The sequence below is a fragment of the Hevea brasiliensis genome, chromosome 16, assembly GCF_030052815.1.
Source record: "Hevea brasiliensis isolate MT/VB/25A 57/8 chromosome 16, ASM3005281v1, whole genome shotgun sequence".
Classification (NCBI taxonomy): Eukaryota; Viridiplantae; Streptophyta; class Magnoliopsida; order Malpighiales; family Euphorbiaceae; genus Hevea; species Hevea brasiliensis.
In genome coordinates, this window is record NC_079508.1 from 63,787,063 (window position 1) to 63,859,151 (window position 72,089).

Genomic DNA, 72,089 nt, shown 5'->3' on the forward strand with positions numbered 1-72,089 from the left:
GCTGCCCCCCAACCACCTCTCCCATTTTAAAGTAACATAGAAAATTCAAGGTCATAATAAATTATATTTAGATGGGTCATGATAATCAATTATTTTTTAAGCTATGATAACATGTTACTATTACGTATTAATTTTTATATTATATGTTTTGATATGATCAAAAAACATTTTATACTGAAATTATAGAATTCTAAATTATATAAATACTTCAATTTATGACCTAATTAAAATGTGCACACAATTAATCTAAATGCCACTTGACCTCCTTCTTATATGTTTCCATGTGACGTTCACATGGATGATGGAAAATTTTAATGTATATATTACATGTAAAATATGAGTTTCCCACTAGTGAGTACACACCTACCTTCTCGTTGCCATGTGCTCCAATTTTGTTTAAAACAAACTATACATGGTCAAACAAAAAAAATTCCAAGTGCATCTCTAAATTTTACCATTATTAAATTAGATATTTATAATAAAATTAATTAAAAAATATATAATAAAAGTCAAACCTTGAAAAATAAATTTATGAAAGTGTGTCACATAAATTAATAAATACGTTTAAAAAATTATTATGTGACATCTCTTTTATTATATAATGTGTCACATAAGCTAATAAATATGCTTACAAATTACAATGTGACACCTCTTTTATTATTTTTATTTTTAAATTTATATATAAAAAACTAACTTATCATATTAAATATTAATTTATTTAAATATTTTTAAATTTCAACTATAAAAATCTTACATTTACTATTAAAATTTAAAATTATTTTTAGTATAATTTTTAAGAATTTTTAAATTTTCTTAAATTTACAATTTCAAACATTATAAAATTATATTCATTATATTATATATCTCTAAAATAATTATTTTTTAATTAGATTGTTGATTACATTAAAAAAGGATGAATTAATTTTAAAAAATTATATATATAATATTATTTACTAAAAATTATTTAAAAATTTTGAGTATATATTTTTAAAAAATTTCTTATATTTAAAGTATAAAAATTTTAATAATGATATTTCTAAAATCACAGACATATATATATATTTTTTATTTTATTTATCTTTTTATTGGTATATATCAAATAATTTAATACTAATTAAAAAAATTTATTAATCAATTTATTTATTTATTAATTTTTAAATAAAATTTTAATTAATTAAAAATTTAATATTATTATAAAATTATAAAATATAATAAAATATATATTAAATTATATTATTAAAATAAAATAATAAATAGTCCACTAGAATATTTTTATGATGTCATCATGATAAAAGATTTCTTTGTGCGAAGCGAGAACTCTGCGTGTGAAGGAATTTAGGGAGTTTTCAAGTTCAAACGCATTGGAAGCATTGTTTGGGTCTTTGTTCAATGAATGTTGGTCAAAATCGAACAAAGTCAACGATTTCTCAGGACCAACATGGAAAGTTCATTTTGTATTCTACAACGCACAAAAGGAGAAAGTCATACTCAATTTTGCTCCGTCCTAAGGCTCTTATTTGGGTCTTTTCAGGTAAGTAAAGCCTTGAAGAAAACAGATTGTAATCACTTTCACATGTTACATCTCTTACACAATTTTTTTTTCCTGAAAGATATAAGTATTTCATTAGCAATTAAACATTACATGGGCTAACTCAATTAGATAGGCTAATTAAACCTGAATCCGCAGACCTATTGAAAGACTAAACCCACAAAAAGATTCAAGCCCATATCTCAAAAAAAACATCCTAACATCTAGAATATACAAAAGGCCAAACCCATAATCAACCCTATGGCAAATATAACTAAAGGAACAGCCGATGGCCAGGGAAAGCATAGTAGCCAAGCTCAGCGAGTATCCTGGGGAATTTCTGAAGTCCGAAAATTTCAGGAGGCCCGTGCAAGATAACAGAACCGAAAAACAAACCCCAAATATCGATGAGCGGAGCCTTTAACCTAGAAAATCGACAGAATGCGCGTGGAACCATGGGGATGCCGAGGCACAAGAAACAAAGGGGCAAAGCAGAGCTCTTCAACTTCTTTGGCTGTTGAGACTCAGCCACTATCAAGATAGGGGAAAACTCCGGAGTTTCCGTCAACCAACATAAACTGGACCCTCCCCAGACCCAGCACCATGAACTGCAAAGCCAGAGAGAACCCAACACCATTTTATAGCAGCACATAACTCGCCAAACCAACCCACAACTCAAGGATGGCTGGAGTGGCGACGCTGGGAAGACACAGCATAATTAGACCAAACTACAAACCCTTTCAAAGAAGTTCAGATCTGCACTAACTAACCTACAAAAACGATATTTACAATCCACCCGATGGGGAAGGGAAACCCAGTACAAGGCAAAAAAAGGAGGAGGCCGCTAACACTGCAGAAATGAGGAGACGGACGCTCCCAGAGAAGAAATAAAAATACAAAGAAAATTTTCTCCCTAACAAGTTAGAGAGAGGAGGACAGAAACCCCTCTTACACTCAATTCAATCTAATAAAGCTATAACATTCATATATTTTCATTTCCATAAAAAAAAAAATTATATATATATATATAGCATAGCATTGCTGCTGCTTTCATAATTCATAAGAAATTTACAAGCAACGTTCAGAATAGGAAGCTTTAAATGAGGTTACTTTTGAAGCAGATCACTGGAGGCTGAGACATCAATATTTTATGGGATCACATAACTCACTTTTCAAAGAACAGTCACAGTTTCTGGATTTCATTCAAGTTTGCCTCCAGTACCCACTCTCACAATTCACTAACGCTTTATCAGACTAGAATCGACTTCACTCTGGAAAACTTGATAATTATGTTTCAACAGAGTTTGTTATCATATAAACCACCTTTTTTGGAGAAACTTGCCATTGAAATCTGTTTTGCAATGTCCAAATCAATGGATTAGTTACTAAGAAGGCATTTCTCAGTGATCATTCACATTTGGACAAAGAACCCATGATAACAGCAGTGTTAGAGATAATGTTAAAGTGCCAAAATTGGTCAGAATTCTTTCATGACTAACAAAATTTGTCTCATTGCATTTTAGGGTAGAAAAAATTTCAGTCAAAAGAATCATTTCTGTACATAACCATTTTGGTTTAATATAATTTGAAAGTTACAATATGAGTAACCCAGTATGAACACTTACAACTCTTCATTGTGTGCCTTGACAATAAAGCAGCACGAGTGGTATTCAACTGAAGACCAAAATTGCACGTCTGAACAAATTCCATATCATTGTCCACACATTTAGTCCAGAGATTCTTGTATTGATTCATGGCGATGTCAAGCCAAGGTTTCATGTTTCCATTGTAACGAACGACAGCTGCACTGATTGATCTCATCCATGCTAATACTTGGATTGCACCCAAGACCAAGCATATGCCAAGATTTGTCCAATGATTTTATTGTTGAGTAAAAGGTGATCAAGCCAGGTGGAACAGACCCAATTTCCATAGATTGCGATCCTCATTCTTATAAAAAAAATATGCACAAAATTAATTGAACTAATCTCTCCATCACAGCCTAAAAATGTAATTAATTCATTAACATTTTCATAATAAACAATTTCCTGCGTAGATTACTTTTATTTAGCCATTAAAAGCAAGACATTCTATAAATTTCTGATAAATCAGCAGCTACGTTAACAACAAAACACAGAGGAATTAAAAAGGAAGCACAGATACATACCAAGCTCTGCCAGTAATGATGCTGTTCAGTGCACTTTTCACGTCTCCAAGCTCTGAAGATCAAATATATCCATTCCATAAGCCCAAGCACTCGCCTTTGGATTAAACCGCTCCTTAATTAAAGGATGTGAGAAGTTCAAATACCAGCATAGCGATGAAATGACCCAAAACAGGTCTCAACAGCCCCATTCACCTTTCCATCCAAATCAATCCTCCACAAGCCTGTGAATTCCTTTTGAACCACGACATCATTATCAAAAAACAAAGTCTTATGCAACTTTGGATAGATCTCTGGCGGATAAAACCGAAGATGATTCAGCATTGACAAGTATTTGGGATTCCTGAACTTCATATTACTTGCATCCTTTGTAGCATTCTCTGCCTGATTCTGAAAGTAAAACTTCTGCAGTTTAAGATTCTCAAATCTCAAGTTGCCTCAAAACTGGCACTGGGTGGGTGGTGAGGAGGACGGAGAGAGCAGCGAGGAACAGAAGAGTGAACATGGCGGAGACTAAAATCCGATAAGTAATCAGATCCTCCAACTCCTCGGCTGCCACGGACGGCGACCGCCATTGCAATTTGACGGTCAGGGAATCTTGTTGGACGTAGAAATGTGATGTGATGTCAGTCTGGGCGAGTGGATAGATTTCTTATCGAAACTAAAGAAGCGAGAATGTGCAGTTCTAAAATGGAACGACTTCCGCATCGGTGATAAATATTATTTAATTGATTTGGATTTGGCAATAGTGATTTGTGAAAGAAAGAAAGGCTATCTTACAAGCTAGGCTAGAGCTGGACTACCCGTCTTTATGCTAATGTCATAATTAATATTATTGTTTTTATTATTTCAATTACTCTTAAATCCTCATAATAATGTATCATTCAAGGCAAGGTTTTATTTGATTTTCATGGTCTATAATGTATTATTTTATTTGATTCTTGTGCAACGTTATACCATGTCTGCAGTGCAGATCAGAAGGAAACAAAAGAAAAACTATGAACAGTACCTTACACTCAGGGTAAATCTTCCTTTGGCTAAAAGATCGAGATTCAATACAAGACAACAGGAAATTTTCGCTATATTTCTTTCTTCTGAAAGCAAGAGATGGCTTGCGAAATCTTGTTGAGGAATTCAGAACTAATCCCATGATATGTTGAATAACCATTTTGAGTCACAATTGAGGAGCTTTATCATTTTTGGATTCCAAGGCTTAAGTTTTCATTTGATTTTGAAGTCTCAAATACTATGAAGGAAATGAGTGTGAAAGCAATTTTCAAGAATGTAAGGGAACTAACAGAGCTAGTAGAATCTCCCGAATCTCTTGTTCTCTCAAAATTGTTCCACAAGTCATTTGTTGAAGCGAACAAGGAGCAGAAGCTGCAGCTTGCACTGCTCCATTGCTCATAAAATTAACCTTGTTATGATGTGATATAACAAGAGAAGTACTATTTTATGTTTTTCCTTATGATTATGTCCCCTGTGCACATTTGTGTTTATTACACTATGCCGGCAATATCTCAAGACATCCAATGATTCCATGTCATCATTATTCCTCCAATAAAAACACAAATCCAAACTTCTTAACCTTGTTATAATGTGATACATGCTCCAAGATCAAGCAGTTGAGATTGCAGTTAATGTAATACTTTGGATGATATATAAAATGGAGTCTACAGTACATACACTCACCAACGAGCTATTTCTATTAGTTTCTGTTCAAAAATGGTAGTCCATAAGCAAAATGAAATTAGGCCTTGTTATGAGGAAGTGTTTGTGTAAGAGGGGGGCGTGAGGCGAAATATCATCCATTAAAATTATATAAAATATACCACATCCTTAGACAATATTTCCTAAACATGCACTTTATACAATCCTAATAGAATTAAACTACTGGTAAGTACCATCTTCCCATAACACTACCACGGTATTAAGGATTTATGCGACGAATGCATAGATAGACAGGAGTCGCCACCCGGGTAATAACCAGGACATATTCAGTGTTTCTTTCGAGGGTCATGGATGGCAACTTACTCCTTACAGAGTTTCCACAATCGTCATTACCATAGCCAATGTCTAGGTTCAGGATAGTGGGTAGGTAGGGGAAGGTGTTAGGCACCCCTTACGCATGGTCTAATCTCGTTAATTCGAGTGTCAGTTCTCTACTAATGTTTCTAAAAGTCTTGTTTATTATTCTTTTATTAAACTTCATCCTAAAAAATGCAATCCTAATCCTACACACGCAAGTAATTCACAAAAGGATTGTTGTTTACACACAATTTTCATGCACTAGTAATTTCTATCTATGGAGTTACTAATTATTTAAATAATATTTACCAGATGACAAAAATTAATTTATTATTGAGAATTTAATTTACAAACAAATTAAATTCCAAATAACCTTATATTTCTATTTAATCTAATTAATTAATTTTCATCAAGTTACCCTAAGGATAATTGAACTAAGTTAATTATGTACATGTGTAATTTATCTAATATCACATAAGACCCAAACAATCATAATATAATAAAGATTTCTAACATGCAAATTTATTTTACAATTACCAAGTGTTAAATTAAATTTATTTTATACGCCAATGTTAGTTTAATTTACAAACAAGATTAATTTTAATTTACAAAGTATTTATTTAAATTAATTACATGCAAAAGTTAGTTAAATTAAAAACAAAGTTAATTTTAATTTACCAAATAAAAATTCTATTATTACTAAAATTTCATGCCAATGGTTATTCGAGGAGTTTAGAGCTACTTACCTGTTGGTAAATGCAGTTGCTATTGGGGTAAGTTACCCTTAAAAAAGGGTTTTCTCTTCTAGTATGACAATGATATCCCTGGCTTACTCCTGTTTAGCTTTACATAAGCTCCACGCAAATGCCCTCTTTGGTACTTACCATAGGACTACTTACCAATTTTATTTGTAATAAAAAATAAAAAAACTAAAGAAAATAAAAGAAATAAAGAAAATATTAATAACAATTTACATTGAATTCTAACCCTAGTATCCTAAAGGGTTAAAATTTCTAATTAGTTACAACTACCTAATGGTCTAAGTCTTCTAACATGATCCAAACACTTCATAACACTTGTTGAATTAAAAGAACACAGAAAAATAGATCAAATATCAATTAAAACCCAAGAAAATACAAGAACATGCATAAATATATAATTTCCAAACTCTGACAGATTGACAGTAGCAAGAAATCCGATTTTTTAAAAAATAGTTAGACATGCCTAAAAATCATAAAAAAATTACAGAAGACAGCCTACATATCATACAAGATCATAAAATTTATAAATCAAACAAAACCATAATTGAATGGTCTACATAAATCGTAACTTTTCTAAGTGATAGAATCATACTACATTTTTGTAAAATTCATAACTCATTAACTACAATAGATATGAATGCAAAACCAATTGAAAAAGGTTCATAAGATTCTGAAATTAATTTTAGACACTAGATTTACACAAAAATATTAAGAAACAAGGGAGATATGGGCTCCACAATTTGGATATCCTGCAAATCGGATTTTATAAGAATCCTAACTTCAAACAGCCATAACTTATAAAATATTAAAGCTTTTTTAGTGATTATTGAGCCTAAAATTAATAGAATTTCGTGTAGAATATGAATATAATTTTTACAAATTTTTTACAAATTCAGAAAATAACGAAAAATAATAAAAATACGAGAAACAGAAAACTGAACATGTGCAGAGTTGTATATCCCCTCAAATTAAATATGATTACATGATCTATATGAACATATAAAATAAATTAAAAATAAGGAACATAGAATTAAACATTACATGGCATAGATCTTGAAAAGAAAATAAAAGAACTAACATTTAAGAAATATCGCTAGAAAGAAAGAAGAACTAAAAGAATTTTGGCTATTCCTCTCTTTAATTTTTTTTTTTTTTTGTCTTCTCCTCCCCCTCTCTTTTTTTTTCTCCTCCCTTTTTTTTTCAGTGGGGGTATTTATAGGATTTTGGGAGAGAGGTGTGATAGTATTTGGAGTCCTAGAGTGATAAAGTTCAGATAACTTAAACAACTAGAATTGCAGAATTTAGGTGAGACTGAAATATGGATGAGGTGTTTCAATCAATAGGAAGAAAAAGAAAGGAGAAGGCACCAATAGAAAGTGAGGAAGAGGTGTGGTAGGATTTGGAGTCCTAGGGTGATAAGGTTCAGATAACTTAAACAATTGAGATTGAGAAAATTGGGTGAGACTAGGATATGGGTGAGATGTTCCAACCAATAGGAAGAGAGGGAAAGGGGGTGGCACCAATAGGGAGTGAGAAAGAGAGTTGGGCCAATGGGGGAGAGAGAGTTTGTATAGGAGAGGGATAGAGAAAAATATATTTTCTTATTTTAATTTTCAAAAAATAAATTAAATGGGTCCTATTTAAAATTCCTAACTAGGCTTTCTTAGACCCATGGCGCCCAATTAAACTCAATTAGGTCCATTTAATAACTACCCACATTAAATTTAAACAAAACAATTTTTTTTTAAATTAAATTAATTTCCCAAAAAGCATATTATTTTTTTTTTCAAAATCATGTCACAGAATTAATAATCCAGTTCCATGCCTTTAATTATATCTTACAGTCATACAATTTTTCATCATCGGGTTTTCCACGACCTCAATGCACATACTCATCACAAAATAAGGGTCTACAGTTTGCCCCCCACTTTGGCGAAAGTTGAAATCAATGCGAAAGTATTGCTCAAGTTTCGTCAAAGTGAAACTCAAATTTCTAATAACTATGAAATATTAGCTATGAGGATTAAGTATATCTTGCTCGGTCGACATACTCTATGTTATGAGACTAGCTACGGTCTCATAATAGTAATAATTGTGTCATGTGAAAAATGAGTGTATCTTGCTCTGTCGATACACTCTGCATCATGAGACTAGCTACGGTCTCATAACAGTAATAACTGTGTCATGTGAAAATTGAATGCATCTTGCTCTGTCGATACACTCTGTGTCATGAGACTAGCTACGGTTTCATGACAATGGCAACTGTGTAATTTGAAATGTTGTGGATTCGTATTTAGGACCATAGTCCTAAACTATCTACGTATCCCCCTCGCTATCCTGAGGAAGAATCAGACCCACTCGTAGTTCGACACTTGAAACTGTGGTGATGCATGTTCTTCTACACCTTACACACCTACAGCTGACATGTTGATGCGTGTTCTTCTATGCCTTACACAACTATGCATATGCCCTAAACAATGTCTAAGGACTTACTAAAAAACATCTGTCATGAAATGTGTTGGGTTCGTATTTAGGACCGCGGTCCTAAACTACCTACGTATCCCCCTCACTATCCTGAGGAAGAATCAGATCCCTTCGTAGTTTGACACTTGAAACTGTGATGATGCATGTTCTTCTACACCTTACACACCTACAGGTGACATGTTGATGCGTGTTCTTCTACGCCTTACACAACTATGCCATGTGCTATAAACAACGTCTAAGGACTTACCAAAAAATATCTATTTCATGATTTAAAAAAATTGAGATGACTGGGTCTCAAAACTCTTTTTGTGATTTTTGTGCTTCTTGTATGCTACTTCCTATCATGGGCATGCTGATTTTACTAGAGATTCTAAAAAAACTTAGTCCTCTGGGGGACCTCTTTTTGCAAAAACTTTCTTATAATCTCAAATTTTTTGAGAAGAATTGTTCACCAAAAAAGACTTCCTTAAAGTCACAATACAATTTCTCTCTGATTTTTCTTTTTTCTTATTTCCCCCCATGGTTCATTATTCTAAAGCCATTTCAAAATCTTGTTCTGCCTTGACTCCTTTCTCTTCCATAAACTCAATTCTTTGTGCCCTAACTTTTACCTGAAATGCCCTTTTAGGTTTTCATCTCAGCAGGCTTGCTCTAACTTTTGTCTAAGCGGCCCCTTTGAGTTTTCCAACTAACGAGTTTTTTTTTTCTTTTTTTTTTTGAAATTGGACAATTGTCAGGGCATTCATATCAAGCACCTATCTTGTCATACTCAGAAGACATAGATTAAATCAAAACAATACAATTCAATTACTTAATCATTTGATGTATCCCTCAAGACACAAACATTCACAATCATAATTAAATAGAACATATTCCTAGTTAATGCAATAATTCTTTATTTATTCAGGTACACTATTACTCCCTCTTACATTTATTTTACTAAATTTTCAACCTTCCAAAATTAGAAATAAGCTTTATAACCTGCTGAATGACCTTTTCAAGTTTTCCATCCAAATCTTCTCTCATCTCTCCTTTTGCCTAGACCACCTTTTGCAGATTTTCAATCTAGCAATTTTTTTTTTTTGCCCTTACTTTTGCCTAGATCGCCTTTTGTAGGTTTTTAGCCTAGCGAGCCTATCTCACACAAAGTACCATTTGAGCCTGTCTAAATTGACTGGTTTTTAAAATTCATTCCCATCCAAGTCTGATATTGTTAACATAGCAAGATCTTTTTGACTATGTATGGGCCATCCTAGCTTGGGTTAAACTTTCCTCTTAAATCAAAAGGGACGGCCCGAGCTTGTTTCAAAACCATGTCTCCCTCTTTGATTTTTCTTGGCTTCACCTTCCTCTGATAAGCCTGCATATGATACAAGGCTCACATCCTCTTTTCATCAATCAAAGCTAGTTTTTCATATCTCTTCTAGGCCCACTCATTTTCTAGGATCTTAGCTTTTAGTATCACTCTTAAGGATCTGACCTTTAGTCCCATACACTAAAGAGAATAGGGTTACCCTCGTGGATGTCCTCGTAGTACTACGATAACCTTAAAAAACATAAAGGAGTTTTTCAGGCCAATCCTTATATGTTTCGAATATTTTTTTTTCCAACTAGAACCTTTCCATTCATATGGGAACCACACATTCCTACATGTACTTCTTTCATTATTTGCTCAGCTTATTTTTCTATCACACATGAGAGTTTGTAGAATTGCCCCTCAGCTAAAGTAAGCTGAGTGGCTAATCTATGAATTGTTGCTCTATCTCTTTTATTGGTTGATTGCGAGTATTCTCTCCCTTCCAGAAACCTCCTTATGTCTCATATCATTTTCCTTCTCACTCTAGGTCCACATGTGCTATTACTAATCCTTCATAGCATGAAATTTTACTCTTCATTAGGATAACTAGCTAAGTCAACTTTTGATCACTCTTTTCCTATGGGGACACCAGCGTGGCTTGGGAATCGACCATCTGATTTTAAGCTCGAGGCATGTGCTTCTTGGTACTTTGTTAATAAGGCTATAAATTTATCTCTTTCTTCTTGGGTTAAATCTTCAACTAACTTAATGTCTTTAGGATTATTTGGTGTACCCAAATTAATAGATATTGATTTTGATGCATTAACAAAAATATATTCTAAATGATCATGGATGCCATGCATATGCCCATTAGAATAAACATCAAACAAGTAAGTAAAAGGACTGGTCATGTTATTGATCTTCGCTTTAAAATCAGCATTAAGTATATTAGAAATGGAAACATTCGTATCACTACTGTGAGCATTACAAAAAACAGATTCAAACTTAGGGGTGTAGCTTTAAGTGCTTAGCTTTCATGTAGTCTTTAGATCAATGGTGCTAATTTTCTGCTCTAATTCTTTCACATGTGGTAACCCCTAATCATATGTCAATGTAATTGCCCCCTCTTTCAAGAACTTAGGAGGCTTTGGCTCTTTTTCCTCTTCTGTTGGCTCATAGCCCAAACCATGACTCGTGATCTGTGCCTTCATCTCAAGAAAAGTCACCAGACCATCTATACTTTTTCCTAGGCCTATGCTAAGAAAAAACTTCATCCCTTTCTTCATAGTAACCACTTTTAGATCCATTTAGTTTTCATAGATCCCAATAACTTGAAAATTAGACACTAGTGGAACTGAACCATCTAGTTATAATGCAACTATCTCCTCATCAGAATTAGTCCAGACATCTAAAGGACCCTCATCATAGCTAGAATTATCATAAATGTCAACAACCATTATAGGCTGAGGTTCATTGGGCTTTTGGATGGGTTGGATAGGTTCATTGGGCTTTTGGATGGGTTGAATAAAGTCAATAATTCTATTAGGGTTATTTAGGGTGATGGAGATCATGTAAAGACCTAGTGTAGGTGGAAATTTTGGTTAGGCATGGGGCTTTTTGGTTGATTTTCTGGGTCAATTATCCTTTTGGCATCAATTAGGTCTTAGATATCATGCTTAAGTTGAAAGCATCAGTCGGTGTCATAACTGTGGGCTTAGTAGAACCGGTAACATTGGTTGATATCATAGCTAGGTGGGAGTGGATTTGGTAGTGGTCTGGGTGCTAAGAGCTATAGGAGGTCCTAAGCTTTGAGACGCTCCAAAACTTCGGATAAGGGTTGGTTGAATTGGAAAAATCTTCTTGGGGTGTGAGACACAATTTGAACCTCAATAACTTTAATGCCACTTAATTAGCCTACCTCGGGGCCTCTTTCTAAAGTTGACCACAATTTTCTCATCTAGCTCAAACATCTTGGCGTTCAATATTTCATCAAGCAAGCACAACCATAGTTTCTTCCATCTTAAGTAGTGCAAGTGAAATTCTTACTAGTCTCTTCCCTTCCCTAACCCAAGTGACCTTATTGGAAGTCTCTTTGGTGTGTTTTGAGGCTATGTTTGCTAAAAAAAAAAATAGGATTTAAGGGTTAACCTAAGCATGCTATGTACATGAATGCAATGCATGAATGGATCATTTTTTCCATTTTTTTTCTTTTTTTTTTTGCCTTTACTTTTATAAAACCAAAACCGAACCATACCAATAGAACCAAAATTGAACCACAACTAGACTATAAAAACTGAACTAAAATCGAACCAAAGACTGAATCAAAATCGAAAAGAATAAAAAAATCTCTAGAACTGAATCTTCGCCCTCTTATACCTTCAACTCTCATGCGTAGGGTAAGAAAAAATTCTATCTTAGGCTATGGTACACTGGAAAAACCAACAAAGGGTGGTCCAGGGTGATCCTTCCCTCACAAACAAAGGATTTATATCCTTAAAGTGTAACCATAAGTAAGCATCCTCTTGCTTAACACGGGTTTTGAAATGGACTTGGGCCTATACACACATTGGATTTATGCATAGGCCTAGGTTCATCTCAACTACCATTAGAACTTATGGTTTGAAAAGTAAGGTTATAAATCCAGCACAAAAAAAATCTACGGGGTACCTAGGGCTGAAATCTATGGCTCATAGGCTTCATCGGGTAGGAAAATGGTCACCCATGCGAGAGCTTGTCCGTTAAGTACAACGGCCAGAGCTGCGGCTCTTTTATATACTTGAAGGTACGGGCATGGGGTGCTAGCATTTACCAATTTGTCATAGCTCGAGTAGAACTATGGTTTCCTTGGCTAGTACTAACGGGGCTAAAAAGGGTAAGGGTGATCCGTGTGATAGTATAGTGCAATGCAAAAAGTTTAACAGAGGAATAATATTAGATTAATAGAAACATGTTAGAGTAACTATCCATTTAGTCCCCAGTGGAGTCGCCAAACTGTAGGAGGGGGGCGTGAGGCAAAATATCATCCATTAGAATTATATAAAATACACCAGGTAATGCCTAGGAAAGATGGTAGAGTCACAATGGTCTTACTTAAGTACCACCTCCTTAGACAACATTTCCTAGACATGCACTTTATACAATCTTAATAGAATCAAACTACTCGTAATTACCGTCTCCCCATAGTACTACCACGGTATTAAGGATTTATGCCACGAAGGCACAGATAGACAGGAGTCGCCACTTGGGTAATAACCGGGATATATTCAGTGTTTCTTTCGAGGGTCATGGATGGCAACTTACTCCTTGTAGAGTTTTCACAACCATCATTACCATAGCCCAATGTCTAGGTTCGGGATAGTGGGTATATAAAGGGAAGGCGTTAGGCACCCCTTACGCCTGGTCTAACCTCGTTAATTCGAGTGTCAGTCCTCTACTAATGTTTCTAAAAGTCTTGTTTATTATTCCTTTATTAAACTTCATCCTAAAAAATGCAATTCTAATCCTACACACGCAAGTAATTCACAAAAGAATTGTTGTTTACACACAATTTTCATGCACAAGTAATTCCTATCTATGGGGTTGCTAATTATTTAAATAATATTTACCAGATGATTAAAAGTAATTTATTATTGAGAATTTAATTTACAAATAAATTCAATTCCAAATAACCTTACGTTTCTATTTAACCTAATTAATTAATTTTCACTAAGTTAGCCTAAGGATAATTGAACTAAGTTAATTATGTACATGTGTAATTTATTCTAATATCACATAAGGCCCAAATAATCACAACCTAATAAAGATTTCTAACATGCAAATTTATTTTACAATTACCAAGTGTTAAATTAAATTTATTTTACATGCCAATGTTAGTTTAATTTACAAACAGGATTAATTTTAATTTACAAAGTATTTATTTAAATTAATTACATGCAAAAGTCAGTTAAATTAAAAACAAAGTTAATTTTAATTTACCAAATAAAAATTCTATTATTACTACAATTTCATGCCAATGGTTATTCAAGGAGTTTAGAACTACTTACCTGTTGGTAAATGCAGTTGCTATTGGGGTAAGTTACCCTTAAAAAATAGTTTTCTCTTCTAGTATGGCAATGATATCCCTGGCTTACTCCCGTTTAGCTCCACGCAAATACCCTCTTTGGTACTTACCTTAGGGCTACTTACCAATTTTATTTGTAATAAAAAATAAAAAAATTAAAGAAAATAAAATAAAATAAATAAAATATTAATAACAATTTACATTAGATTCTAACTCTAGTCTCCTAAAGGGTTAAAATTTCTAATTAGTTACAACTACCTGATGCATGCATTTTAGATCATCATTTAGGAGTAATTTTTGCACATAATTTACCCTTATTCATAGCTATTATTTTAGATATTAGTATATATTTAGTCAATTTTACAATTTTCACATTTCTTAGTTTAATTTTTGGAATTTATTTGTTTTGTAGGTTAAATCTGGAGAAATTTGATGTATTTTGATCAGAGTAGCCATTTGGAGGAGATTAAAATCGAATTGCAAAAATTTTGAAGTTGAAAAAAAAAAAAAAAAAAAAAAAAAATTGGCCGAGAGCGACACAACCTGCAGCACAACCGAATTAGCTCATGTCGCAGGTTGTGTCGATCGTCAGATATTCACGCCGAGAGCGACACAACCCGCGACACAACTGACTCGGCTTATGTCGTTTTTACTGGAAAATTTTTGACGTGGCATTTCCGTTACTCCGACCTTTTACCTCACTTTCTCTGGATCCTTCCCCCTTTTACCCATTCTAGAACAGTCCCCTTGCCTATATAAAGTGCCCTTTATCACTTTCTTTTCATAGAGAGCAAGGGAGGCATTTTTAGGAAGATAGAAAGAGGGAAAGGGAGGAGCATCTTCTGCATCTTTTTCCAGCAGCTGCAGATCACGTTTTCTGCACTTTTGTGCAGCAGAATCTGCTGCAAATTTGCTGGGTTTTTCTACCCCTTTTAGCTTACATTTCCATTATTTCTTCATTTCTTCATTTGGGTTTGTCTTTAAACAATGATTTGTGAGTAGTTTATTGAGATTCTAGAGATGGGTTTGTAAATATTGATTTGTTTTGTGGTTTTGAACTGATTTAGCCATTTAAATGAAGATTGTTATATTTTGATTTATTGCTTGTGTGCTTATTTCCTTGCTTGATGAATGGGCCCTCATTGAGTTAAGTTTTAATCCTTAATAGATGGACTGAAAAGTGAATATTGGGGATAGATAATCTTGCAATAAACTTTATTTTCTTGGTGTTAGAAATAAGCTAAGAAGATTAAGGGGAACTTTCCAAAAATCAATTAGAGCATTAATTGGGTTTTGTTAGATTTGAAATACCGTGAAAGCAGGGTTTGATTTAATGAAAACCAATTTTGAGATGCTTGAAAAGGTTTCAAAATTTAAGAATTGATTTCCCTCAAAATTGCAATTCTCATGTGTTTGGCTAAATTAGGAAAAATCACATGCAAACAATATTGAAAATCAATCTCTAGAATCAATTTATTTTTCATTGAAATTAGATATAAATTCTCCAAACCTCATAAATAGCAATTTCAATTTAAATCCAATTTAAATTTAATTCCAATTTAAATCCAATATCTAGAATTACTTTATTTTTTTTTTTAGATTTAATTCTTCTTAATTTCATAAATAGAAATTTCAAATTAATTTTTGGTAATCTAGTTTAATTAATTTTAGTTAATTGATTGATCTAGTTTTAATTCCTCAAATACCAATTTTAATTCCAAATTTCATTTTACATCTTTAATTTTTGTCTTAATTTTAATTTTTAGATTTTATTTTTAATATCTTTTAATTTTTGTCATTCTAATTAGCTTATACTTTTATTTCCAATTTAAGCACAATTCCCTGTGGGATCGATATCAATTTTTAAAACTATACTACTGTGACCCGTGCACTTGCGGACACACCGTATCAAGTTTTTGGCGCCGTTGCCGGGGAATTGTTTGTTTTTAAGTTGGATTTTAATTGTTTTAAGCTAATTAGAATTTTTATTTTCTTTTATTTTCACTATTGTTCCTTGTGTTTTCGGTACTTTTCTTGTTTATGAGGCGATCGAAAAGCACAAGTGACATCAATTGTTGTTCAATCACGAAATTGAAAAATTACACGAGCCAACAAAAGGAATACAAAAGAAGAAAAGAAGCGAAAAAGAAGAACAACAAATATTTGAGCAAGAGGAGACAATAGAAAATATGGAGAATCAAAATAGAGCTATTGGAGGAGATAATGGAGGAAGCGAGCAAAGCGGGCAAAATCTTTGTTGTTAATCAAAATGATCCTCAAAGAAGATCCATGTTAGATTATGCTTTTCCTAGATGTCTTGATGTGAGAGATAATGGACCTATTATTGGAGCTAATCAATTTGAATTAAAAGCGGTCTTATTCAAATGGTTGAATTCACAATTTGGAGGTAGCCCACTTGAAAATCCTCATTCTCATTTGAAGAAATTTTTGATGATATGTGGTACACAAAGACAACACAGAGTTTGGATGAAGTTATTCACTCACCTTATTTCCATTTTCTCTGGGATTCGACATTGGAGTGGTATGACTCACTCCCACAAGCTATTATAGCTACTTGGGAGCAGCTATCTCAAGCTTTTCTATCTCAATTTTTCCCACCTGGGAAAACTACTCATTTGAGGAATTTGATGGTAGCTTTTAAACCAAGGGATGATGAAACTTTGTATGAATCTTGGATGAGATTTAAGGAGCTTGAAAGGCAATGTCCTCATCATGAAATACCCAAATGGATGATTGTTCAGAATTTCTACACGAGTTACTCGACCATAAGAAACACAATTGATTCACAAGCAGGAGGAGATTTCATGAGAATGACAAGTGAAGAATGCTATGATCTATTAGAGAAAATTGCTCATAATACCCATTTATGGGGAAATCCTAGAGCACTTGAGCCAAAGAAAGCTGGGATCTATGAACTTGACTCAGTTAACTACATGAATGCAAGATTTGATCAGTTGACTCAGCTTCTTAGTGATTTTTGCCAACCTCAACTCCTACAACTATGCAACAAGTTGCCTTCACAGATGGAACTCAAAGTTGTGGAGTTGATTACTCTTCTTATGGTGATGATTATTTGCAGGAGCAAGCTGCTTATGCAGGAGGTTATCAACAAAAACCTATGGGAAATTCTTACTCTAATGTGAACAACTCAACATGGAGACCACAAGCAACTTTTGCTCAACAAGGCCAAAGCTCAAATTATGCTCATAACCAGCAGTTTATGCAGCAGAACAAGCCTCAATTTCAGCCTCAATTTCAGCCCACAAGGCAGCCACCACCTGGATATCAAGCAAGAGCACAACAATCCCTTCCATCCCATGAACCGAAGCCATCTTTGGAGAACATGATGGAGAAATTTTTTGCTGAACAAAGCAAGATGAATAGCAAATTGGAGGAAGAAATGCAACACATGAGACAAACCATGGATCAATTACAAGTCCACAACCGCATGTTGGAGACTCAATTGGCGCAACAAGCAAGCTCATCAGGAAGCAATTCCTATGGGAAACTACCTAGCCAACCACAAAACCCTCATGAACAATGTAAGGTTGTAACCTTAAGAAGTGGTAAAAAAGTTGGTCAAGAGAGTGAAAACAAGAGAGAAGAAAAAGAGAGCACAAAAGAAGAAAATTCAGTTGAGAGCAAGAAAAATGAAAAAGAAGAAGAAAGCAAAAGTGAGCAAGATGAGGGAGAAACCATACATCCCACAGAACCTTACAAACCCACCCTTCCCTACCCTCAAAGATTCATCAAGCACAAGCTAGACAAACAATTTGGCAAATTCCTTGAAGTGCTAAAGAAGTTGTATATCAATGTGCCATTCACTGAGGCACTATCCCAAATGCCGAGTTATGCCAAGTTTTTGAAGGAAATTCTTTCCAACAAGAGAAGGCTAGAAGATTATGACACCATTAACTTGGGAGAGCAATGCAGTGCTATAATTCAGAAAAAGTTACCTCCCAAACTCAAAGATCCGGGTGTGTTTTCCATTCCTTGTCATATTGGTGATAATTGTGTGGCAAATGCCTTATGTGACCTTGGAGCTAGCGTCAGCCTAATGCCTCTTTCAATATATGAGAAGTTGAATATGGGAGAATTGAAGCCCACAAACATGTATCTTTCATTAGCTGACCGTTCAATTAAGTATCCGGAAGGCATTCTTGAAAATGGGCCTATCAAGGTGGGGAAATTCTACATTCCGGTGGACTTTGTCATTTTGGATATGGAAGAAGACACAAAAGTTCCTATCTTATTGGGAAGACCCTTTTTGGCAACAGCTGGTGCATTAATTGATGTAAAGGGTGAGCAATTGACACTTAGAGTGGGAGATGATCAAATGATATTCAACATCAATCCAGCCATGAAAAGGAAACATGAAGAAGTTGAGTCTTGTTTGCGGGTAGACATTATTGATGAGATTGTTCAAGAGCATTTCAGAAAAAGCTACCCACAAGACCCACTTGAAAATTGCTTAGTCCATGGTGGGAGCATTGATGATGATAATCACAACATGGCTATTTTTGCGCAATACTTGGAAAGCTCTCCACCACATCCTGAAGCCACAATTTTTCAACTTGAAGGAGTACAAAATCTGGAGATCAAACCACCATCATTAAAGGTAGAGGATGCCCCAAAGGTAGATCTTAAACCTCTTCCTTCCAACCTCAGGTATGCTTTTCTTGGACCAAATGAAACATATCCTGTTATAATTAATGCATCATTGACTAATATTGAGATTGACAAATTGTTGAGAGTTTTGAGAGAATATAGAAGAGTTTTGGGTTATGCAATTGATGATATAAAGGAATTAGTCCAACGGTTTGTATGCATAGGATTTTCCTTGAGCCAAATAGTAAACCTTCCATTGAACACCAAAGAAGATTGAATCCTACAATGAAGGATGTTGTGAAAAGGAAATCCTAAAATTACTAGCTGCTGGAATTATTTACCTATTTACGACGGTGAGTGGGTTAGTCTGTGCATGTTGTACCAAAGAAAGGTGGGGTGAGTTGTTAAAAATGAAAATAATGAATTGATACCCACTAGAACTGTTACAGGTTGGAGAATGTGCATAGACTATAGGAAGTTGAACAATGCTACAAGAAAAGACCATTTTCCCCTTCCTTTTATGGATCAAATGTTAGAAAGATTAGCCAAGCATTCATTCTTTTGTTACTTAGATGGATATTCTGGTTTCTTTCAAATTCCAATACATCCTGATGACCAAGAAAAAACTACCTTTACCTGTCCCTATGGCACCTTTGCCTATCGAAGGATGCCATTCGGATTGTGTAATGCGCCTGGCACATTTCAAAGGTGCATGATGGCCATTTTCTCGGATTTTATTGAAGAAATTATGGAGGTCTTCATGGATGACTTTTCAGTATATGGCACTAATTTTGATTCATGCTTGACTAATTTGTCTAAAATTTTGCAGAGATATGCTGATAATGATCTGGTGTTGAATTGGGAGAAATGCCACTTTATGGTCCAAGAGGGAATCGTTTTAGGGCATTTAATCTCAAAAAGGGGAATTGAAGTGGATAGAGCTAAAATAGAAATTATTGAAAAAATGCCCCCTCCAACCACTGTCAAAGGAGTGCGGAGTTTTCTTGGACATGCCGGGTTTTACCGGCGATTTATTCAGGATTTTTCTAAACTTGCTAAACCCTTAACAAATCTTTTGAATCATGATGTTAAATTTGATTTTAATCAAGATTGTATGGTTTCTTTTTGCAGGTTGAAGACGGCCTTAACAACAGCTCCTATCATGCAACCCCCAGATTGGACTTTGCCATTCGAAATCATGTGTGATGCAAGTGAGTTTGCTGTTGGAGCTGTCCTTGGCCAGCGAAAAGATAGAAAACCTTATGCCATTTACTATGCAAGCCGAACCCTTGATGAAGCTCAAGTTAATTATGCCACAACTGAAAAGGAGTTCCTTGCGGTAGTATTTGCACTCAATAAATTCCGTTCTTATTTGGTCAACTCAAAGGTAATAGTTTTCACTGATCATGCAGCAATAAAATATTTAATGAGCAAGAAAGAAGCTAAATCTAGGTTGATTAGATGGATATTGTTACTTCAAGAATTTGATTTGGAAATAAGAGATAAAAAGGGTGTTGAGAATGTGGTGGCTGATCACCTTTCTAGGATAAAAACTGAAAATAAAGATGATGAAATTGTGCCAATTGATGAATTTTTCATGAATGGCGATTGTATGTGTTGAATTACGCACTTCCATGGTTTCTTGATATTGTGAATTTCTTATCTTGTGGTGTCTTGCCACTGATTTATCTTAGCGACAAAAGAAAAGATTCTTACATGATGTTAAATTTTATTCTTGGGAAGAACCTCTTTTGTTTAGGAGATGTAATGATGGAATAATTAGGAGATGTATACCAGAGGAAGAAATGCATGATGTTATTTACCATTGTCATTCCTCTGAATATGCTGGTCATTTTAGTGTCTCAAAAACTGTTGAAAAAGTCTTGACTTCAGGTTTCTATTGGCCTAATATGTTTAAACATGTGAGAGACTTTGTAAGCAAGTGTGATAGGTGCCAAAGGGTAGGCAACATTTCCAAAAGAGATGAGATGCCCCAACAATCCATATTAGAAGTTGAATTATTTGATGTGTGGGGAATTGATTTCATGGGGCCATTTCCATCTTCTTATGGGAATAAATATATCTTGGTAGGGGTAGACTATGTATCTAAATGGGTAGAAGCTATTGCTACACCTACCAATGATGCAAAAGTTGTGGTGAAATTTACAAAAATTTGTTTTGATCAGTTTGGTGCCCCACGTGCCATAATCGATGATGGTGGTAGCCATTTTGCAACCACCAATTTGAAAAATTGATGAGAAAATATGGGGTAAAGCATAGGATTGCCACACCATATCACCCTCAAACAAATGGCCAAGTAGAAATCACAAATAGAGAAATCAAGCAAATCTTGGAGAAAACTGTCAATAAGTCCAGAAAAGATTGGTCCCTTAAATTAGATGACACTCTTTGGGCATATAGAACAGCATTTAAAACCCCCATAGGAACTACACCTTATAGGTTAGTTTTTGGGAAATCATGCCATTTGCCCGTAGAATTAGAACACAAAGCTTATTGGGCCATTAGAGCAATCAATTTTGATTTACAAGCTGCTGGACACAGAAGACTTTTGCAACTTGATGAATTAGAAGAATTGAGACTTGATGCTTATGAAAATGCTAGGATCTATAAAGAAAGAACAAAAAAATGGCATGATAAGCATATCAAGAAAAAGGACTTTAAAGAAGGAGATTTGGTTCTCTTATTCAATTCAAGGTTGAAATTTTTTCCAGGAAAATTAAAATCAAGGTGGTCCGGCCCATTTAAAATTGTGAAAGTTTTCCCCCATGGTGCTGTTGAAATTTTTGGTGAAAAATCTGGTAATTTCAAGGTAAATGGGCAAAGGTTGAGGCACTATTCAGTTGGTGAGCCAATTGAGAAGATAGCAACTTGCTATCTTTCTCATTCTCCATGAAATTTTGAGTAAGTATGGTCAAGCTAAAGACCTAAACTTAGCATTTTTGTGCATAACTCCCAATCTTTCTTTCATTTGATTTAAGATTTTTTTTTTTATATACTCCTTATTCAGAGTTTAACATTGTTCTAATTTCCTTGTGCAGATGGGATACAATGCATTGCAAGCAAATGAGCATAAAAAAAAAAAAAGCCCACTACCCATAAAAAAAAAAAAAAAAAAAATTTAGTTGCTTAATTCATTAGTGTTTTTAACTTGTTTAGTTAATATTTTGCTTGTGTTGTTTTTTTTTAGTTCCTCATAAAATACATTTTTCTTTTATATCTCTAGTACATTGCTCACTTGCTTTTATGTGCTACTTCGGATTTACACTTGATGGTTACATTTTTGAGCTTAACTTCCTATTTCAACTTTTTGAGTTTAATTGATTTAATGGATTCCATTGCACTGTTTCTTTTGCAATGAGTGCAGCAGCTGTCCAAATTTTATCTAATTAAATTGGCTGCACTTCAATGAGGTAACAATTCTCATCTCAGCTTGTGTCACTTTCAACACAAGTTGTGCTATCGCTTATGCAACAGGGTAATAATTCTTTATGCACATATGAGCTACCCATTTCTTTATCCCATTTCTTTATGCACATAATTATCCCATTCCTTGCACTCTTTTAACATTGAGGACAATGTTCATTACAGTATGGGGAGAGGGTAAATTTTTTGCAAAAATTATTTTTCCTTTTCATTTGCATATAGTGACATACTCATTCATCACTTCATACTTGTACATATTCACATACATACACTTGCATATAGCTTCATATATACTTAGTTAAGCATACTTAGTTACATATAGGTTGACTATTCATTTACACTCATGCATTTCATTCATTCATTTAAAATTTTTGAATTTTTAAACCAGTCTTTGGATTCCATAAGCCACTTATTCAAGCAATCCAACTTGTCTTTAGATGGTTAGTGGAATGAAAGTTCCAGCTGGGTACAAAGTCTTAAGCATTATTCTTTCTCTTACTTAATAGCTGAAAATTAATACATTCATCTAGGTATGCAGATTCTGATTAGTTATTTTGAGTTTTGAGTGTCTGGATAAGCCTTTAAGAAAGAAAATGGTCATTGTCGTCTCACCATTCCTAGAACAAGCATCTTAGATCTTTCAAAGCGAAATTTTTAACTTGCATTTGATAAGAATATGATTTAGGCATTCCTTCATATTTTAAACCTCACATTTAGCCTTAACCTACCTTAATTTCATTTTAACCCTTGCAAACCCCCTTGAACCTTAAATCCCTAATTTCTTTGGAACCCAAATCATTTACCTAGCCATTAAACCTAAACACTACCACCTATTATGAGAATAGTATTGTAGCAATTAAGTGCATAAAAAAATATATAAAAAAAATTAAAAAAAAAAAAAACTTGGAGGATTGAAACATCTTGAAAAGTGCTAGAGTAATTGTGAAAAGTTGATAAAAAAAAAATAAATAAATAGTCACAAAAATATCCCAAAGGTAATTTTGGGTGTGACGTGAAATAGGGACACATACAAAATAAAAAAATATATTATAAAAGTAGTCCCTTTATTGTGTTAGCACTTAAGATTCATTGTGAATTTCTTTCCTCTTGATAAAAAAAAATTAGTATTATAAAAAATAAAAAAAATAAAAAAAAATATTTGAAAAAAAAAAAAAAAAAAAAAAAAAAGGATGCACTTTGAGTTTCATGATTAATATTATTCTCATATTTTGTTTACCTCATTCCCTTTCTTTGTTAACCACAATCTTACCCTATTAGACCCCATTACAACCCTTAAAAAGACCTAATGATTCTTTGAAAAATGCTTGTTACATTAGTAGAGTTAGATCTTTTATGCTTGCATATGGGTTTGGCAATATAATCTTCCATACATTACTCACCATCTATTTGAGACACATTGGCTATCTATTTCATTTAGGTTTGTTTTGGCACAATTGACTCTTGTAGTTGGTTGGTATTTGTTGCTTGGGTTGATTGGTTAATTCTTAGCTATTCTGTAATAGTTGAGAGTGCTTGCTTCATTCTTTGTGCTTTTGCTGGTGGGAATTTGGAATGTTGGTGGCTAGAGGTAAGTTGGTAGTTTGGATTAGTGAATTTTTGAGTTTTCAAAGACTGATTCTATTCCCTTCCAAATGAGTTTTAATGAAATTTTGCTTGAGGACAAGCAAGAGTTTGAGTATGGGGGAATTTGATGCATGCATTTTAGATCATCATTTAGGAGTAATTTTTGCACATAATTTACCCTTATTCATAGCTATTATTTTAGATATTAGTATATATTTAGTCAATTTTACAATTTTCACATTTCTTAGTTTAATTTTTGGAATTTATTTGTTTTGTAGGTTAAATCTGGATAAATTTTTTGTATTTTGATAATTTTAGCCATTTTTAGTAGATTAAAATCTAATTGCAAAAATTTTTAATTTGAAAAAAAAAAAAAAAAAAAAATTGGCGAGGCGACACAACTGCGGCTGGCAAGATTAGCTCATGTCGCGAGTTGTGTCGATCGTCGAATATTCACGCCGAGGCGACACAACCAGCGACACAAGCGGCTCGGCTTATGTCGTTTTCTTGGAAAATTTTTGACGTGGCATTTCCGTTACTCCAGCCTTTTTACCTCACTTTCTCTGGATCCTTCCCCCTTTTACCCATTCTAGAACAGTCCCCTTGCCTATATAAAGTGCCATTTATCACTTTCTTTTCATAGAGAGCAAGGGAGGCATTTTTAGGAAGATAGAAAGAGGGAAAGGGAGGAGCATCTTCTGCATCTTTTCCAGTTTGCAGATCACGTTTTTGCACTTTTGTGCGGCAGAATCTGCAAATTTCTTTGGGTTTTTCTACCCCTTTTAGCTTACATTTCCATTATTTTTTCATTTCTTCATTTGGGTTTGTCTTTAAACAATGATTTGTGAGTAGTTTATTGAGATTCTAGAGATGGGTTTGTAAATATTGATTTGTTTTGTGGTTTTGAACTGATTTAGCCATTTAAATGAAGATTGTTATATTTTGATTTATTGCTTGTGTGCTTATTTCCTTGCTTGATGAATGGGCCCTCATTGAGTTAAGTTTTAATCCTTAATAGATGGACTGAAAAGTGAATATTGGGAATAGATAATCTTGCAATAAACTTTATTTTCTTGGTGTTAGAAATAAGCTAAGAAGATTAAGGGGAACTTTCCAAAAATCAATTAGAGCATTAATTGGGTTTTTGTTAGATTTGAAATACCGTGAAAACAGGGTTTGATTTAATGAAAACCAATTTTGAGATGCTTGAAAAAGGTTTCAAAAATTTAAGAATTGATTTCCCTCAAAATTGCAATTCTCATGTGTTTGGCTAAATTAGGGAAAAATCACATGCAAACAATATTGAAAATCCAATCTCTAGAATCAATTTATTTTTCATTGAAATTAGATATAAATTCTCCAAACCTCAAAAATAGCAATTTCAATTTAAATCCAATTTAAATTTAATTCCAATTTAAATCCAATATCTAGAATTACTTTTTTTTTTTTTTTTTTAGATTTAATTCTTCTTAATTTCATAAATAGAAATTTCAAATTAATTTTTGGTAATCTAGTTTAATTAATTTTAGTTAATTGATTGATCTAGTTTTAATTCCTCAAATACTAATTTTAATTCCAAATTTCATTTTACATCTTTAATTTTTGTCTTAATTTTAATTTTTAGATTTTATTTTTAATATCTTTTAATTTTTGTCATTCTAATTAGCTTATACTTTTATTTCCAATTTAAGCACAATTCCCTGTGGGATCGATATCAATTTTTAAAACTATACTACTGTGACCCGTGCACTTGCGGACACACCGTATCACTACCTAATGGTCTAAGTCTTTTAACATGATCCAAACACTTCATAACACTTATTAAATTAAAAGAACACAGAAAAATAGATCAAATATTAATTAAAACCCAAGAAAATATAAGAACATGCATAAATATATAATTTTCAAATTCTGGCAGATTGATGGTAGCAAGAAATACGATTTTTTAAAATACTTAGACATGCCTAAAAATCATAAAAAAAAATTATAAAAGACAGCTTACATATCATATAAGATCATAAAATTTATAAATCAAACAAAACCCTAGCTGAATGGTCTACATAAATCATAATTTTTCTAAGTGACAGAATCGTACTACATTTTTGTAAAATTCATAACTCATTAACCACAATAGATATGAATACAAAATCAATTGGAAAAAGTTCATAAAATTCTGAAATTAATTTTAGACACTAGATTTACGTAAAAATATTAAGAAACAAGAGATATATGGGCTCCACAAGTCGGGTATCCTGCAAATCGGATTTTATAGGAACCCTAACTTCAAACAGCCATAACTTATAAAATGTTAAAGTTTTTTTAGTGATTCTTGAGCATAAAATTAATAGAATTTTGTGTAGAATATGAATATAATTTTTACAAATTTTTTACAGATTCAGAAAATAACGGAAAATAATAAAAATAAGAGAAATAAAAACTGAACATGTGCAGAGTTGTGTATCCTCTCAAATTAAACATGATTACATGTTCTGTATGAACATATAAAATAAATTAAAAATAAGGAACATAGAATTAAACATTACATGGTATAGATCTTGAAAAGAAAATAAAAGAACTAACATTTAAGAAATATCGCTAGAAAGAAAGAAGAACTAAAAGAATTTTAGCTATTCATCTCTTTAATTTTTTTTATTTTTTTATTTTTTGTCTTCTTCTCCCCCTCCCATTTTTTTTTTCTCCTCCTTTTTTTTCAGTGGGGTATTTATAGGGTTTTGGGAGAGAGGTGTGATAGTGTTTGGAGTCCTAACGTGATAAAGTTCAGATAATTTAAACAACTAAGATTGCAGAATTTGGGTGAGAGTGAAATATGAATGAGGTGTTTCAACCAATGGAAAGAGAAGGAAAAGGGAAGGCACCAATAGAAAGTGAGGAAGAGGTGTAGTAGGATAAGGTTTATATAACTTAAACAACTGAGATTGAGAAAATTGGGTGAAACTGGGATATGTGTTCCAACCAATAGGAAGAGAGGGAAAGGGGGTGGCACCAATAGTGAGTGAGGAAAAGAGTGGGGCCAATGGGGGAGAGAGAGTTTGTATAGGAAAGAGATAGAAAAAAAATATTTTCTTATTTTAATTTTCAAAAAATAAATTAAATGGGTCTTATTTAAAATTACTAACTAGGCTTTCTTAGGCCCATGGTGCCCAATTAAACTCAATTAGGTCTATTTAATAACTACCCATATTAAATTTAAACAAAACAAAATTTTATTTAAATTAAATTAATTTCCCAAAAAGCATATTATTTTTTTTTCAAGATCATGCAACGGAATTAATAATTCAATTCCATGCCTTTAATTATATCTTACAGTCATATAATTTTTCATCATCATCGGGGCCTTAATGCACATACTCATCACAAAATAAGGGTCTACAGTTTGTAAATAAGATAATTTTCAATTATTATATGCAATAATTTGTTGCTAATCAAGTAATAATCACCATGTTCTAGATTCAATAAAAACCATTAATTGAAAAAAGAGATTGCATATTTTTTTCCAGTTACAAGACAGCGGAAGCTACCTGAATTTTGGATTCCAAGATTTAAGTTTTCATTCAAGTTTGCAGCCTCAAACACGTTGAAGGAACTGGGACTGGAACTACCTTTCAGTGATTTGGCAGAATTCACAGAGACGGTTGATTCTCCAAAGTCACTTGTGTTATGAAAAATATTCCATGAGTCTGCATTGAAGTAAGATAATTAAGGAACAGAAGCACCAGCTAGTATTCAGGTGGCTGAAGTAAATGAAGAAAATTATTTTTATTTTCGATTTTCTATATGGATAATTTTTCATCCACTTTTCACTTAGATTTTCAAATTTGACGTGTTCATATTTTCTCGCATTTTTTGTATCCTGAGGAGCACAACCTGACTTTTATTTGTATTGAACTTTTTATGGAAGTGGAGATAACTGTGCATTAATTAAAAATTGTTTAATTAGGAGCCTTAATCTAGCGTCTGAGACGGAAGTTGCCTACTAAAGTTTTCCCACTTTTTGCCTGTGAAATATTTTACAGAAAATTTGCCTTGATAACGCATGCGCGCATGAATTGCACATTGTTTTTTTTTTATTTTTTTCTTTCCTTTTCATTTATAAAGTAGAAAGAAAAAAGGGTGAAAGCTAGAGGATTCATGAACATGGCAATGTTTATATTTTAATGTGTAATAACTGTGACAAAAATGGAGATATGAGTATGACTCTTTAAATTTCCAAAGGTCGGCTTTTAGCTCTAGCAACAGTGTGAAAATGGCATCAAACATAGATTTATTCACCTTTGGTCATGAGTTTGATTGAGAATTCAAGTGGTTGGAGCGACGGATTCTGCAACCTCAATCAGGAGGTTGATAACACTTAGATTTAAGATATTTGGAAGAATTTTTTGAGAAAGAATAAAATATAAGAAGGAAAATTTAAGGTTTTGATGAGTACCTATCCTGGAATATACATATTTTTTTCTGGGAAGAGGTATGTAGTTGTAGAAATTAAGACATGGGATCTACTGAACCCCATGCAAGTCAGAAAAAAGGATATACATGTTCTCAACAGAGCTTAGTCAGAGTAGCTCTTGAATATCTATATAGGAACAATAAATTGGATTTAGTACATAGCTTTTTTATATGTTTTTCGTAATATAATAATTTATATCAAGTACCAATGGCAAATTCTTGATTATATTTAGTTTATTGTGATTCAAGATATAAATTGATATGGTGGAACAAATTTATTTTACATCTTAGTTTCACATTTTTGTATTTTGAGTCTGAGTCTATGTAATTAAAATCCAAGAGCCAACATTATCCATCACCTCTTTCTTCTGTGTCATGTCCAAGTCGACCTTCCACACCCACCCAACTGCGTTTATTTCTTTATTTGTCTTTCTATTCAGTGATACCCGATGGAAATAATTTCCTTTAATATGTAAATGGTTAGAAATTTGCTTCAATATGCTGCTTTCATGAAGCTTCCTGTGTCTCTTTTTCAGGTCCAAATTTTAAGCAATTGCTAATTAATATATAGCATCTAAATATCAATATGTGACATAATAATTGAGCAGTGATTTAAATAATATGCTCAAAACAGGTTATTCCGCTCTTGCCCAAATCTCGGACCCTAAAACTCAGGCTAGGAGCCTAGCACAGATCGACTTCCACACAAACAGAAACAAAATAGGAAAAAGGTTAAAAGTGAAGTGTTGCCTCCAACTTAGCCTAGCAAATCTGTAGAACTAGTGATAGACTGGTTTGAGGACTCGGCTCTGAGATAAGCTGTATTACAGGGGATGTCTTCCAGGTCCCTCAAAGTAGCATAAGGGCTATTCAATTGCATGTCACTAAGCATTTGCTGTAGTTCTGAGGCTTCTTCTTTGAGTTTAGCGTTTTCTTGAAGAACCCTGTCATGACACTCTGAGACATGGTTCAGCTTATCTATGAGCTGGTGATTCTCATTTCGGAGCCAAACCACTTGTGACCAGAGTTCATCTAGGTGTTTCTGCTTCCGCATGCGTGACCGGCGAGCGGATTCTCTATTAGATATCATCCTTCTTTGTTTTCTCTCGTTGATAAGGGAGAGCTGTTGCTCATCTGCTTCATCAGAAGTTGAGTTGTTGCTTAGGCTTGATGATTGTAGACTGAATTCTTGAACCTGAGGAAAAATCTGGAAATTTTGCGGATTGGTGAATCTGTTAAATTGAAATGTGGGCGAGTTATTCTGAGTCATGCTAAAATAAGCTGAATATGGGGATGTGTTTGAGGGAACTAGATAATGGAGTCCTGTAACCTCACTAGGCTGCATGGCTTGAATCTGGGTGGAAATCTTCAGGAATCAAGCCTTAGGAGGAGAAGGTGAAGTAGATTATTTTGATGATGTTGGATTGAAGGGGGTTGGAATCCTGAAGAGAGATGGCCATTATATATAGAGTGGGAAAAGGTTGAGATGACCCCACAGTTGGCAATTTGGAGAAAGAGTAGGAGAACTCCTTAAAGAATAGACCACTAGAATATCATGCAGATCATGAAGCGCTCATACATGTATGCATATGAACAAGCAATTGTATCATTTATTAAAGAATATTTTCTTGCCTCTTTGGATAATGTTATGGATATATGGATGTATATGTACATGATCACATGCCCTCATTGTTAAGTGTTGCAATCAATGTTGTGGATAATCGTCTTGAGATCAAATTATGCTTACATCAGGGAGAAAGAGTGAGTTCATATTGTGGGGAGTATAATTATTTTAATAAAGAAATGTGGAAGCTAAAGAAAAGCAAATGAGTCAAATAGGGCACAAGAAGTCAAATCTTTTAAAGTGGAGGTGCATTATTGCAAGCTGGCCAGGTTTATTTAGGATAGTTTTAACCTTAAATGCCCATAAACAAATAGGCTCTTGTGATGTAAGGAATTGGAAGAGATGGATGGAAAGGAAACCCTTTTTCTACAACCATATTTAGGGAGGATTAGTAATAATCACATACTCTCGTCTGAAATTCTCAAGCGTAATGTTAAGTTTTTCCTAGTATTAAATTAATAAAAATTTAACTTAATAAAAAAAAACTCAAATAATAATGATAAATAGACTTGTAGATGCATTGCTATATTCATGTAAACATAAATGCCAGCTCTAATCTATTGGTCATCAGTGGTTTAGATATGAGAACACTACAAGAAAAGGTTAGGCAAATATTAAGCGATAGAAATCAGTGGTCCTATGCTAATTGGAAGGGTCCAATAGTTTTCTATTGCTACATATCTATCAAATATAATTTATTTTAGTACGACAAATGCTGACATAGAAGGAGGATAAAGTTGAGTTGAGAGCTTTCATAGTGGGAAAAAAGAGTGATGAACGAATTGATTCTATTGGAGGAAGAAAATGGCTACATGGCTTAGCTCAATTCATGATTCTTACAACATAGAAAAATTCCTGTGAAATCTGTTTTAAATCACAAGTAATATAAAGAAGTAAAGAACTGTATGACAGTGATTTTCTCTTCCTCCTTGGAATCTAAACGTTTCCCCTAAATATTCACAAGATCTAGCATTTGTTAATTTGTTCAAAAGATGCAAAGGTTACACTAGAAAAGGGCACATACGATTAATCTGTGTAGTGGGTTACTTTCATTCACTTTGTTACAGCAATGCCCACCCAAGACCACCCTGCAGTCACATTTCAAGAATGCCAAAACACAAGGTACCCAAGTCAAATTGTGCAGGCTAAGGCTATATTTCAGATTAGCTTTGATCTTAGCTGCACAGGTTAGCTACTCAGGCGGAGTGGAATAATCTTATTTATTTATGGTGGTAGTGGGGATGGAAAGAGGAGATGTATGGATGTACTTTGAAAGGCTAGTCCTCCACTAAATGGAAAGCTCTCTAGGACATCAAGGACCAAAAATCATACCAAGGCAGGCAATTGCTGCTCTCTTTCTTCACTCAAGGTTGGGGCAGGTTGAGTGGACCAAATAGTGAACAATATCATTGGACAGATTTAGACTAGTCTTTCTTTTCTTGTCTACCTCGTTGAATACTTGTGTATTATTTTCATCTTCCTTGAAGATTTTATTTTTACCTAGTGAAAATATATTCAGGGCGTATAAAGTGGATGAACTTGTTGAAGACTGACACTATATATTCATATATCTTTTTGTCAATTGTACTTGTAGTGTACATTATATGGAGAGTAGATAGAATAATGTAAATAGACATTGTTTCACAATTTGGGCATATGAACCTTAATTTGACAACATCTTTCACTGTTAACTTGGCAACTATCATCCTAGTCCATAGGCAGATTTATCTCATTTTGGTTGGCAGGTGGTGAGTTGCCTTAGGGGTGACAATCGATCCATACCAACGTAAATTTTAACTTTCCTATTACCAATAAAAACTCATTTCTCTCTTCATTTATTCCCAAAATACCCTTCCATATAGGCCCATTAATTAATAATGTCAAAGTTGAAAACAAAAAGAAGGAAAGGATAATTTGGGAATTTAAAAAAATACACTCAATTGCGAACATACTCCTAGAGTAGAGGTTTAGGTCATGCACGGAAGGGTACTTGATTTGACGGCCTTTATCTTTTTATGGTAGCAAAGCGATCAATGAAAACAACAGAACAAAGTGAGCAACCAAACATGGCACGACACGTTCACTCTAATAATCTTTATAGCTATTCTCAGGGGGGCGAAAAACGCGCACCATAGGCGTACGCAAGGAGAGGGCCCGTGCTAACAAAAGCGTGCGTGGGTGCGCTTGGTGCACAACCCCAGCAGTGCACCCTATTCCTAGGCTTTCAAAATTAAAGCCTATGCCCAATTGGCCATGGGTCTCTATCAATCGACATATCAATTTTGGAGGGCTATATTGTTGTCCTGTTTGGAGGAAGGCTTTTATATTTTCATGAGGTTCCCTTCACTACTCATTAAAGGCAGGTTGGATTGGGTGGCTTTGAAAGATTGAGTTGGGTGGCTTTGAAAGATTGAGGTGCCTTTCCTGTCACTTGCACATATATATCTTTTGCAGCCCATTTTGGTAACCTAAGACAATTTTTGTTGGATGGTGATGCTATGAAAGTTTTGGTATCCATTTGTCACAATCTCTCTTTCAGTGTTTTTCCAAACGAACGTTTTTTTTTTTTTTTTTTTTATCTAACTCAGTCAAAACTTTTGTAATTCCATTTAGTATTTTAAAATTAGAGAGTAACTCTAATGTAACAGTGAAATTATTTATGTATAACTTAAAAATTACAGATACAAATCATAGAAATAACCTCCCTCTATACTTGTGAAACAATTGCTCAAAAGCAAAGCAACTTAATAACTGTTTATTGAATTTGTAGAGTCAAAATTTAAAAAAAAAAATTATTTTAAATGTTATTGAAAAAAATAATTTATAAAAATTTATTTTATTATTTTAATATTTTTATTATTAAAATTTATTAAATTTAATTTTAAATTATTTTTTAATATTTAAAAAAAAATTTTAACAGTAATGTCAACCAAATCCCGAGTGGATGTACACCTGTGAGAAATGTAGGGTAAAAGCATGGAAATTGAGTACAGCTTGAACTGCTGCTAGTGAAATTCCTTTGAAAAGTATTTGATAGATAAGGATAAACCCATCATCTGTTGACGCCTCCTCCATCATTTTCTCCATTTTTAAGCACTTATTATAAAAATTCATAAGTTAACAACGATCCATTCAATAAGATTGTGATCATTTCACCTTTTTTATGCACTTTTATTTATGCATTAAAAATTGGGCTTGTGAGTAATAAAAAATATTTATTTAATCCAACAATACGATTTGTCACCTCTTACGTAAATTAATTAATAAAAAATATATTTTTTTTAAATTTTATTGTTTAAATTTATCATTCTATCCTTTTATTAACATATTATTATTTATTTTCTAGATAAATTAATTTTTTTATATTTTAATTACATAAAAAAGAGAGGAAATATTTTTTTATTTTTTTAGTGTCTTTATTGTGTGACTACTTTTTTAAAATAATATTTTTTTAATAAAATAGTAAGAAGCATGCATGAAGGCTTTAAAGAGTGATAATGTCATCCCCTTAATTAAATGTTTTTTTGGTGCATTTTTGAGTAAGAATAACTCGGAAACACAGCCATTAATTGATGCTTACGTACTTGTAATTAATACTAATAAGGTCTTAATCATCCACTGCCAAATGTGGATAATAAAGGAGGTTTTATGCTAATTTAAGCTTAATTAAATAGGTAGTGCTTCTATTATTATTGTTATTTCATCATCAACATTGTCAGCTACCATTTTTGTGCGTTGCTGCTGTAATGTGGAGTGTGTTAGATTATCAAACTAAATATTTTCAAGTTCTTTCTTTTTTTTTTTAATATTATTATAATTAGATATTCTCACTTATTCTTTTAATTTTTTTATTAAAAATAAAATACACGATACATGGAGTTAGTAATAGAAATGTACCACCGTTAAAATCATGATAACTTTAATAAAATTTTTATTATCGTATAACTCACACTCAGATACATTTCATAATCGATATAAAATTTCGAAGAATTACAATTATTCTCTAAATTTATTGACATTGATATAAAGTAAAAATAATATAAACTTTAAAAGAGCAAGCTCACTGCTAGAAAATATTACTTTTAGCAACAATTAATATAATTGTCGCTAATTTATATGATTTTCAATTTAATGTTCATTGTCTTGCCACTAAAATAATCTAGCTACGAGACTTTTTGCAACTAAATAATTATGTTACTGACATCTCATATCAACATTAGCTACGAATTAAGCTGTTGCTAAAAATATCGTCACTAAAAGATTTTAGTATTTAATTAATGATTGATCAACGAAGGATTTGTTATGAATTAACTACATATCTACTCATTCAACTGAAAATGTTTTTTTAAGAAAGTATTTTATATTTTTTGATTGCAACTTTAAATTAATAATATGTCTGATGTCATGCGCATAAAAATATTTTTATATTTTAATAAAATTATTAAAATTTATAAAATAAAAAATAATTTTTTATTTTTATTTATCTTTTAAAAAAAGAAAGTTATTTCTTAAAAATAATTTAGTTTTCTCTTTAATCAAAAAAGTTTTTTTTTGTTAATATATTTTTCTAAATGTCCTAAACGTTAGAAAATGTATAAAATATTTTTCGTAAAATAAATAGAGTCCAAATATTATAATGAAAAAATATATATATTGAAAAAACATAGATAACTATTAAGTTAATTCAATTAATTATAACTTTAAAGTAATGAATTAAATACTAAAAAAAATTTTATTCCTATTGATTAGTCGACTTGGCAGGGTCATACTGAGTCATTAAATTACCTCATTGTCTAGTCAAATTATAAATTAAATTGGTTTAAAATTTGATTCAGTAAATTATTAGTTCGAACTACTAACTAATTGGATCAAATGGATCGCATTGAATTACTGTGTTATTTAATCAAAATATAAATCTAAATCATTCGTCAATTCAATTAAAAATCTGAATAAACTTAAAAAAAATAATAAAATTAATATTTACATCTCAATAATACCTATTTTATCGTAAAAATTTGTACTCATGTGAAATTATAAAATACATGGTTGTAATTCCTTCGCATAAAAAACAAACGTTAAATTGTGAATATATAATTATTTTTCTGTTGTAAAATAGAATATTAAATTGTTAAATTATTAGTTGAATAATTATTGGTCAAAAGCAGGGCTGTGCACTATTCTTGGGGAACCGAACCGAACCGAAGAATCATACCAAATATACAGGAACCGTACTGAACCGAATTCATTTTGATACTTTGGTTTCGTTCTGGTTATTCACTAAGAACCGAACCAGAACAGTACTAAAACTGAACCAAAACCGTACCGAATCAGAACTAAACCGAGAACCAAATTTATATATATGTTTTTTCTATATTTTTTTTAATGTATTTTATACTTTCAATATAATTATATATACTTATGTATATATATATATAATTATGAACTAAATATAACTTAATATTACATTTAATTTTGCTATATTTTCTTAATAATTTTAGTTATAAATATATTAAATTACCTCATAATTATTAATTATAAATATAATATTATCTTATATTAATATATATATATATATATATATATTAATTATTAATTATATTTATATCTTATGGTTAAATATTATATGATTAATAAATAGTTAAATGTATATTATATGATACACTATTATATTATATAATATATTTAATCATAAGTTATATATGCACCTTATAATTAACGATTATATAATTTAGATATAGCTAAAAGATATATTATATGATATATTATGTATTAATAACTCAATTCAAAACTTAAATGCTAATTCAAGTATGACTTTTTAATGAAATAATTACATAAAATTATTTTAAGAACCGAGAACCAAACAGGAATCGTACCGAACCGAACCGGAACAGAACAATTGAAAACTGTATCGAACTGAAACCGAAACTGTATCGAAATTTCGAAACTCCAATTCGGTTTCAGTTTCTAGACAAATCCCAAGCTAAACTGTAACCTAACACCTCTAGTCAAGAGGACTGGTATTGAGTTTTTAATAAAAATAATATTAGTAAATAAAATGAATCTTGCTTTTCTTTTATTTAAGCAGAGAAAATAAAACTTATCGTGGAATTTCTTAGGAATGATAATGGGTTAAGTATATTCGAATATTTGATTTGATTAAATATTATTATGATGATGTTAAATAATATATAATTAAATTTTGTGACGAGTTTGGGTTAAGAAAATAATATAGTGTCTAATTTAGATTTTATATGTTGACTACTCATCATTTGAGTTCGTAAATATAAAATATATATTTTTGTAATAAAATTTATAAATTTTAGTATATTATATTTTAGATGAATAAAATTAAATATTCCATATAATTATAAAACTTTAAATATAAAATAAAAATAAAAAATATTTTTATATAAATTATTAATTAAAATATATAAAACTAAATAAATTCAAGTATTATTTAAGTAATAACAACATAAAATAGATTTTAACTAAATGCAAATATTGAAAATATTAATAAAATTAAATTGATTTTCATGAATACTTGATTTATTATAATTCATACTTTCTGAATTTTTATTTAGTATAATCATTGCGCATATAATGATTTAATTATAATCATTAATCATGGTGAGACTTATTACGATTAATAATTATCATAAAATTATTATATATATATATATATATATATATATATATATATATATATATAATTGCATAATTTTTCATACTATCTTTCTATTTGAGATAGTCTAAGTTATTCAAGTTCCAAATAATGGGGTGCCACCTTAGCTTATTTTGGTCCATAATTTGTGGGATGAAAAATCTGCAAAATATCGAAAGCAATGATGAATATGACCAAAGATGTGGTATGGTTTGCTGTGATATGTACCCTTTTGTATAGACAACATTCTACCACTTGTTTCTTGTCTATGTTTTACTGTCCTATGTATTGTGCTCAAGGTTTTCTTCTTTCTATTCATACGCCCTATCCTCATCCATCCATTTCTAACCTGCCAATCAATTACTAGAACCTCAACCACCGTCTTTGTAATTAGAAAAATTAAAAAAAAAAAAAAAAATCATCCGGGAACAGAGGTGAATGATGATTGATATGATAGGGCATTTGATTTGGAGAAGAAGGAATCAAGATTTGTGCTAATCAAATTCATAGGGGGAGGGAGGGGTAGCCGCAAATTGATTCAATTGGATAACTTTCACAGAAAATTAATGTCCACTTTCCTAATGGTTGGAATCAACTCTAGCCCACATGATTTCATGGCTTTGCCTATAACAAGGATCTCTGTTGTTTCATATCACACAACTCACTTTTCTTTACCCTTTATTATTATTATTATTCTTCAATCCAAAATTTAAAGAATAAAATTTAAGAAATTTTGTAATTTTTTCTAAAAAAAAAAAAACTTTAATTATCATATATAATTATTCTTTTATTTTTTATAAATAAAATACACGCACATACAAATTAATGATAAAAATAAATAGCTATTAAAATCATAATAATTACCTTAATTCTAATGAAAAATTAACTATTAATTACAACATTTAAGATACTAAAATAGAAAATAACTTAAAGGTAAACAAATGAAAATCTTCCTTTTCAACATTTACTATGATTAATTTAAAGAGATAGCAAGGCATGCTTTAGGGGATAAAAATTGGGATGGGTTAGACAAGGGCAGGTGGGTGGGGTGGATTGAGACCTACAAGTTGTGGCCAAAAATAACAAAAGAATCATGTAAAATTTTTATCCAAAACAAAGGAGAGAAGGCATCACCACCACTTTAACATTCTTCATTTTCAATCCTAAAATGATTGAAGTAATAATTCAGTCCCCATCCCATTACATTATATTATAAATTATTTTTTTTTTTTAGATTAGAGGGATTTTTTTTTTTGAGTGCTTTGATTGATTGCTTTTGTGGACACCATGACACCCATAAGCTTCCCATTTGTGAATTTGACAAGTTTGTTTGTTTGCTTGCAATTTTTTTTTTTTTTGACATAACCTCTTATCAAGAAGATAATTATCACCAATATGGGCACAAAATTTTATTTATTTATTTATTTCAATCAATTTGTTGCAATTAATTATATTGATATATTTTGTTTTTTTTTTTTCATATATTTTAACCATAATTTATCTCGTCTTTCTTTTGTTATTTTTCCCCCAAATGCACGTTGCTTCGGTGGTATTATGAATCTACCTATGTTTAGTGATTTATGGGAGAGTAAGAAATTATAAATTTAATAATCTCTAGCTCTATTCACAGTGAAATAATTTCTTACAAATTAATACTATTAAATTTAAACCTCAATTAATAACATATATGATTCATGTATTTTCTTATCGAATTAGCATTTGGGGATTTCATCCCTTTCATAAGATCATATGATTTTCCATAGAGGAAAAAAAAAGATACCCTTTAATTCTTTATTTTTTATTTAATAATTTGAAAAGATTAATTTGAAAGCGATTTCATAATAATTCCATTAACTCACACAACAAATTACTACACTTCCAAAAAAAAAAAAACATTTCGTGTGTTAATCGAAAAGTAATTTAAAGGTTATTCAGCTTAATTTATAAAAAAAAACTAACTTGTAAGTACATATACTTATTGATACTACTCACCCAAAAAATCGAAGTCAAATAATCAAAGTCATGTCGAGCATGAAAAGTCAAAGACAGAAATACTTCCAACGTAATGAAAAAGAAAGTTGAACGAAAATGTTGATAAAAAAAACCGAGCAAAAACAAAGATCGAACAAAAAGCTTTGTTCGCCCAACGTGGCAAACAGAAGCCATGCTGAACAAAAAGTTGCAGTAATTGCTAGAGACTGAATTTCACAAATTGAGCAATAATCACACATGCAATCTAGTAAAGAGTGAATTTTATAGAAATTACCTTTGAGGTTTAGCCAAAATTACTACCATAAACAAAGCAACAATTATTTTCTAAAAAGACCTATAAATACCATACAAAAGAGGAAAAACAAGTACACTTACTATCTCTATAATTCTCTGTTACTAAATAATTTTTTAATTTCTCTATGAAGAATTAAAACCTCTAACTTGAGTGACGGAGTGGCTTACCAAAAGGCTATCCACCTCATCATTCTTTCTTATTGTAGATCTACGTGTTATCAAGGTCAATACCACAAAGATAAACGATAGCGTAACTTATAAGTTAATTTAAACTTATAAACATTTAAAATTTTAAGCATTATGTGTTTGGTTAAAATACTTATAAATGATTGATAAGCAATTAACACATTTATTTAAAAAACACATATAAGTACATTTATTATTAAAATGACTAAAAATGTATTAAATTATTTTCAAATAATTTAATTATATTATAAATAAATTATATTAACTCAATATTTTATTGTAATATTATTAAATTATATTTCAATCATATTATAATATAGTTTAATTCTAAATTAAATAAACAAATATCTATAGAGAGATATTTTTATTAAAATTAATAAAAAATAATTTTGAAATTTATTAAAATTAATGCAAATAATTTATTTAAATTATTATAGGAAAATAACATGAATATGGGAATAAACCAATAAAAACATATAGTGGAATTGTAAAATTAAATGAGAGTATATAGTAAAATACTGATCAAGTTAGCTTACAAACAATAAACTTATAAGCACAAAAATGAAAAACTACAATCCACAACTTTTTTTTTTTCCCTTATAAGCAAAGCTTATATGCTATAAAAAATCTATTAAACAGGCAAGTTAACTTAAATCATAGCCTATAAGTTGTTTTGACTGGCTTGTAAATTAAGACAAATACTATATCAACTTATAAACTAAACAAATTAACTTGTAAGCTCTAAAACAAAATGACTTAATTGTTTACAACAATTTTAAGGCAAAAAAAAATAAGAAAAGGGAACCAGCTTTTTATTTTAGTACTTATAAATCATGTATTTATAAACTAGTTTAACAAAGTATTTTTATAATATTATCTTCATTTAACTTTTAAAATTTAACTACAAATTTTATTCAATATTCTTTTTAGTTATTTTAATGATAAATATATTTATAAATTATTTTTTATTAAATACATTAACTATTTATTAATTATATATAAATATTTTAATTAAATAAATAATTATTTAAAATTTTAAATACTTATAAATTAAAATTACTTTTATAATGAGAAGATATAACTACGCCATATTATATAATTTATCAATTATTATTTGATTTATTATATTTTTATTAAATAAAAAAAGTTACACCTCGTGCTTAAAGATTTATCTAATTAAATGGCTGCAATCAATTATTAATAGTTAGTAATTTATTAATAGCGATTAAAATCTAAAATTAATCATTAATTTAAAAGTTTATTTAAAAAAACATTAATTTAAAATGTGCGTGTACTAAATATAAAAAAAAAATCAGTTATTAAGAATTAAAAAAAAAAACTATCCAATCAAACAAAATTAGAAAAAAATAATAATAAAAAAACCCACACGTATTTCCAACGTGCTTGTATTTGGTTGGGAAAAGGCTCCTAACTTCAAATCAAATACGGACACGATATAATCCAATATATATATTTTCCTTTTTTTTTTCTAAACAAGAATATATATATTATCTGATTCAGCATCGCTTGTTGTCTGATTCTGATGGAATACATATTATGTTTGTGCGTGTTAATGATTATTGATCAAACTAAAAAAATTAATAGGCCCATTTAAAAAAAATGAAGAAAGAAAAGAGATAAGGGCCTTCAATATGTTTTACGGGAAGCCCATGATTCTATAAAGTTTGCTGAGACTGGAAATTCACTTAAATATGGGCCTTAGAGAACATTAGCAACCTTTCAATTTCTCCCACCTAGATCCCACTTAAGATGGGCCTGCATTCACACGTTGGAGTTACAGGTTTACAGGACCAAAGTTACCTGAATAAATGTTAGCAACTAGCAACATTGCAGGATTTGGATCCATTTGCACAAGATAATTATGCAATCTGCCAATCTTTTAAAGTTGATCTGTTTGGTTTAGTGGTCGTGGTTAGTTGCGATCAGCTACTCATGGCTATTTTCAGAATCAATAGAACATTGAGATTTCTAGCATTTAAATGCCAAACCCAACTTTTACTCATATAAAAGGCAAACACTAGTGATTGGAAATGCTATCGCTAACTTTACTTTTATGTACACTAAGCACCTTATCTCAGCAACTGATCCACTGAAAAGGGCGGATCTTACACTGTACTCTCATGTTGGAAATAAATTAATCTGCACTTGTATACCAAACTGTGATCCATTGATATACCATTTTCAGGAAAAAGCCAATCTTTGGGTAATTAATCCTCGTAGAAGTGAGCTTTCCATAATGCTACCAGAGACCATCTCAAGAATAAAAAGGAGAAGGTGCACAAATTTACCATCAACATAAAAACCCTGTAACTTTCTGCAGCCATACTTCTATTGCCATGGAAAGAAAATGCACATAAAGGCATGAACATAAAGATGTTTGGTGATCATATTGCTCTAATTCACCCATAAAAATGATGAAAACGAAAATTTCACTTCATATTATGCTTGATGACAGAACACAAGCAGTAACCATTAATCTATTACAAATCTATGAAATGTATTCAGAAATGAAAGATCAAAGAAAGAGGAACTTCATTAGGGAGACTTAGAGATAAATAGAACAGCAATTAAACTCATGGGCCAACAGTTTTATGCGTACCCATGAATACACCTTTTCCCTACAAGGCAATGGTGACAAACATTCAGAATTGTTTCATCTTACAAACAAAAGAGAGGATAGGTCCAGCCCCATAAAGGATACACTTGCTGTGGTGGAATAAATCTAATCTAATCGCACAATCGATGAAGAAATCAGTAACAGGTAACTTATTGAACTAAAAAAGATCCTAGGTATTTTGATAAGAATACCATAAAACTCCATTCAGCAATAAATGTTTATGGAAGTCGTTCCATAAAACACTAACTCCACATTGATAAATTTTGAGAGAGATCACCAATATGCACTCAACGTATTATTCCGAGAATGAAAATGTAATCAATCCAACGAGACGGCAGACTGCAGAATCAATGATTTTAAACTAGAAAGATAGATCAGAATTTGGTACTGAAGTCCTTTTTCCCCATCATTCCCATGTAAAAAGAGAAAATTTTGATTATTGCAACAAATTAATGTCTCACAACTTTTCGGATATTGCCATAAAAGAAGTGATGCAGAGTAGTGTACACATCATCAGCAATTTAATCACTCAAAAGCAGTTAAAAAAAAGACTCAAAATGGAACAGTCTTTATGGAATGCACTTAATATATGTACAATTTGCATATGCAATTATCAATATAACTCAGCTTAAAGATAATTCAGTCAACGGAATGCATTCTAGCAAACATTGAATGCATTATAAATATATAACCTATACATAGATTAATATGAACTGAAAGGAAACACTATTCACAAAGTTTCAAATCCTAAAATAAGCAAACATTTCAAACTTCTACCCCTCTGTTGAATCGATGGAAATCCCACCTGCACCTCTCAGTCTCCTTCTCCTACTGTTCCTGCTCTCATTGTCCTGATCATCAGTGGGCAACTCATGTCGACAAACAGGACAAGTATTCTTTATCCTCAACCAAGGCACAATACACTCTCCATGATAATAATGGCAACAAGGCAACTTATTTACCATCTCCCCCTCCTTCACCTCATCCTTGCAAATAGCACAAACCACAAAATCCTCCTTTCCCAAGCATACCAGAGGAAGGTTTTCAACAGCTCTTTTTGCAGCTGGTGGACTTCCCCTCTCATGAATGTCACTATCCACCAATTGTTCCAAAAATGTATGATCATCATCAACATCAAACATATAAGAATCCTCAATTGAAAAATTATGATTGTTAATGGCCATTGAAAGTTCCCACTCAATATTCATTTCCTCATCTTCCGTTAGCTCCCCATCTTCTGTTGCGACTGAAATACTGGATGATGATAGCGATAATTCCTCGACTCTATCACACGCCATAATCAGATTTTCACTTTCATTGATTGCTTGGTCCAATTCCTCCCATTCAAATTCCTCATTAGGATTGGCCAATCCCATCTGATTATCAATAAAACTATCCCATAATCTAGGAGAGCCCGGTTCATCACCACCAGCACCCATTTCAACAATCTCGAGGTCAGAACCAGACTCCAACTCCGGGTCAATCCCGGTAACCCGAAGCCCATCGGCGCGAACTTCATCCCTGCCTAATTCAACCCCAAACCCAGATCCTAACTCCATATAGCTCGAGAGAGCATCCAAGTTGTTGTTATCTTCAAGACCCCAAGAATCCAAATCATCCATGTACTGCGTTACCACATCTAGACCGCCCAAATGAAACTCGTGATCACCATGACTGAAGGGATAGTGTGGCTCGAGAGGATAAGCATGGAAATTGGAATCCGAATCCGAACAGAAATCGCAGCCGGAGCTGGACACACACTTGGGGTTGACAGAGACGGAAAACGTGGTGTGCGATGGTTGGAGGGGATTGTAATCTTGGGATTCCGGGACCAGGTCCACGTTAAGGTTGGAGTTAGGGTCTATGTTTAGGTCTGGAAGAGGGGAAGGAGAACTAGAAAGGCGAGACATTATCCCTGGAAATTGAAATGCTTTGCATCGCAGCGCATTGTGGTTCAGATGGTATTTATAGGACTTGGAGATTCTCTACAGTAAGATCTTTCCTGGTGGTTTTACTTCGGCCTTTGGGCCGATAGCAATTTGCCACCTCCCAAATAAAAATTAAAAACATTGTAAAATTCCTATAATATGAAAATAATTTTACTTTCCCTCACTTAATTTTAATCCTTACAGTCATACCATTTATTTTTCTGAACTTTAATTATAATTTAAAATTTCTTAAACATAGATTTAGTGAATAATAAATTCTTTATATTTTAATTTTATCAAATTTCTTAGTATCATATTAACTTTAGTCCTATTTAATATTATTGTTCGTTTAAATATATTAATAAAAAAGTATTAAAATATAATCTAAAATTAAATTTAATAAATTTTATTCATAATAGTATTAAAATTTTAGCTCTCTATTTTTAGCTCTCTTTATCTCTCATTTTATCATTTTACTCCTTTTTTTTTTCCCTTTTCTATTTAATTGTTTAATACTCCGAATGTCTTTTATATTTAATTTGGTTTTTCTAATTTTTAATTTCATTTTATAAATTTATCTACGAGATAGTAAATTGCTTTTAATATAAGAGTTTATTTTATAAAAAGTAAAGTTAGAAAAAAAATGGATGAAATTATAAAGAGAATAAAATACTTAAAATAAGGAAAATTATTATTTTTCTTCATAAGATAAGGAAAGAAAAAGAAAAAAAAATATAATTTATTTATTTTTTATGCTGATGAAAAGAAAAGTAAAAAAAAAAAGGAAAATATTACATTTTAAATCATTAAGTCCTATAACTGTTTTTTTTTGGTTGATTTTCTTTTTTATTGATGATGGCTCTGTGATAAACTTTTTTGCCAAGTACTTTTAATAAAATATGATTTCCTTAATATATTTTTTATGAGATTTTTTTTAATTTTTATTTTTTTATATAAATAATTTAAATTAAAATTCTAACTTGAAATCTTATGGCGTTAACTTCATTGATTTATTAGCTTTATTTTTCATAGTGAGAGTTTTTAATCTCTTCATACAAAAGTTTTATATGATTTATTAACTCTTCAAATGATTGCAGACCATGGAGGTTCCCACAAACTTTTAATGAGATGATAATTTGAAGGTCAATAATATGAATTCGCCTAACTCCATCTAAAAAATTAACTCATAAGAAGAGTTTGTAAACTCATATATATATATATATATATATATATATATATATAAAAGATCGAGCATCATTCCTGATAAATTTTTCTTATATAGATCGGGTCTATCGTAAATTTAAGATACACAATGTATAATGGAATTCATCAATTAAATAGATGGGTCTACATATCTATGTATTGAATTTATAATGAAATCAATTTAAGTAAGAATTTTCCCATTTCCAACTTCTTTAAAGTGAACGTCCTCAAAAAAGCAACCAGAATCATAACTCGTCCACTCCGACTTCTTTCAAAGAACATTAACTTCAAAAATCTTTTGACGAGGCTCTGCTAACAAGTGATATGAACCCATCTAACTCCACATTAAAAATTAACTCGAAACTTTGCAAACTCATGCATATAACACCCAAAGCCTTCTCCTTGTAAAACGATGTGTGCAGTACCATGATTCCTAATATTTCTTTCCAACATGTTATTCGTGAAGGTAATTCTGTTGCGGATTGTCTAGTTAAACAAGGTGTTGATAGAAGTTTTGATTTGATTGCCTGCCTTTGATCTTTATCCTCTGGTCTGCAAATTTTTGTTGCTGCAAATTCCTATTTGTTGTCATCTTGGACCACATCTCTATTCTCAGAACTGAAAATCAATGGAGTCTGTAGTATTAAGATTTTTGTAACCTTAGGCGCGCATTCTTGTTCTGAAAATGGTTTGTGTTTCATTTGGTTAGGAGTGCTTGTACATCTTCCTTATGCTGTTTTAAGTTGCAGACTTTTTGTATTGCAGAGGTATTTTCATAAATGGTTCGGTTTTTTTAACTTAGCATTATGTGTATTTTGATATTTTGGGTTGGTCGATTGATTAAGGTTTAGTAAGACTTATTTTGCTAAGTTTTTCTTAATTTTATTAATTTTAAAAAAATTATGAATTATAAAAAAATAATAATAAAATTATCAGTTAAAACGGTAAAATTAAGAAATTATTTAATATGGACTGAATTCAAGATTCATTTAAGATTTAATCCCATAAGAAATTCAATTAAATAATCTTAATTTGCATTTATTAAAAAAAAGGTAACATTAAGTTGATATGATATATATGTGTGTGTGTGTGTGCGTGTGTGTGTGTGTGTGTGGAGAGAGAACTAAGAAGAGTAGCTTGCCAACATCCTTCAACAAAATTTAGAAGCCAGCCACAAGAGGCTAGCAGGAACAGCAGCCCAGAAGAATATTGCCAGGGCCAACACACTGGAAACAAGTGCAAAAAAGTAGTAAAACTTGGCAATCTTGGGCTTTCTTTCTCGGAGATACATGGAGCAAACGGAGCCATAACAAGAACCCATAAGGCAGACAAGGAAGGCATGAAAAATATGAGGATGGCCATGGAAAACAACGGCTGGTACAGGCTTCCCATCTATGTAATCCATGGGCAGGTGCAAGATTACAATCGCAGTTAAGCAGGAGACTGTGAAAATCACTTCATCCAGATGACTTCTTAGCCCTTTATAATTGTAATTACCTTGTTGCAGTGCTCTTTCTGGTTGACATCTGGTGGGCAGCTCTTCTGCTAGTAATAATCTGATCTTCATTATTCTTGCCATGATTCTGGACACACATTTGAGTGATAAAAAATGAACTGGGTTAGCCAAATGCTACGCATATATATATATATATATATATATAGAGAGAGAGAGAGAGAGAGAGAGAGAGAGAGAGAGAGAGAGAGAGATGCTCTGTTGTTGGTCTAATGAATTGGTGGGAATTTGTTTTGCATATTGGGTCTCAGAAATTTCCTATAACCAATGAATTTCGCTTTTGTGACATTAGATAGAACAGTCTTCAGTGACGTGATGAAGAATTTAAACTTGCCAGGAAGCTCAATCAGTGCCAAGAAAAGAAAAAGAAATTTCGCAGCGGCATCCGAAGAAATTAAGAGAAAGTGACCTTGAAGTATAGTCTACTCCTCCATTTTCTCTACGCGCATATTCTTCTCTTTTAAGTTTTACCAAAACATTTCATCAGTCCAACTTAAACCGCGTACAAGGAAATTTCTTAGAGCTTGTTTGTCATTGTATTTCAACCTGATGTCTCCTTTCCAATCCAGTTTACTCATCACAGTAAGTCTTTGGATTATGAACAATTATTTCAACCCACCCCTTCCCTCCTTTACAACAGCCAACTCCTCCTGTGTGAGTCTATACACACACACACACACACAACCACAACATTTTATTTTTTATTTTATTGCTAAAATCAAAGACTTTTTTCTTAATTTTTATATGATATATTTTGGAATCTTTTGACGTACTATCCCACTTTTTTTTTTTCAAATTAGTTAAATCTTTTTAATTGAAAGGAACTGCTTCAATTAATTTTAAAATTTTATTTTAGAATTTTTTTTTGTTTCATTAATTGAATTTTTAAATTTTTATTTAATTATTTTTTTTGAATCACTTAAGTGGACATATATAAATTTAAATTTTTTTACTATTTTATTTTATCATTATTGCTATTTTAATTATTTAATTTACTTTAATTTTATTATCTTTATTAAACAAATTTTAAAATACTTTATTTTATTATAAAATAAATTACTTTATAAATTAGTAGTATATTAATGAAATATAAATTCTAATAATAATAAAATTATTGATTTATTTTGATAATATTTCTTGTGCTTCTTTAATTTTTTTTAATAAATACCACTTTAAAATAGTATTATTTTGATTGACGTTATTATTCTTTTGTTATAATAATAATAATATATATTATTATTACTAAAAATATTTAAAAATATATCTATAAAATTTTCATAATATCTATTTAGAATTATTTGTCACGACCCAACCTATGGGCCAGACCGGCACTAGGACCTGGGCCAGCCTAAAGCCCCCGAGGCTCGTAGTAAGCCTAACTGTTCATTAACCCAACTCTAAGGCCCATTTGGGCCCAATTTCAAGAAAACAAACGGACAGAGTCCGACCATAAAATGGACTTTCCAACGGGGAGTTTTCGACTCACCCGACCTGTAAACACAATAAATACTCAATTGGGGAGCTCAGCTCACCCTCCATATACTCATCAGCATAAAAATAAATGGGAGCTTAGCTCCCTCATCCAATCCATCAAACATGCATATAATATTAAGTTTACAGGTCCAAAATAATAATTTAGGTTACAGACCCAAATCAAATAAACATTTCTAACACATGCGGAAATTCTAAGATTTAACAAGTTTATACAAACATTAGTAATCGACCTGCGAGGGAGAAAGCAGGTTAACCTCAAAAATATCTTCCTGTGGCCTGGAAAAATTTTTGAACAGGAGTGAGCGTTCAACTCAGAGAGTAAAATATCAATTTTAACCATAATCTCTATAACTATCTAAAACTAATGCACCCTGTAGAGTGAAATGCAACATCAACAACATTTTCACATCATAACATCAAAAAGGTAATTTGGAGCACTCACGCACCCTGTAACATCAATCATAATATATGGGAGCTGATCCCCTATACAGCTCTCTTAAATCCAACCTAGTGCCAGCGAAGAACTCAGCTCGGACTTCCACTTAATAACCAAATCGGGGTCCCAGCGAAGAACTCAAGCCGTGTCTACCCCGAAGGACCGGGTCCCAGCGAAGATCTCAAGCCGTGTCTACCCATCCTATCCATAGTCCACACCACATCATACGCACACCAACGCACGCACACTGCTCCAAATTACTACAACAACATCCATGGCATGCTAACAGTTATGAATGCAACATAAATCGTGCCTAGAGTTTAACTACATAAATATTTGCATATAAGTGATGCATGGACATGCTTGAACATATAATAATATCGAAATTACAATTAAAATTAATATTTTACTCACAGACTTAACAACGGTCACTATGGCGGCTGGGCAGAGGAAGAAGACTGTCCCGGCTCACCTGACAATTACATTACATTTATTTAATACAAATGACTCAATACAAATCAAGAAAAGACCAATTACGTCCTAAGTCGTGCCGAAAATCCGGCAGAGTCTCCCCTATACCTAGGACCTACCCAACCTGCAAAAGGGCTCAAAACACACTTCTATACTCACAATCCATATATCCACAACTCAATCACATCACACAGCCCCTCCTGGGCCCATCAAATCAGTCATCCATCACAATATGTAAAATTTCAATTTAGTCCTTATAATTGATCATTTTTGCAAAAACTCCCCAAACAAGTTCTAAAAATTCTAAAACTTTGCCCCGCGGTCCTTAGCAATATTACTAGGCTATTGCAAAAAGAATCATAATTTTCTAAGCTACCACGAATATTTTATGGATTTTTAATCCTATTTAAGCACTAGAAAATTATGAAAAAGCAAGGTTCGGGTTTACCTTTGCCGATTCCGACTTCGGGGACGCGCTCGGGACGTCTGACAATGGGGGCCTAGCCAAAACCTCGGTCCAATTCGGAGACTTTTCCAGAATCAGTCCATTCGCCGAAAATTCACGCACTTATTAACTGTCGAATTTCCGCGAATTGAGGATACCTACACGAAGCCCATAACATGGGGGTTAGTACATACATTTTTCAGAATTTTCTAAGCTCATTAAATGCTCGGAAAAACACTGCGAAGTTCCGTGGAACCCACCGAAAAACGGTGTCGGAAAAATTCGAAGTTTATGTCGCCGCGAAGCTCTCGACGAGTGGAGCGTGCTGGTACCCTCGGTTGTCTCGTGGGATTCATGGTTTTCGAGAAATCTAGCCCAAAAGTCGAAATGGGCTAAAAACTTCCCGAGCAAAAATCGGACAAACCGCTTGATGGATTTCGGTGTTCTTGGTGTCTATGGAAAGCTCTCGTCGAGTAGATGATTTTAGACACAAGACCCGATCCAATTGGTAGCCGGATCGGCCGGATTTTGGCCAGGGAAGTCGAAACGCCCCGCGCGCGAGGGAGGGAGTTCGCGCGCGTTTTCCAGCCGTTTGGGCGGCGCCCGGGCCGGGAGGTCGGGAGGCGGCCACGGCCTACTGGGTGGCAGGGTGGGAGGTCGGTGGCCAGGGGCAGGAGGAGAGAGAAAAGAGAGAGAGAAGGGAGAGAGGTCGACGCGCGCGGGGAAGGGAAGAAGAAAAAGAAAAAGGCCGGTCCGATTCGACCGGTCCGATCCGGTCCGGTTCGATTCGGTCGGTCCGATTCAAGATACAAAATTTTAAATTTTTTACTCTGCCTCGGGACCGAAAATGAGGTCCAAAAATTTCGAAAAAATTCCAGAAAACTCAGAAAAATACGTAGACTCCAAATATATTTTTAGTTTTGCCACGTGGTCTTTAAATTAATTTTTAAAAATCATCAAAGTTTATATTTTCGGAAAATCGAACCCGATTTTTAAAATCCAAAAAATCTCAAAAAAATTCCTAAAATTTAAATAAAATTAAAATACCAAAAATGCTCATAAAATTTAAAATTTTGGGGTGTTACATTCTTCCCCCCTTACAGAAAATTTGTCCTCGAATTTTTTACACAAGGCAGAATAAAGCACATGATTATATATTGAACAAATAAGGGTACTTGCTACGCATGTCCCGTTCTGACTCCCAGGTGCACTCTTCCACTGACTGACTCCTCCACAAAACCTTAACCATAGGGATCTGTTTGGATCTTAGCTGTCTCACTTGGTAGTCCACTATGGCTACAGGTTGCTCCTCAAATGTCAAGTTCTCTTTTAGCTCTATTACATCCGGCTGTAGTACATGAGAAGGATCTGAAATGTATTTCCTGAGCATGGAGATGTGAAACACAGGATGAACGTGAGAAAGGTTGGGTGGTAGCTCCAACCGGTAGGCAACTGCTCCAACCCTATCAGTAACCTCAAAAGGTCCGATATACCGAGGTGCCAACTTGCCCTTCTTTCCAAATCTCATCTCTCCTTTCATCGGAGAAACCTTCAGGAATACATAGTCGCCTACTGCAAACTCCACATCCCTCCGTCTGGGGTCTGCATAACTCTTCTGCCATCTGAAGTCAAGCTACTGCTCGATTAAAGGAACTACCTCTGAAGTGTACTGCACTAGGTCTACGTCATGCACCCTCGCTTCTCCCATTTCCGTCCAACACAGAGGAGACCTACACTTTCTTCCATATAGCGCTTCATAGGGTGCCACCCCTATGCTGGAATGGTAACTGTTATTGTAGGCAACTCCACCAAAGCTAGCTGCTCATCCCATTGACCTCCAAAATCCAAAACACTCATGCGAAGCATGTCTTCCAGTGTTTGGATTGTCCTTTCGATCGCCCATCCATGCGAGGGTGGAAAGCCGTACTGAAGTTCAACTGTGTGCCAAGTGCCTCCTGCAACTTTCTCCAAAACCGCGAAGTGAACTGGGGCCCTTTATCAGATATTATGGAAGCCGGAACTCCATACAATCTGACTATTTCTCGAATGTAGAGTCGGGCGTACTGTGCCACAGAATATGTAGTCTTCACAGGCAAGAAGTGAGCTGATTTGGTTAGACGGTCTACAATTACCCATATCGAGTCATATCCTCGCGTGGTACGAGGCAACCCAGTCACAAAATCCATGGTAATCATTTCCCACTTCCATTCTGGGATAGGGAGCTCTTGCAGCTTCCCTGACGGTCTTTGGTATTCAAACTTCACCTTCTGACAAGTCAAGCACTTGGACACAAAGTCTGCTATGTCTTTCTTCATGCCATTCCACCAATAGCTATCTTTCACATCATGGTACATCTTGGTGGAACCTAGGTGGACACTGTACAGTGTGTAGTGTGCCTCTCGCATGATTTCATTCCTGAGGTTGTCCACATCGGGCACACATATCCTAGAACCTTGCACTAGGGCGCCATCATTGGCAAATCCAAACTCACCACCTTCACCTTGCTATACTCTTTCTATGATCTTCATTAATTGTTGGTCTCTGTGCTGGGAAACTCTAACTCTGTCCCTCAAGTCTGGCCTCACTGAAAAATGAGCCAACAATACCCCCTCATCCGAAAGATCTAGGATTAAACCTTGATCCATCAACTCATGTACTTCCTGAATCAACGGCCTTTTCTCTGCTAAAATGTGCACCAAACTGCCAGAAGATTTTCTGCTCAAAGCATCTGCTACAACATTGGCCTTCCCAGGGTGATACTGGATGGTACAATCATAGTCTTTCAGAAGCTCCATCCATCTCCTCTGTCTCAAGTTTAAATCCCTCTGTTGGAAGATGTACTTCAAACTCTTATGGTCGGTGTATATCTCGCACACTTCACCATACAGGTAGTGTCTCTAGATTTTTAGTGCAAAGATTACAGCCGCCATTTCCAAGTCATGGGTGGGGTAGTTCTGCTCATGCCTCTTCAGCTGCCTTGAAGCATAAGCCACTATATTTCCATTCTGCATCAAAACACACCCTAAGCCAACTCTGGAGGCGTCACAATACACGGTGTATCCTTCACCACTCACAGGTAGTGTCAACACAGGGGCAGTGGTTAGACACTCCTTAAGCTTCTGGAAACTCTCCTCACAACTATCCATCCAAATGAATGGAACATTCTTCCGAGTTAACTTAGTTAGGGGAGCTGCTATCCTGGAAAAATCCTGTACAAAACGCCTATAGTAGCCAGCTAGACCCAGAAAACTTCGCACCTCAGTGACTGTTGTAGGCCTAAGCCAATCAGTTACAGCTTCAATTTTCTTGGGATCCACTTGAATACCTTCACTAGAAACCACGTGTCCCAAGAATGAGATGCTTTCTAGCCAAAATTCACATTTCGAGAATTTGGCATATAGCTGGTGCTCCCTCAAAGTCTGCAACACCATCCTCAAGTGCCACACATGCTCTTCCTCGGTCCGAGAGTATACCAAAATGTCATCTATGAATACGATGACAAAACGGTCCAAAAATGGCTTGAACACCCTGTTCATCAAGTCCATGAAGGCTGCTGGTGCATTAGTGAGTCCAAAAGACATCACCAAGAACTCATAATGACCATATCTTGTCCTGAATGCCGTTTTGGACACGTCCTCATTCCTGATTCTCAACTGATGGTAGCCTGATCGCAAGTCTATCTTGGAAAAGAATCTAGCTCCTTGGAGCTGATCAAACAAATCATCGATCCGAGGAAGTGGATACTTGTTCTTCACAGTCACCTTGTTCAGCTGTCTGTAGTCGATACACAACCTCAATGACCCATCCTTCTTTCTCACAAATAGAACAGGAGCACCCCAGGGTGAAGTGCTCGGACGTATGAAACCTTTGTCCAACAGCTCCTGTAGTTGCTCCTTTAACTCTTTCAATTCTGCTGGTGCCATCCTGTAAGGTGACATTGATATGGGATTTGTACCCGGCACAACATCAATGCAAAACTCTATTTCCCTTCCTGGTGGCAACCCTGGAAGCTCCTCTGGGAAGACATCCATAAATTCTCTGACAATAGGAACATTTTCCATACTGACACCTTCTACAGATGTATCCCTCACCAATGCCAAATACCCTTGGCATCCACGCCTCAACATTTTTCTAGCACTTATTGCTGACACCAAATTATATGGAGCCACGCTCCTGTCACCATCAAAGCTAAACTCTTCTACACCAAGTATGTGGAAATACACCTTTTTGTTCCTGCAGTCTAAAGTGGCATAGTGAGTTGCCAACCAATCCATCCCCAAAATTACATCAAAATCCATTACGGGTAGAGGAACCAAGTCTGCTGGGAGGATCTTTCCATCCACTACCACTGGACTACCCGGAAAAACCATATCTACCTCTATGTTGTCGCTAAGTGGGGTAGCTACCGACAAAGGACATTCTAAGGTTGTAGGGTTTCTACCCAACCTCATGGCAAACACAGGGGTGACAAATGAGTGCGTAGCACTCGGATCTATTAAAACACGGGCCTCATAGGAACAGACCAGAAGAATACCTGCCACAACTGCATTTGAAGCCTGAGCATCCTGGTGGGTCAGGGTGAAAACTCGAGCTTGACCCCTACACTTAGTGGATGTAACCTGATAATTAATTCTACCTCCTGATCTGCCTCCAAATCCACGTCTCCCTTGTCCTCGGCCCTGTTGGCCACTGAATTGACTGCCTGCCATGCTGGAAGCACCAGGATACAACTGTCGAGGAACATTTGCAATAGAACCTTGTGACCCCATCTGTGGCTCGATGAACACGGGGCATTCCCTAGCAAAGTGACCTGGTTGGCCACACCTGAAGCATACTCCTGAACCCATCATACAAGGTCCTGAATGTCCTCTTCCACACTGTGCACAAGGTGCCAAGGAGGATCCTGAACTGACCAGGCTGCATTCTAAATCATACCACCGCTTTGGATCCGCACTCGGTCCAATCTCTGGATTTGTGTCTGAAACCACTTCTCTTATTCCTGCTTCTTCCTCTGTAATTAGTTTGGCCACCACTGTCTGTAGTAGCCATGTGGGGAACACCTGAAGAACCCTCTGCTCTGTTTTTCTTTGCCCTTCCGCTGTCATCCACAGCATAGCTAATCTCTATCTGTTTGGCTCGATCAACTACCACGTCAAAAGACTGATCAGACATCATGGCCAGGTTTGCATACCTCCTGTCAAGCCCCTTAAGGAATCTCTTCACCTTCATAGTTTCTGTAGCTACTGCTGTAGGGGCATATCTGCTCAATTCCAGAAACTCTGTAGCATATTCATCTACAGATCGGTCATTCTGTCTTAAGGCCTCAAAGGCCCACTGTTTCTGATCTCTGAAACTTTCTGGCACAAACCGATTGATGAACAGTTCCACAAACTGAGCCCATGACAAACCCTCCATCCGAGGTAACACGTAGTCATTCATCCATTATCTAGGCATAGGCCCCATGACATGCTGCATACACTCTATTAGGCTTCTATCAGTCAACTGCAATTCTGTTCCTGCCTGTCTGCAGGAATCCAAAAACCGTTATGTATCGTCTGACACATCATAAGTACCAGGCACCAACTTCTTAAAATTTATGATCTATTTGTAAGGTTCTCCTCTTGACGCGGTGGACTGCTACTGCTGTGGAGGGTGGACCATATACTGCGCCATCATATCGATGGTCCTCTGCAACCCCGCTATAGTAGCTACCATGGGGTCCATAGGACCCTGTGCCATGAAAGACTGATCTCGAATCATACCGCTTCTACTTGAGCAGCTCTAGGCCTCCTACCCCGCCTCCTCGGGGCAGGCGCCTCATCCTGTGCTGACACCTCGTCAGGCACATCTGGTTCTGGTGCAGTGGCAGCTCTCCTGCTTCTACGCATTTTCCTGAAATTCAACAGCATTAGCCCACAAAATTCAAAACTGCACATTACACAGCTCTATAGACTCATATTATACACAATATATGGAGCAGAGACTAGAAGCAAAGATGACAATGCAAGACGAATGTGGACCCTACTTTCCGCATGTGACTCCTATTAGACTCTTCTCAACAGTTTAGACAAACATTCCCTAAGAATCTGGAGCCTAAGCTCTGATACCACATTTGTCACGACCCAACCTATGGGCCGGACCAAGACTAGGACCTGCCACCTAAAGCCCCGAGGCCCGTAGTAAGCCTAACTGTTCATTAACCCAACTCTAAGGCCCATTTGGGCCCAATTTCAAGAAAACAAACGGACAGAGTCCGGCCATAAAATGGACTTTCCAACGGGGAGTTTTCGACTCACCCGACCTGTAAACACAATAAATACTCAATTGGGGAGCTCAGCTCACCCTCCACATACTCATCAGCATAAAAATAAATGGGAGCTCAGCTCCCTCATCCAATCCATCAAACATGCATATAATATTAAGTTTACAGGTCCAAAATAATAATTTAGTTCTGGACCCAAATCAAATAAACATTTCTAACACATGCGGAAATTCTAAGATTTAACAAGTTTATACAAACATTAGTAATCGACCTGCGAGGGAGAAAGCAGGTTAACCTCAAAAATATCCTCCTGTGGCCAGGAAAATTTTTTGAACAGGAGTGAGCGTTCGACTCAGAGAGTAAATTATCAATTTTAACCATAATCTCTATAACTATCTAAAACTAATGCACCCTGTAGAGTGAAATGCAACATCAACAACATTTGCACATCATAACATCAAAAAGGTAATTTGGAGCACTCACGCACCCTGTAACATCAATCATAATATATGGGGTGATCCCTATCTGACTCTCTTAAATCCAACCTAGTGCCAGCGAAGAACTCAGCTCGGACTTCCACTTAATAACCAAATCGGGGTCCCAGTGAAGAACTCAAGCTGTGTCTACCCCGAAGGACCGGGTCCCAGCGAAGATCTCAAGCCATATCTACCCGTCCTATCCATAGCCCACACCACATCATACGCACACCAACGCACGCACACTGCTCCAAATTACCACAACAACATCCATGGCACGCTAACAGTTATGAATGCAACATAAATCGTACCTAGAGTTTAACTACATAAATATTTGCATATAAGTGATGCATGGGCATGCTTGAACATATAATAATATCGAAATTACAATTAAAATTAATATTTTACTCACAGACTTAACAACGGTCACTGTGGCGGCTGGGCGGAGGAAGAAGGCTGTCCCGGCTCACCTGACAATTACATTACATTTATTTAATACAAATGACTCAATACAAATCAAGAAAAGACCAATTACGTCCTAAGTCGTGCCGAAAATCCGGCAGAGTCTCCCCTATACCTAGGACCTACCCAACCTGCAAAAGGGCTCAAAACACACTTCTATACTCACAATCCATATATCCACAACTCAATCACATCACACAGCCCCTCCTGGGCCCATCAAATCAGTCATCCATCACAATATGTAAAATTTCAATTTAGTCCTTATAATTGATCATTTTTGCAAAAACTCCCCAAACAAGTTCTAAAAATTCTAAAACTTTGCCCCGCGGTCCTTAGCAATATTACTAGGCTATTGCAAAAAGAATCATAATTTTCTAAGCTATCACGAATATTTTATGGATTTTTAATCCTATTTAAGCACTAGAAAATTACGAAAAAGCAAGGTTCGGGTTTACCTTTGCCGATTCCGACTTCGGGGACGCGCTCGGGACGTTTGACAATGGGGGGCTAGCCAAAACCTCGGTCCAATTCGGAGACTTTTCCAGCAGTGCATGTTCGCCGAAATTCACAGACCCGGACAACTGTCGAATTTCCGCGAATTGAGGATACCTACACGAAGCCCATAACACGGGGGTTAGTACATAAATTTTTCAGAATTTTCTAAGCTCATTAAATGCTCGGAAAAACACTGCGAAGTTTCGTGGGACCCATCGAAAAACGGTGTCGAAAAAATTCGAAATTTATGTCGCCGCTAAGCTCTCGACGAGTGGAGCGTGCTGGTACCCTCGTTTGTCTCGTGGGATTCACGGTTTTCGAGAAATCTAGCCCAAAAGTCGAAATAGGCTAAAAACTTCCCGAGCAAAAATCGGACAAACCGCTCGATGGATTTCGGTGTTCTTGGTGTCTATGGAAAGCTCTCGTCGAGTAGATGATTTTAGACACAAGACCCGGTCCAATTGGTGGCCGGATCGGCCGGATTTTGGCTGGAGAAGTTGAAACGCCGCGCGCGCGAGGGAGGGAGTTCGCGCGTGTTTTCCGGCCGTTTGGGGCGTGGCCAGGCTGGAGGGAGGCTGGGGCGGCCGTCGGTGGGTGGCGAGGAGGTGGTGGCGGCAAAGGCGAGGAGAGAGAAAAGAGAGAGAGAAGGGAGAGAGGTCGACGCGCGCGGGGAAGGGAAGAAGAAAAAGAAAAAGGCCGGTCCGATTCGACCGGTCCGATCCAGTCCGATTCGATTCGGCCAGTCCGATTCAAGATATAAAATTTTAAATTTTTTACTCTGCCTCGGTGCCGAAAACGAGGTCCAAAAATTGCGAAAAAATTCCAGAAAACTCAGAAAAATACGTAGACTCTAAATATATTTTTAGTTTTGCCACGTGGTCTTTAAATTAATTTTTAAAAATCATCAAAGTTTATATTTTCGGAAAATCGAACCCGATTTTTAAAATCCGAAAAATCTCAAAAGAAATACCTAAAATTTAAATAAAATTAAAATACAAAAAATTCTCATAAAATTTAAAATTTTGGGGTGTTACATTATTAGTCTATTAAATATGTAAATTTAATTTATAAATAAAAAATAATTAAATTTATTTATTTTTAAATTTTGATGAAATTACAATATATTTAATTTACTTTTTAATAATTAAAAAAAATTTAAAATAATGTCCATATGCATTATTTTCATTTATTAAACCTATTACCATTAGAACATAAGAATATATTGTGTTAAGATTTTTTTTTAAACCAGCCAATTAATTTACTTTTTTTAATTAATATTACAATTATCTTCTTTTATAACTAGACCCTAATATTAAATAATTTTTATTATTAAATTATATTCTATTTAAATAATAAATATTATATTATTAATATAAGTTGATCATAAACTAAATTATATCCACATAAACAATATATAATATAATGAATGATTAAGTTTTATTTCAATTGAATTGATTAAATAACTTTAATAATTATTGATAAATAATAGCTTTGTTTGTAAGTTATAAAGCAAATATATTATATTATCATAAAAAAATAACATATTTTCAATATAAATATGTATTTTTTTTTCAATTATGTTAATGTTGTAAATGTAAGAAATTAAAATTAAAATCCCAACATCGCAAAGTTTTAAAAACACTTAAAGTTAACTAGTTAAATTTTCTAGGCAGAGCAAACACTACTACCTCCATCCACTTTTATTTGTCACTTTTTAAAAATATTTTATTTAAAATTATCTATCATTTCAAGAAGACAAATGTACATTAATTAATTTTTTTTAATTTTATCCTTATCACTACAAAAAATTTAAAAAGCAGCGATTAAATTTACCGATTATAAAAATATGATTACACATTACCTATTTATTACGGAATAAATAGCTATGCCAATAAAATAAAAATTTGAAATAATTTTTACTGGCTAAATTACCAACTGTTTACTGACTAAATATTACCGATTATAATTTTTAGTAGATAAAATTGGTTCAAAAAATGCACAATAAAAAAAGCAACGAAATAGTAAATATTACCTATTAAATATATAGTCGGTAATTACTGATTATCCAATTTTTTGTTGGTATTTACTGATTATGTAACACTCGTAATTTTTAAATTTACTATTTTTGGGTAAATATTGATATTTTATTTTATTTGAATTTTAGGAAATTATTTGAAATTTTTTTGGATTTTAGAAATTGGGTTCGATTTTTCGAAAATAAAAACTTTGATAATTTTTAAAATTTAATTTAAAGACCACATGGCAAAACTAAAAATATATTTGGAGTCTACATATTTTTCTGAGTTTTCTAAAATTTTTTCAGAATTTTTGGACCTCGCTTTCGGTCCCAAAGCAGAGTAAAAATTTAAAATTTTGTATTTTGAACCGAACCGGCTGAATCGAACCGGATCGGATCGGACCGACAGAATCGAACCGGACCGGATTGGACCGGCCGAATCGGACCGGCTCCTTTTCTTCTTCTTCTCCTCTTCCTGCGCGCGTTCTCCTTCCTCTCTCTCTCTCTCTCTCTCTCTCTCCCGTTTTCTCTCTCCTCCCACCTCCCCACGTCGGCCAGCCGCCTCCCCAGCCACCCCAGCTCGCCGGTGCGCCTCCCCAGCCATCCCAGCTCGCTGGCCGCCGCCTGGAACGTCTGCAAACGTGGCACGAAGTGACGCGATGCGCAGCATGCGACACTTCATCTTCCCGGTTGAAATCCGACCGATTCGGCCACCGATTGGGCTGGGTCTTGTGTCTAAACCCATCTACTCATCGAGAGCTTTCCATAGACACCAAGAACACAGAAATCCATCAAGCGGTTTGTCCAATTTTTGCTCGGGAAGTTTTAGCCCATTTTGACTTTTGGGCTAGATTTCTCGCAAACCGTGAACCCCACGAGAAAACCGAGAGTACAAGAACGCTCCACTCGTCGAGAGCTTCGCGGCGATATAAATTTCAAATTTTTTCGACACTGTTTTTCGGTGGATCCCACGGAACCTTGTAGTGTTTTTTCGAGCATTAAATGAGCTTAGAAAATTTCGTAAAATTTATTTACTAACCCCCGTGTTGTGCGCTTCATGTAGGTATCTTCAATTCGCAGAAATTCGACAGTTGTCTGGGTTTGTGAATTTTTGGTTAGACAGATCGGCTACCGAAATAGTCTCCGAATTGGATCGAGGTTTTGGCTACCCCACAATTGTCAGACGTTCCGAGCGCGTCCCCGAAGTCGGAATTGGCATAGGTAAACCGGAACCTTACTTTTTCATAATTTTCTAGTACTTAAATGGGATTAAAAATCCATAAAATATTCGTGGTAGCTCAGAAAATTATGATTCTTTTTACAATAGCCTAATAATATTGCTAAGGACCGCGGGGCAAAGTTTTAGAATTTTTAGGGATTATTTGGGCAGTTTTTGCAAAAATGATCAATTATAAGGACTAAACTATAAATTTACATATTGTGATTGATGACTGTTTGGATGGGCCCAAGAGGGGCTGTGTGATATGATTGAGTTGTGAGTGTATGGTTGGTAAATATAGAAGTGCGTTTTGAGCCATTTTGCAGGTTGGGTAGGTTCTAGGTATAGGGGAGACTCTGTCGGATTTTCTGCACGACTTAGGACGTATTGGTCTTTTCTTAGTTTGTATTGAGTCAAATTTATTAAATGATTATAATAAAATTATCAGGTGAACCGGGACAGCCTTCATCCTCTGCCCAGCTGCCACAGTGATTGCTATCAAGTCTGTGAGTAAAATATTAATTTTAATTGTAATTTCGATATTATTATATGTTTAAGCATGCCCATGCATCACTTATATGTATGTATCTATGTAGTTAAACTCTAGGCACGTTTTATGTTGCATTCATAACTGTTAAAGTGCCATGGATGTTGTTGTGATAATTTGGAGCAGTGTGCGTGCGTTGGTGTAACACCCTCCCGGTAACCACTCCGTACATCCTACTGTTCCGGTGACCAGTGTCGGTCCGGACAGCTAGAATGTCCGGAAAAATATTTAAACTAAAGTCAGGAACCATAATTAACTCAAATATTAATAAGAAAAATTTAGTAAAAATTTTAGAAATAAAATACAACCAAGTTAAACGAGCCGGTGCCCTAGCGAGGGGTAACTCAGAGGGAAGTTGCGGTTCTCGCAACGAGGAGCCCTAGACCCGGGGGAAAAATTATAAAATAATTTTTGGGACTCCAGAGAAGGGTTATTGAGGTTCCCATGGCATTAGAATGCCAAGAAAATACCTAGAAAAATTTTTCAATCAGTACAGACAATTTCAATTGCTCACCAAACGGAGGGCATTTTGGTCATTTCGCCTTCAGAGGTGATTTTTGGCCGACTTGTCCAGTTGAGTAAATAATTAATATGACATAAAATATGAATAAACATTACTAGAAATTAAATTGAAATTGAGTAGTGATGAAGAGAAAAGAAAAATCAAAGAAAAGCTCATTTATGACATCTTGATGATGTCATTTATAAATTATGACCAATCACAATTGAGCTATCATTTGACTAACTAATAAAAAGACTAAATGAAGACTAAATTCATCAAAAAACCAGCAGCCATCCCTCTCTCCTCAAGTGCAGCCGAAACTTCTTCCTTCCTCCCTCCATTGATGTTCAATTAAGCAAGCTCCCTTTCTCCTTTGTTTCCACCACTAAACCCCTTCATCAAAACTTAACCACACCTCTTGAAGAAGTGTTTGGCAGCCTAGAAAGTGAAGGAAAGTGAAGATTTAACTTGGGAAAAATCTGCCTACAAGAGGTTAGTGCATCTATATCCTCAAAACTCTTTATTTTCATGGTTTGGGACTTGAAACTTAGTGAGAATTGCAATTTAAATGAACAAAAACTCATGTGTATGAGTACATAAATTTCGGCTGCCCTAGCTATGGAATAGGAGGGAGTGTTTTTGATGAGCTTGAAGTGAACTAGAATCATGTTGGAAGTTTATAAACACAAGAATAATGAATTAAAAGCTAACTAAGGTAAATTGTATAAAACATGAATTTGAATTAGGGTTTTGTGAGCAAAATGTAAACTTGGTTTAGGAAATTATTAGAGAACATTTTAATGGTCAATTAGTGACCATTTTAGGTAAGTTGACCATAAAATGGACTGAAAAATAGGATTGCAAAGTGAAGTTGCAGGCTGCCCTAGGACAGCAGCAGAGGGACTGAAAATTCAGTCCATTTGCACTGCCATAACTTGGGCTGTGTTGATCCAATTGGTGTTTGGCCAATTGTACATGAAACTAGGCTTATAATGGCACATTTTTGCTGAAGAAACCATGCCCAAAAGACCAAAGCAAGAGGACCAAATCTTGGCCCCAATCCGGATACCCTGCAACTGATTCTGCAGAATGACCAAATGAACAGTAACTGTTCATTTGGCCATAACTCACTGTAGATTTGGTCAATTGACCTGAAATTTTTACAGCAACAAGTTAAGACATATACAAACAACTTTCATGAAGAAATCTACCCCAAATTATGGCCAGAACCAATTCAAAAATGCAATCACAGTCACTGTTCATGTTATTGTAGATATGGTCAATTCTGCAGATTGGCAATCCGGCCAGCTGTGGTTTTTGAGCCATATCTGGAGCTACAAAACTCCAAATGGAGTGATTCAAAAAAATAAATTCAACTAGACAAAATAAGGAACAACTTTCATGTTTGTCATTTCCTCAAATTCTCACTGCAACAGGGCCTAATGGAACAGTAAAATTGGGTCTCAAAAACTGAAATTTCTGCCCTCTTAGAATTAAGTTGAGAAATGGAAATGGCAATCAATTCCAACAAGTTTTAAATACAAAATGTGGTATGTTTGGGGTGTTAAAACCAATACACCTATTTTCTGTCCAAAAGTCAACATTTTTGTTGACCAATGAGGTGAATAGTGACATCAAAACTTAAAATGTACAAATGGAAGAATTTAAAAGTTTCAAATGCCCTAGTATACCTAACATGATTGGTTTGGATAGTTTGGCATGCCAATAGGGTTCAGTTAGCAGTACTGCACATGGCGATATGCCATTCTATGATTTCATGGCTTTTAGCCATTTTGACTTTGTATTGAGACTTGGCCTTGTGCCTGATATTATTTACAGCTTGTTAGCTGTTCTGTTGCACACCGGGAGATGCATATGTGACCGATGGTGTGACCGCCCGAGGTACTAGGTACCCAAAGGCCGCTTACCCGTTATCCACCCATTGCCTAGTGTAGGTTACTTGGGGCAACCAAATGAATAAAAGTGAACAAAGTTAATGAAATAATGAATATACCAACACCAAACAAAGAAAGCATACACATTCTATACACATTTATTTTCTTGCTATTTTCTTTTATTATATTATTGCACCACTAAGCATTATTGCTTAGCGCGTTGCTTTGCCACGCCAGAGGTACCGGAGATCCCGATCGTGAGCCCAGAGACCACGTGATCGGGTGAGTCCATCCTGCAGCTTCTGCATGGTGTCCTTGTCACCTCAACTTCGCAGTTGCATTGGTAGGACACTAGTTGTCATTTTGATATTTTGTAGCAAATTTTTACTTTCTCATATGTATTTGAACTTATGTAATATATTTTGATGTTCATGTAAATAATGAAAGTTATGACTATGAATGCAAAAATTTGAGCATTTATTTATTGCTTGTATATGAGTATTATGAGAAATGGATGTTTGAGAAATGAAAAGGTTATTGAGAACTGAAAAAGAGAAATATTGTTGAGATTTTGGATATAGGAGATTGAGAAGATTCAATACAAATTTTGAAGTGTTTTTAACAGTGTTCAAGAACTGCTTTCTCCATTTTTAGCCAGATCACTGGATTTTCTATAAAATTTTTGGAACCTCAAATAAGTTATAATTTCAATAAATGAACTATATTTCACAAACTATATTCAAAACCTTGACAAAAATTAATTAAGGTAAAATAGAATGTGCCGGTACACCGTGTGGCATAGCTTGCTCGGTTACACTGTAGACGGGTAAGGGGTGTCACAGTTGGTGTGCGTGTGATGTGGTGTTGACGATGGATAGGATGGGTAGACACGGCTTGAGATCTTCGCTGGGACCTGGTCCTTCGGGGTAGACACGGCTTGAGTTCTTCGCTCGGACCCCAATTTGGTTATTAAGTGAAAGTCCGAGCTGAGTTCTTTGCTGGCACAGGTTGGATTAAGAGAGCTGTATAGGGGATCAGCTCCCATATATGTATTGTTTGACATTATCAGGTGTGTGAGTGTTCCAAATTACCTTTTTGCTACTATGATGTGAAAAGGGATCTGTTTTGATCTTAGCTGCCTCACTTGGTAGTCCACTATGGCTACAGGTTGCTCCTCAAACGTCAGGTTTTCTTTTAGCTCTATTACATTCGGCTGTAGTACATGAGAAGGATCAGGAATGTATTTCCTGAGCATGGAGATGTGAAACACAGGATGAACGTGAGAAAGGTTGGGTGGTAGCTCCAACCGGTAGGCAACTGCTCCAACTCTATCAGTAACCTCAAAAGGTCCAATATACCGAGGTGCCAATTTGCCCTTCTTTCCAAATCTCATGACTCCCTTCATTGGAGAAACCTTCAGGAATACATAGTCGCCTACTGCAAACTCCACATCCCTCCGTCTGGGGTCTGCATAACTCTTCCGCCATCAAAGTCAAGTTTTCAATCATTCCCTGATTAAAGGAACTGTCTCTGAAGTGTACTGCACTAGGTCTACATCATGCACCTTCACTTCTCCCATTTCCATCCAACACAAAGGAGACCTACACTTTCTTCCATATAGTGCCTCATAGGGTGCCATCCCTATGCTGGAATGGTAACTGTTGTTGTAGGCAAACTCCACCAAAGCTAACTAATCATCCCATTGACCTCCAAAATCCAAAACACTTATGCGAAGCATGTATTCCAGTGTTTGGATTGTCCTTTCAGACTGTCCGTCTGTCTGAGGGTAAAAAGCAGTACTAAAGTTCAACTGTGTGCCAAGTGCCTACCGCAACTTCCTCCAAAACCGAGAAGTGAACTAGGGCCCTCTGTCAGATATTATGGAAGCAAGAACTCCATGCAACCTGACTATCTCTCGAATGTAAAGCCGGGTGTACTATGCAACAGAATATGTAGTCTTCACAGGCAAGAAATGAGCTGATTTAGTTAGGCGGTCTACAATTACCCATATCGAATCATATCCTCACGTGGTAGGAGGCAACCCAGTCACAAAATCTATAGTAATCATTTCCCACTTCCATTCTGGGATAGGGAGCTCTTGCAGCTTCCCTGACGGTCTCTGGTGTTCAAACTTCACCTTCTGACAAGTCAAGCACTTGGACACAAAGTCTGCTATGCTCTCTTCATGCCATTCCACCAATAGCTATCTTTTACATCATGGTACATCTTGGTGGAACCTGGGTGGACATTGTACAGTGTACAGTGTGCCTCTCACATGATTTCAGTTCTGAGATTGCCCACATCGGGCACACATATCCTAGAACCTTGCATAAGGGCGCTATCATCGGCAAATCCAAACTCACCGCCTTACCCTGCTGTACTCTTTCTATGATCTTCATCAATTATTGGTCTCTGTGCTGGGAATATCTCGCAAGTCTGGCCTCACTGAAAAATGAGCCAACAATACCCCCTCATCTGAAAGATCTAGGATTAAACCTTGATCCATCAACTCATCTATCAACTCATGTACTTTCTGAATCAACGATCTCTTCTCTGTTGAAATATGTGCCAAGCTGCCAGAAGATTTTCTGCTCAAAACATCTGTTACTACATTGGCCTTTCCAGGGTGATACTGGATAGTGCAATCATAGTCTTTCAGAAGCTCCATCCATCTCCTCTGTCTCAAGTTTAAATCCCTCTGTTGGAAGATGTACTTCAAACTCTTGTGGTTGGTGTATATCTCGCACACTTCACTATACAGGTAGTGTCTCCAGATTTTTAGTGCAAAGACTACAGTCGCCATTTTCAAATCATGGGTGGGGTAGTTCTGCTCATGCCTCTTCAGCTGCCTTAAAGCATAAGCCACTACTTTTCCATTCTGCATCAAAACACACCCTAAGCCAACTATGGAAGTGTCACAATACACGGTATATCCTTCACCACTCATCGGTAGTGTCAACACTGGGGCGGTGGTTAGACACTCCTTAAGCTTTTGGAAACTCTCCTCACAGTCATCTGTCCAAATGAATGAAACATTCTTCCGAGTCAACTTAGTTAGGGGAGCCGCTATCCTGGAAAAATCCTGCACAAAACGCCTATAGTAGCCAGTTAGGCCCAGAAAACTTCGCACCTTAGTGATTGTTGTAGGCCTAAGCCAATCAGTGGAAGAGTGCACCTGTGAGTCAGAACGGGACATGCGTAGCAAGTACCCTTATCTGTTCAATGTGTAATCCTGTACTTTATTCTGCCTTGTGTAAAAATTTGAGGAAGAATTTTCTGTAAGGGGGGAAGAATGTAACACTCCTAATTTTTAAATTTATTCTTTTTGGGTAACTATTGATATTTTATTTTATTTGAATTTTAGAAAATTATTTGAATTTTTTTTGGATTTTAGAAATCGGGTTCGATTTTTTGAAAATAAAAACTTTGATGATTTTTAAAATTTAATTTAAAGACCATATGGCAAAACTAAAAATATATTTGGAGTTTACGAATTTTTCTGAGTTTTATAGAATTTTTTCGAAATTTTTGGACCTCGTTTTCGGTCCCAAGGCAGAGTAAAAATTTAAAATTTTGTATCCTGAATCGAACCAGCCAAATCGAACTGGACTGGATCGGACCGACTGAATCGAGCCGGCTCCTTTTCTTCTTCTTCTCCTTTTCCCGCGCGCGTTCTCCTTCCTCTCTCTCTCTCTCTCTCTCTCTCTCCCGTTTTCTCTCTCCTCCCACCTCCCCTCGCCGGCCAGCCGCCTCCCCAGCCACCCCAGCCCGCCGGCGCGCCTCCCCAGCCACCCCAGCTCGCCGGCCGCCGCCTGGAACGCCGGCAAACGTCGCGCGAAGCGACGCGACGCGCAGCGCCCAATGCTTCGTCTTTCCGATCAAAATCCGGCTGATCCGGCCACCGATTGAGATGGGTCTTGTGTCTAAACCCATATAATCGTCGAGAACTTTCCATAGACACCAAGAACACCGAAATCCATCGAGTTGTTTCTCCAATTTTTGCCTGGGAAGTTTTAGCCTATTTTGACTTTTAGGCTAGATTTCTCGGAAACCGTGAACCCCACTAGAAAACCGAGAGTACCAAAGCACTCTACTCGTCGAGAGCTTCGCGGCGATATAAATTTCAAATTTTTTCGACACCGTTTTTTGATGGGTCCCATGGAACTTCGTAGTATTTTTTCAAGCATTAAATGAGCGTAGAAAATTCCGTAAAATTTATGTACTAACCTTCGTGTCGTGGGCTTCGTGTAGGTATCTTCAATTCGTGGAAATTCGATAATTGTCCGGGTCTGTGAATTTCCGGCCAAATAGACTGGCTACAGAAAAAGTCTCCGAATTGGATCTAGATTTTGGCTACCCCACCATTGTCAGACGTCTCGAGCGTGTCCCCGAAGTCGGAATTGGCATAGGTAAACCCGAACTTTACTTTTTCGTAATTTTCTAGTACTTAAATGGGATTAAAAATCTATAAAATATTCGTGGTAGCTCAAAAAATTATGATTCTTTTTGCAATAGCCTAATAATATTGCTAAGGACTGCGGGGCAAAGTTTTAGAATTTTTAGAGCTTATTTGAGCAGTTTTTGCAAAAATGATCAATTATAAGGACTAAACTGTAAATTTATATATCGTGATTGATGACTGTTTGGATGGGCCCAGGAGGGGCTGTGTGATATGATTGAGTTGTGGGTATATGGTTGGTGAATATAGAAGTGCATTTTGAGCCCTTTTGCAGGTTGGGTAGGTCCTAGGTATAGGGGAGACTCTGTCGGATTTTCGACACGACTTAGGACGTATTTGGTCTTTTCTTAGTTTGTATTGAGTCAAATTTATTAAATAATTGTAATAAAATTGTCAGGTGAGCTGAGATAGCCTTCCTCCTCCGCCCAACCGCCACAGTGATTGCTGTCAAGTCTGTGAGTAAAATATTAATTTTAATTGTAATTTCGATATTATTATATGTTTAAGCATGCCCATGCATCACTTATATGTATATATCTATGTAGTTAAACTCTAGGCACATTTTATGTTGCATTCATAACTGTTAAAGTGCCATGGATGTTGTTGTAGTAATTTGGAGCAGTGTGCGTGCGTTGGTGTGCGTGTGATGTGGTGTTGATTATGGATAGGACGGGTAGACACGGCTTGAGATCTTCGCTGGGAACCGGTCCTTCGGGGTAGACACGGCTTGAGTTCTTCGCTGGGACCCCGATTTGGTTATTAAGTGGAAGTCCGAGCTGAGTTCTTCACTGGCACAGGTTGAATTAAAAGAGCTGTATAGGGGATCAGCTCCCATATATATATTGTTTGACATTATCGGGTGTGTGAGTGCTCCAAATTACCTTTTTGCTGCTATGATGTGAAATTATTGCTGATGTTGCATTTCACTCTACAGGGTGCATTATCTTTAGATAGTTATAGAGATTATGGTTAAAATTGATATTTTACTCTCTGAGTCGAACACTCACTCCTGTTCAATATTTTTCCAGGCCACAGGATAATATTTTTAAGGCTAACCTGCTTTTCTCCCTCGCAGGTCATTTATTTATTTTTGTATAAACCTGTTAACTCTTAGAATTTTCGCATGTGCTAGAAATATTTATTTGAATTGGGTCTGTAATATATATTGTTATTTTGGACCTGTAAACTTATTATTTTATGCATGTTGATGGACTGGATGGGGGAATTGAGCTCCCATTTAGTTTTATGTTATATGAGTATGTGGAAGGTGAGCTGAGCTCCCCAATTGATTATATAATGTGTTTACAGGTCGGGTGAGTTAAAAACTCTCCGTTGAAAGGTTCATTTTATGGTCGGACTCTGTCCGGTTGAATTCTTGAAATTGGGCCCAAATGGGCCTTAGAGTTGGGTTAAGGAATAGTTAGGCTTACTACGGGCCTCGGGGGCTTTAGGTTGGCCCAGGTCCTAGTGCCGGTCCGGCCCATAGGTTGGGTCGTGACAGATTATTTGCTTTTTAGTTGCTGAAATTCAAAACTCAAAACAACATAGTTTTACAATTCAAAAAATACTACCAACTAAAACATATTTAGTTTGTATTTACCGACTATATTATTTAGTAGGTAATGATAAAAAACTCATGAAAATAAAATTTTACAATTGGAGAGAAATAATACAGACTACATTGTCATTTAATTGGTAAATACCAACGAATGTTATGTTTAGTCGGTAAAAATAAAGCTAATAAAAATAAAATTATATAATTCGAGAGAAATATTACCGATTACATAGATAATTAGTTGGTATTTACTAACTAATAGTGTTATTAGTCGGTAACGTTAAAGATAATAAAAATAAAATTTTATTAATAAAGAGAAATGGTACCAACTACGTTGTGCATTAGTTGGTATGTACCAACTAATTTTATGTCAGTAGGTAATATTAAAAGTAATAAAAATAAAATTTTATAATTCGAAAGAAATATTACCGACTAAAACGTGATTAAGTTGGTAGTTACTAACTAATTTACTTTTTAGTCGGTAAAATTAAAGACAATAAAAGTGAAATTTAATAATTAAAGGAAAATATTATCGACTATATGACTGTTTAGTTAGTATTTACGAACTAATTTAATTGTTAGTTAGTAAAGCTAAATCTTTAAAAAATAAAATCTAATAATTCGAAAGAAATATTACCGACTAACCTACATTTTAGTTGGTATTGTAACACCCCTATATTCATTAGTCTCGTACAGTCTACTGTTCCGGTGCCTGATGTCTGTCTGGACAGTTAAGATGTCTAGAACTATATCTGTGACATCCAGAAAAGCCATAGATAAAAATAAATAGCGATTACATGAAGGCAAAAAGGAAATAAAGAAAATAAAGCATAAATGGTTAAATGAGCCGGGGGGTCACAGCGATGGGTGACCGTACCGGAAAGTGACTGCGAGGTTAGTTATAACCTTATTTTCGTACGGGACATTATGACATCGCAGGTCTAAGAATTATTATGAAGCTAAGAAAAATGTGAAAATCACGTAAAAACGTAGAGAACCAGATCAAATAATTAGATGAAAGTTCCGGAAGAAATACATAATTATTGGTAAACCGGATCAGACCGGCGACGGGCAATTTGGTCAATTCACCCTTAGAGGTGACTCATGGCCTAATTGTCCAATAAAATGTAAGAAATTAAAATTTCGAAATATAGATTTAAATTGAATAAGTTATGGAAAAGCAAAGGAAAAGAAAAGGAATTAAAATAAAAGTATTATGACATCACATAAGTGATACAAGCATGAGGTCATAAAAAAAGTTATAATTAAAAAAATTGAAAATTGAGAGATAATGTTAACTTAAAAAGACCAATTAGAAAAAAAAAGAAATAAAAATAATTTGGTCTTCTTCTTCAACACATGCTGCCCACCTCTCTCTATCCTCTCTCTTTCTTCTTATTTCCACCATTGTTAAAGAATAATAATAAAAAAAAAGCTTAAATTTCTTTGGTTCCCTTTCATAAAACCACTAAGTCCCAACACTAAAACTCACCCTTAGACATAGATACATCAATTGGGAGCAAAAAGGAAGAAGGAAATTAAAGATTTGAGAAGAGGAAAATTTGTTTAAATAAGGTTTGCCTATCCTCTCACCATATTTATAATCTATGCATGAATAATAGTTGAAATTGATGAGGTTATGCAAAGAACCATGAAAATCATGCATGTTAGATAACCTAGAAAATTTGGCCAGCTTGTAAGGGTGTTGGAATTGATGGTGTTTAGTTAAATTAAACATGAATTCTTGGTGAATTGATGTTGTATAGGTGATTTGTATGTTTAAATTGCATGAATTGAGGAATTTTGGAAATTAGGGTTCTTGGACAATGAGAAATTGGGGGACAAATTGGGGATTTTTGAAATTGAAATAAATTGACCTGATTGAGACTCAAAATGGTCAATTTAGATAAATTAGAGTGTGTTTGATTGGTTAGATTTGAAAGAGAATGCTGGTTGGTAGAGTCTAACTCTGGACAGCCTGACCATGGTCCACTTCAAGGACCAAAACTGAAATTTTGCTACTCCAATTGGTGTGAGGCCAATTGAAGATGAAATTAGACACATAATGCCACAATTTTTTTTGTAGAAACCCTGCCTTGAAAATGACTTTAAGTTAGTGAAAAATTAAGTCAAACTCGGATTAGGTACACTGCCACTGTATAGAAATGACCAAATGAACAGTATTTGTTCAATTAGTTATAACTTGGTGTAGGAAGGTCCAAATGATCTGATTTTTGAACCATTAGAAAGCTATGACATAGTAATACAACTTTCATGAAGAACACAGACCTAAATTCTTCCCAGAACTAAGTCAATTTGTCAACCAAAGTTAGTTACTCAAAACTGCTAGAATCAAGAATTGCCCAGAATTCTGGGTTGCTATCAATACGGTCAGCCTTAGAAAAATAGACATAACTTGGGTCACAAAACTCCAAATTGAGTGATTCAAAAAGGAAATTAAAACTAAGACAATAAGGAACAACTTTGATGGAGGGCACTTAGCCAAATTCCTATAGTAACCAGACCAATGGAACGGTAGAAAATAGTGATCCAAAACTGAAAAGTTACAATTTCTCTTAGGAGGCTTTGAAATTAGAATGGCAACCAATGCTAATAAATTTGACACTCAAAATGTAGTACGTGGGTGCAATTAGAGTTAATAAACCTATTTAGTATAAAAAAGTCAATATTTTTGACTTGAATAGTGCAATAAATAGTGCCACTATAAACAAAAATGTAGAGGACCTGAATTTATAAACCGTAATAGGTAGGATAAGTCTGCAAAAATGAAATTATTAAAATTTATTATTAGAAATAGATTGAATGGATACTGAAGCACTTTAAATTTATGTGTTTCAGTTGGAAATGAGTC

At 34.5% G+C, this 72,089-nt stretch overlaps 2 protein-coding genes, 1 non-coding gene and 1 pseudogene across 3 annotated transcripts; all 4 read right to left on the bottom strand.

The window, feature by feature from the left end:
• Positions 1-2,762: 2,762 nt before the first annotated feature.
• On the bottom strand, positions 2,763-4,842 carry LOC131174691 (probable galacturonosyltransferase 9; annotated as a pseudogene).
• A 12,113-nt stretch (positions 4,843-16,955) lies between these two features.
• Positions 16,956-17,062, bottom strand: LOC131175133 (small nucleolar RNA R71). Its single transcript, XR_009145294.1, has one exon. It is a non-coding gene; the product is annotated as a small nucleolar RNA R71 (small nucleolar RNA).
• An 11,924-nt stretch (positions 17,063-28,986) lies between these two features.
• Positions 28,987-29,896, bottom strand: LOC110649580 (basic leucine zipper 43). Its single transcript, XM_021804199.2, has one exon. It carries the CDS (start codon positions 29,786-29,788, stop codon positions 29,201-29,203), a length of 588 nt encoding a protein of 195 aa, XP_021659891.1. The 5' UTR covers positions 29,789-29,896; the 3' UTR covers positions 28,987-29,200.
• A 12,481-nt stretch (positions 29,897-42,377) lies between these two features.
• LOC110649581 (E3 ubiquitin-protein ligase CIP8) lies at positions 42,378-43,788 on the bottom strand. Its single transcript, XM_021804200.2, has one exon. It carries the CDS (start codon positions 43,746-43,748, stop codon positions 42,612-42,614), a length of 1,137 nt encoding a protein of 378 aa, XP_021659892.1. The 5' UTR covers positions 43,749-43,788; the 3' UTR covers positions 42,378-42,611.
• Positions 43,789-72,089: the final 28,301 nt, after the last annotated feature.

Excerpts from the sequence above, each read along its gene's own strand:
- LOC110649580 (XM_021804199.2), bottom strand. The coding sequence starts at position 29,788 with ATGCAGCCTAGTGAGGTTACAGGACTCCATTATCTAGTTCCCTCAAAC.
- LOC110649581 (XM_021804200.2), bottom strand. The coding sequence starts at position 43,748 with ATGTCTCGCCTTTCTAGTTCTCCTTCCCCTCTTCCAGACCTAAACATA.